The sequence below is a fragment of the Leopardus geoffroyi genome, chromosome E2 (genome assembly GCF_018350155.1).
Source record: "Leopardus geoffroyi isolate Oge1 chromosome E2, O.geoffroyi_Oge1_pat1.0, whole genome shotgun sequence".
Classification (NCBI taxonomy): Eukaryota; Metazoa; Chordata; class Mammalia; order Carnivora; family Felidae; genus Leopardus; species Leopardus geoffroyi.
Genome location: NC_059335.1, coordinates 38616561 through 38688649, shown reverse-complemented (window position 1 = coordinate 38688649; position 72089 = coordinate 38616561). Strand labels below are relative to the sequence as shown.

Here is a 72089-nt window from a genome sequence, read left to right as displayed (position 1 = left end):
AATAGGTCTAGTTTTCATATTCATGGCATGATACCTCTAAATTCCATGCATTCTCCCCAATCTAGAACATACCTAATTCATAGAACAAGAATAAACAAACTTGCATTGTAATGTCTTACATGTATGAGATATTGCGTTGTTTTACTTACACATCACAACAGTCTTAATAGACATATAGAATTTTCTATTCAATTTTATAGATGAAGAAACCTAGAAAGTAGTTTAGCTCACTTGTCCAAATGCCCATAGTCAGAAAACGGCAGCAGGACATAAACTCACGTATGCCTACCTGCAAAGCTTAAGCCTGCTACCTTTCTGCTTGTGAACTGAGCTTCTGACTTTTTTTTTTCAAAATTAAGATGCACATTTGTAATAGCATTGTCTTCTTGAGGTCAGAAACGTCTTCTTCACTAGTAATTTATATCTAGTCTTAGAACTGACTGAAGGGAAGAGGCCTTAATACAAACTTGAGACCGAACACCTGCAATTCTTCTCAAATATGTTCTTCTGCACTTGGATACTTAAGACCAACTGTAGAGCAAACTCCCGGTCACTCGTTAGGCTCATTTGGCTTTGGTTGGCTGCTTGGAAAAGTTTAGCCTACCTATTTGCTCTGACTTGCAAGTGTTCTGTCTCAGGTTTGCACTAAGGCTTCTTCCCTCTTTTTCTTTTAGTTGAGGACCAGACAGAAAAGCAAAATGTTAGAGTGGCCAGAGACTATACCTGCCAAGGACTATCCATTTTAGTAAAGTATTCTTGTAAGCCACTGGAGGTTTTCCAAAGAATTAAGGTTGTCTTTGGATGATGCTACGTTTGCTAAATATGTTGCCAGACCACCAGAAGGTAGAGGGCAAAATTAAGCTGAGAATAGTTATGGCTGGTTTTCAAGGCCAAATTGAGAATTTTGCTGGGAAGCGTAGAGCCACTCAGCAGTGTTTGACGGAAGTTTGTGTTCCATACCATGTGATTATCAGACAGATGGGGGACAGGGGAATGTTTCCAATACAAAGATGATAACATATTTCTATTTAAACACTCATATCTATGAAAATGCCTGACTCATAGTAGGTCCTTGTAGAAGATGTCTTTAATTGAATACTATACTAAATATTCTTCAGGCAATACTACATAGTGAATTTCAAGGAGGAGGGCTTTGGTTACCTTCAACCTTTTCTTACCTATACTGTATGTTGGATTCTCATTATTCTTCATTGATGAAAAGGCAAGATACAACAAGAAAAGAACAGCAAAGACTGTTTCCTTGATTGAAAACTACAGGCAGTAGAGAATGTGTTATTTGCTCTCATAATCTTTATTGCAGGAAGAGATAGTTTGGTTTCAGTGATGTGCACATGTGTGTGCATGAATCTCACAACCATGTCATCTAACCTTTTCACATTACAGGTAAGTGCAGGACTCAAAACTTGCATTCTCTAAGTCTCAGATCACATATAGTTCTTTTTTCAACTCCTTACACATACAGAACTAAGTATGCATAAGAATTTCTCTGCCTCCTTGAAACTCGTCCCATAAACAATTGCTTGCCTGGGTTGACCCACAAAATAGGCATCAGTTTAAGTAAAAGCCCCTGGTGAAATAATGTATGTTATACTACATTGTGATAGAGTAGAAGATAATTTACATCATCAATGTCTGTCTAATCATGCAGGCACTTAAACTATTTTAAAACAAAGTATTTTTGGTCTTTCATGATAATATGCCTGGTTGTGTAATACTCTGGACTGTGAGTGGCTAATCAGTGGTTTCGTACTGGCCTGCCCCACACATAAGAACGGGGGTGTACAGATTATCTTTAGACAGACATGCCCTTTCAGAAACCAATGCTTGTTATGAAAATGTAGTTTATTTCAATAGAAAAGAGTTGACTTGCTCTAATGACATCTCAGTTCAACTTTTAGAGAGAAATTTAGAAAGAAAAATAAATGAAATTAACAAGCTTATTCAACAAACAGAATCACAATTCTGCCCTTTAAGTTATCTGATATTATTTTCACAAATATTGAGGCTTTTCCCATTAGCTTCTCAGATTTATAAGTATTTTTCAATAATATTTAGAATTCATTAAAATTGCTACATCATGCACTTTATAAAATAATTTAGAGACATGTTGGTGAATGCTAAATTCTAGGTGTAACTATGAGGCCTGAGGTATATGTGTGATGCTCAATATTTAAGGTGTATATAATGATATAGACACAGATATAGATACAGATATAGATAATTTTTTCTCATCTTCAGGTAAACCCATTTTTAAATTTTATAGAAGTATAATATATATGCAGAAAAGTACACATATTATCAATGTACAATATCATACATTTTCACTGACTAAGCATACTCATGTAATTAGTATTAAGATCAATGACCAAACATTACCTGTGCCCCATAACCTCCCTCTCTGTGCTTGCGTTCAGCCTTTAAATCCTCTAAAAGGCTACCCCCATTCTGCGTTCTATCATATTTTATAAAAATAAAATCATACAATATATAATCTTATGTTTAGTGCATGATTGTTTGTGTCTGGCTTCACTAAGCATCATGTTTGTGACATTCATCTATATTTCTCTGCCTTGTTGTCTATTGTTGATTCTCATTGTTATACTTTCTATCATGTCATTGGATATAGCCATAGAAAATTTTTTAAAAACTTTATGCAAAATAAAATATTTGACAATGTGTTTATTTCCTGTAAGTTATAACCGATACAGTGGCGACTAAAAAACACTTCTTGGGATCATTGTACTCTTAAAGAGTTAACCTATCTAAATTTTAGAACTATTAACCTATAGGCAGACCCCCTGTATGTTCAGTAAGTCATGTTCTGGTAAATCCATTTTCATATTTGGATGTTACTTTTCCTCCTCAATTTGCAGATTTCTTAGGTACAGCAAAACTTATTATAGATCATGAAATAACTGTACAACCAAAACATGTTTCATCGGTTTTTAGATAAGTGAGTAAAGTGGATGGGGAACATAAATTGTGCAAGGGCATCATTTGGTGAAAATAAGGCAAAACCCAAGACTCTTTTTCCAGTGACATTCAATCTACCATATTCTCATACTTCACATTGGAGCTTTGTGATAAATAAATTCAATTCATTGAGTTTAAATTCAATAACGGATGGTAAACAAATTTTTTCCCCTGTGCAACACCTGCTTTGGAGCACAGCACTGGGCACACCATTGACTACACTCATTGTAGATGGACGAAACTGAAATCCAGGAACTTTGGTTGATGAGTATGATAGACTGAATAATGTGTCCTAATCTCCAGAGGCTGTGAAGATGTTATATTACATGACATGGGGAAATTAAGGTTGCACAAGAAATTATGGTTGCTCATAAGCTGACCTTGAACTAGGAAGATGATCCTAAATTGTTCAAATAGGCCAAACATAATTACAATGACCCTTATAAATGGAAGAGGGAAGTGGAAGATGAGGTCGGAATCAGAGATCGATTTGGAGATGCTATTCTTCTGACTCTGAAGATGGAGAAAAGGAATAAGATAGATATTTCCTCCAGGGCTATGAGAAAGAACACATTCCTGCTGACACATTGATTTTAGCCTAGTATGACCCATTTTAGATTTTTGAGTTCCATAACTATAAGATAGTAAGCTTGCGCTACTAATATAATGCCAATTTGTTTCAGTAAGAATAGGAAGTTAATAGGTGTGGATCTAGAAGAAATGAGTAGAGGGGATGAGCAATGGATAAATCTTGTCTTTTCTTTCTCAGAATCTGATGACTATTTTACCTTCTTCCACAAAGCAAGTAGCAGATGATTCTTTAGCAAATTCTTTGCTTTAATTCCTGAGTAAGATGGCATTTTTGTAAATGAATGCAAATCTACTTCTGTCTCAGTGGGGAAAATGTATGCATTGCTTGAAAGTCAAATGTGGACATGGGCAAAATGAAGGGCCTCATTTCTTTGTCCTTAACCAAGATAAGCATTTTTTTTGTTTTACTTAATAAGATAGGAGATCAGGCTAATGGGGGATGGGAGAGGTACCTCTCTGACTCTGGGCCTCCCAGGTGCCTGCTAATGCAGAATTTGCCTTCAAGGCCACTTCTCCAGAATATATCCCAGAGAGTATTTTAAATATAGTTTCTCTACTTAAGTTTAATTATAACTGTTTTCTCATGTTCCCATAAGAAACATTTCAGAATGTGAAAATCTGGTGCATATGGAAATAGGAAATTCATAGGGGCTTCTGGGTACCTTGCTTCACAGTAATATAAGAAGCCCATTTCATTTTCAATGCCAAAATTGTTCCAACAAATCTGGAGTTTTGTCACTGAGTGAGAAATTAGAGTTAAATACTCAGAGCTGGGAATGACATTGAAACACATAGATGGAAGTAACCAAAGAGAAAAGGTAGCTCTACTCATTATTCTTAAATTATAATAAACCAAAAAGCCTTAGGCTTTTAAAACCCAACTACTAAAATGGCTTGGGATTTTTGGACTTCTCTCAAGGGCTAGCTGAGATTTGCAAAATGGCTTAATACCATTTTCTAATTCCAGCAATCCAAGATAAAGATGCTTGTGGCAGAGCATGGATGCTAACACCAGGAAGAGAGGCAGGCAAAGGGTTCAGTAGTGTTCCTGTGCACACTGATCATCACATTGTCCCTAACTTATCATTAATACAGTTGCACACATTGTGTTCCTCTCCTATCCACTTTGACCTTTGCAAATAAGGTTCTAAGTAGTGCCTTGCCAGATCCCAGGTGAATATCCCAGAAAGGGAAGTTTAATGGGGAAGGGTATAAAATACCTTATAGAAATAACAAATTCCCAATTTGAAAATCACATGAGATTCCATTTCCTTTTTTTTTTTCCCCCACAAGGGAAGAACTGTCTCTTCAAAAATTTAAGGAAGTTAAGGGTGCCTGGGTATCTTAGTTGGTTGAGCATCTTACTCTTGATTTCAGCTCAGGTCATGATTTCAATTTGAACCTGTGAGTTCGAGCCCTGCGTTGGGCTCTGTGCTAAGTGTGGAGCCTGCTTTGGATTCTCTCTCTCTCTCTCTCTCTCTCTCTCTCTCTCTCTCTCTCCCCCCCCTCTCCCTCTCCCTCTCCCTCCTTCTCCCCTCCCCATCCCCCTCCCCCTCCCCCTCCCTCCTTCCCTCCTGTCTCCTCTCAAAGTAAATTTTAAAAAGTTAAGAAGGTTACCCAAGCAAAATTAGTATTCACTGAGCACTTACTATGTGTCAGTATTGATGCTTTGTAAATTTATACTTAATCTCTTTACTCAAGGGTAGGAGTTAGTATTATTACCCATTTTCCCCATGAGAACATAGGTGCAGAAGAGTTTACCTACCTGCTCAGTGACTGCATAGTGAACTGTAGAGATTGATAAGGAACCAAAGAATACCAAAACCCAAAGCATGAATAATTACCCAGGTTTATCATACTGATTTGAGTATGTCCTGTGATGTTATTACGACAACCTATAACTTCTGTCCTTTCTTGTTATTTCTACATTCTGATGATTTCCTGCATATTATTCCTTTATGTATTTATATTATGTATGTATTTAAATATATGTTGAAACTCATGTGGCATCAAGAGTAGTGTCTATTACAAAAGAAGTATCTGATAGCATCAACCAACCAGGACAAAAGTAATCTAATTTATAAATGTCAGCTCTTAAAGACCTTAAGCTGTGGCTACTTTACTGTACTTATTGGCTTTGTTGTGTTCCATTCAGTCTATGATCAAACATTGTTGGTAAGAGCCCTGGACCTGGGATTCTTTAGGTTGGATGACATTCTCTTTCTGACACCAGTTAGATGGCCATAGACAATATCCACAATGCCTCTGTGTCTCAGTTGCCTCATACATAAAGTAGGGTTAATAACAGTACTTGTATAATAAGGTTGCTGTGGAGATTAAGTTAGTAAGCATGTGCAATGTGCTTGGTAGGATGCCTGGCACATGAGAAACACCCAGTTAAATTAGAGGATGCATAAACACTGCCAAATGAACAGGCTTTTTCTTTTTCTTTTGATGTGATTTAAAACTTGAAGAATTATGGCCAAAATAGTACATTTTTTTTGAATGACCTTATTTCCGGCAGAAGTCTACTACCCTCCATACCGTAATGTCCGTCTCTCACAAGCAAGGTTTCCCTGATGCATAACCACATCACAAATAGCAAGTCAGTAAGTTAATATATTACTCATATATTACTCATAAATTACTCATATATTACTGTTTTCCAATCCACATCTCGTTCGTTTTCACCAGTGACCTGGCCATGTTCTTTATGACAAAAGGATACAATGTAAGATCGCACACCGTACCTAGCTTTCGTGCCTGGCCAGTCTCCTTGAAGGTGGAATAGTTTCAAAAGAAGATGTTATAGATTTAGTGCCACATATCTAATGAATCTAACTTACTATTCTATGCTCTGCTTTCTCTCTCTCTCTTTTTTTTTTTAACCTTGAAGGATGGCAGACCCTGGAGGGTTTTATGCTCCTCAGTGTATGATAAAGCAAAGGTGCATGGAACGTAGGCATGAGCCTGATTGTAGCCTCACAGTCCCCATATCTTCCACAGACAGGATGAACAAGCAAGTGTTTTCTGGTGAGACCAAGAGTGTCCCAAATGTTACACTGAGCATTGGAGATTCATATTTGATCATGTTAATCAAGTTATATATTTATCTGTTAATAATCCTCAAAATGGCCCTTGAAAAATATGCACTTATTCAATTAATCCTGAGTAGAGTCTTTTGATCCCCATGGAATTTTGCCTGAGATTGCCCAAACTATCTATCATCTATCTATCATCTATCTACCATCTATCTATCATCTCTATCTATCTAATCTATCTAATCTATCATCTGTCTGTATGTTTTTTTTTGTTTATTACTTTCTTCATCTATCAGTGAATTAGGGTTGGAAACTTCCTTACTTATCTATTACTGCCCAACTTTATTACTACAAACTTAGCTTAAAGCATACACACTTTTTTGTGGGCCAGGGGACAAGGCACACATCTGAGGTAGGTTCTCTATTTAGTCATTCACAGAGATACCATCGAGGTTTGAGCCATGGCTGCAGCCTTATCTGAGGCCGAACTGGAGAAGTATCCATATCCAAGCTCTTGTGGCTGCTAGTAGTATTCAGTATCTTGTGAATTATGGGATTGACAGTCTCCATTTCTTGCATGTACCCTCACTGACTGGTATGTGTCCTTATCTCTTGCCATCGGATCTTCCCAATATAGGTACTTGCTTTCTCAAGGCTAACAGGAGAATCTCTTAGCAATACAGAGTAAAATCTTACACGTTATCACAGAAGTATTATCCCATTACCTTTGTTGTATTTTTTAGTTGTTATTGGAAGCAAGTTACAGGCCCTGCCCACATTCTCATGATGGGATTATACAAGCCTTCAATTCAAGGACACAGAGGTCACAGGAGCCACCCTAGTGTCTGTTTGCCACAGAAGGCAAGAAGAAAAGCATTGAAAATATGTATATATTAGAATGTTAGACATTGATAATGGTGGAAGAAGATTTCTTTTGAATCAGACTCTGATATGCTGTGTATTGTTTTGTGACTCTCTTATTTAGCTGATGAGCACAGTAATTCAAGATTCATCAAATCCTCTAGCACAAATCCATTTAATGCATGACTGAATGAAGGGAAAAAAATAAGGAAGATATAGTTTCTTCTTCCTGAATTCAAAAGAGAAGATGGTGTAATACAGACATTGCAATGAGACCTATCTACAGTTTAACCTCATGTCTGTTAATTATTTTGGTAGCTTTATTATATTTATACACAATATACAGATGTGAAAGTAAAGACTCAAATAAGGTTTAAAAAGGATACAACTATGGGCCAAGCATTATTATTGGGAAATTTGATTGTGATATGCCTCAGTACTAAACAGTAACTATTAATTATTTGATACCACTAGGAATAAGGATTGGAGGTAACAGTATGGCTTTAGATTAAAGCTCTCTCAGGAATCTCCCAACTGCAACTGCTAAGATATTTTTGATGGTTTGGGACTATGTTTTGGAAGAATTTTTGAAGAGTACCGTCACTATATAAAAAGACTCATTTTATTTTCTTCAGTTGTACAACAACAATGGTGATACGGGGCTTATTTCGCTTGTCTTAGAATATAAAATTGAAGTGGGAGACTTTAGTGAAAATGGGAACAGTTTTGGACATCAGAAATATCTTTGTCAGACAAGAGGCATAGCCATGTGTTGTACTTAGCTGTCACATAAGAGTCTAAGCTTGAAAATTAGACATGATTAATCATGATACTGATACTTGGCATGAAGAGTAGATACAGGAATTCTACTCTGGACAGGAGGAAAGACCTCTCTTTTTGCAACCTCAGACAGAACACAATTAGATGAAACAATTTTGAAAAGAAAAGAAATAGGATCATTCAGCCCATTCTGGTTTCAGTATGTTATCCTTATAAAACTGCCTCTCCTCCAAAACATATTTTCTGCCTGACATGCTTCATTTTTGCGGCTCTCCATGGCAGTGAGCTGAGGATGAATTATGGGATAGAAGAGCGATCGAGAAATTCCAGAACCAGGATCCAGCTTTTGGAGTCACCTAGACCTAGGTGACTCACTGCCAGGATCCAGCTTTTGTGCCTGCCAGAGTCGCTTAGAATGGCTACTTTGACCTTTCTAGATGTCAATTAGAACAGTAGGCAAATAGGATCAAGTGAAGTACATTTAGAGTAGCAAAAAAGGACAGATGTTGTATGTCTTTTCTAGCAGTTGATAGTGCCTGTCTAGCAACCCATGTTGTGACAGAGTTGGAGCTCACGCAGAGATTCAGTGAGGAAGATGACAGGGCTCAGTCAGTGATGTCTGCCATGGGCATTGTGGGAGTAAGTCGCACCTTGCCTGGTAGATGTTTGCCATCCCAGGATTTCACTATCTTCTAGATTTAACATTCTCAATGACTGTGACTCACTTTCCCTTACTCTTGAATAAAACAACTTATATTAAGAGAGAGAGTTTGGCCAAAGAAGGAGCAATGTGTGTGCATTGCCTTTTTATACATTAGACCACATATTCCATGCCAGCAAGGAATATGTCTTTTTTGGGTCCACATTATATCTACAGAGATTAGCCAATTATTGGCACATAATAGGTGTTTAATAAATGTATTGTGGAACCACTGAACTATTCAGAACTGCTTTTGAAGGAACCATGTCCAATATTCTATCTCACACTGGCTTCCTGTAACAGAGGCAGCTGTTAGACAAGTTTATACGACTGGAGTGTATTTAAGACAAACCAGCAAAACAGGACATAAAGCATGCTTTATAGAGTTCATGCATCTGGAGTAAATCATGTATAAATCAATAAGGGATGAAGGGAACAGAGTTCAGGGATATATTTCTATTTTAACGTTGTGACTGTTTTTAAAATCTACTAGGGAGTTTTCTAAAGACCTCTCTTACCAGTCCATCCATTGAACACCCTAACTTCATAACAGAGCGTGTCTTCCATCACCAGTTCATTTTAGTCCCTTCCCCGTAGCTCAGGGTCACAAAGTCGGTGCCTCTGGCAGATAAGCTTATAGAGGTAGAGAAAAAGACATAGTGTAATCATGTCAGCCTGTCAAATGTCTGGCTCAAAAGAACAAAAGACAGACTGGCCAGCTTTAATTGACCCAGGAATAGTTTGTTTTCTTCCTCTCTCAAATCACCCTCAGGAAAAATAAATAAATAAATAAAGTCCTGTTTGTTGGCTGCTAGTATTAAAACACTAAAAAATGAGCATTTCCAGTTTATTGAGGACTCATGATGTGCACAGCACTTTGCATTTTCACTCTTAACAACAGTTCTTTCTGACTCAGTTTCTTTGAAGCTTATAGGTTCTTAACTGTCTTTGTCTATATTTAAAGGGATCCTCCAGTTCCTTATATGATGTTTGGACATCTATTAGAGGGCATCATTTTTTTTTTTTTTTTTTTTTTTTTTTTTTTTTTTTACATTAAAGACTATTAGGATCCTGTGATGGCCACATCATAACCAGCTTCTGCCACTCATGCCAGTACCTGCAGGAGACAGATGTGAACACTGGCAGAGAATATCTGGCTTTAGCATCAAATAAAGTATCTTTCACACCAAGTGAGTTTGGCATCTGAGGTATTTATCCATATCTTCTGATTCCCATGTTTTCCAACGTGAAAACTTTAATTTTAAAGATCACTGTCTTTGGAGACAAATAGATCACAATTTTTACCCACCTAGTCTTAAGTAAGTTATTTAAACTGTTTATCTCTATTTTGTCATCTAGCAAATGGAGGCAGTAATAATTATCTTAAAATATTATACTGAAATATTAAATATAATAATTTCCACCAACAGTGTGCAAGACTTCCACTTTCTCCACATCCTCACCAACACTTGTAGTTTGGTGTTTTGATGATAGCTGTCCTCATAGGTATGTGGCAATATCTCATTTTAATTTTGATTTGAATTTTCCTGGTGATTAGTGATGAATATTTTTTCATATATTGTTGTTCATTTTTATGTCTTCTTTGGAAAAACTAGTTATTTAAGTCCTAGCTCACTCTTAATCAGGGTATTAGTTTTTGTGTCTTTATTTTTGATAGTGAGTTGTAGGTGTTCCTTAAATGTTTTGGATATTAATCCCTTATCAGATAGATGGTTCACAAATATTTTCTCCCATTCCATACGTTGCCTTTTCACTATGTTGATTATTTTATTTGCTGTGCAGTAGAAATGGTGTAATGGCTATGGAAAATAGTATGGAGATTCCTCACAAATTGAAAATGGAGCTACTATATGATCCAGCAATCACACTTCTAAATACTTAGCCAAAAGATTTGAACTCAGGATCTCAAGAAGATATTAGCACTCCCATGTTCTTTGCAGCACTATTCACAATGGCCAAAATATGGAAACGACCTAACTGTCCATCAACAGGTGAATAGATAAAGAAAATGTTGTATGTACATACAGTGAATATTTCCAGGCTTAAAAAAGAAAGTCAGCAGTATGCAACAACAGGGATGAACCTTGAAAAAATCCTGCTGAGTAAAAGAAGACATTTACAAAAGGACAAATATTACATGATGCCACTTAATATGAGGTGTCTAAAATAGTCATATTTATAGACTCAAAGTGTGGAATAGTGGTTGCCAGCAGCCAGAGGGATGGACAAATGGGAAATGATTAATCAACGAGCATAAAGTTACTGTTAAGGAAGATGGATAAACTCTAGAGAGCTATTGTACAACCTTGTACCTATAGTCAATAATTCTGTAAAGCCACTTAATTTTTTTAAGAGCACATCTCATGTTAAGTGTTTTCACCGCAACAAGATAATTTTTAAAAATTGAATATAATAAGATACAGCATATACCTAGAATGTTGTCTATATTGTCATTAAATAATAACCATAAGAATATGCATTATTCCTATCATTACAGTACAATGCATCCTTTATACTACGTGGGAAGAAGCAGCTTATGGATAAAAAAAAAAAAACCCAGTGACAATCACTTTAATGTATGAAATTACTAGCATATAAAAAGGCCCATTGAATTTTCATTTGCTAAAATTAAGGTAGAGATAAAGAAATAAGTAGGAAAAGATTGCATGAATGACCTCTGATTTCCAGCCATTTATATTCAGTAACCCTAATGAAGGTGATTGCAGACTCCATGTATTTAGGTTGATTCTACTTTGGTAACCTGTGCTACATCTATAGTTAAGAAAGAAAAAAAAAAAACTTACATCTTTTCATTGAGGTGCTATACTAATTCTTAGGCAGGTTTTTCACATGCTTAAATAGCATCAATGGTGATAGCTCATAAAATATTTATTAAGAAATATGGAAGTATCCAACACATTAAAATATTGGCTTTAAACATTAAAATGTATTTATGGGACCTTGATGGCCAGGATTTTAGTAAAAAGATTTCAAAGTTTCATACTGGGAAAATCCCTAGGCAGTAATTTTATTGTTGGAAGTCACTTAAACCACCATTTGATATTTTATAATATTTTCATGATCCTACCATGATTTGTAGGCTTTGAAATTGTTACCGTATAAACCCCATCCTCATTAGCAGAATCATAACTGCTGCAATTCCAAAACACAATTTTATTAATTTGGAAAAATAGTCTGCAGTAACACACACTAAAAGTATTTACAGCAAATATTCCTTATTATGTTAAGACACAGTATTGGCTCATGAGAATAAATTCAACCAAATGGAGAGGTTTTTGAAAATAAGTCTATATATACCAGAAGCAATACATGGGAATGTCTCAGGAGGGTCACTATGATGAACCATAGAACGTGGGGATAATTTTTGATCTATATTCTTTTTTAAAAATTTTTTTAATGTTTATTTATTTTTGAGACAGAGCATGAGTGGGGGAGGGGCAGAGAGAGAGGGAGACAGAATCCGAAGAAGGTTCCAGGCTCTGAGCCATCAGCACAGAGACCGCCTTGGGGCTTGAACCCATGAGCTGTGAGATCATGACCTGAGCCAAGTTGGAGGATTAAGCAAGTGAGCCACCCAGGCGCCCCTCAATATTCTTAATTATTCATTAAAATAGATTTAATTATTCTAAATATTATTAATTATTTCTAGGAACATGTGAGGAAAGGCAGAAAACAATTGAATAACAAACAATTGTGTACAACTATTAATTTAAATATTCCTGCCATTTAAAAAACTCATTGTGCAGAGGCTCCTAGGTGGCTCAGTTGGTTGAGCATTCAACTCTTGGTTTCAACTCAGGTCATGATCTCACAGTTTGTGGGATCAGGCCCTGTGTCAGACTCTGTGCTGATAGCGCTGAGCCTGCTTGGGATTCTCTCTCTCCCTCTCTCTCTGCCCCTCCCCACCTCGTGCTCTTTCTCGCTCTCTCAAAATAAGTAAACTTAAAACATTTTTTTAAAAAGACAAAAATAACCTCATTGTGCAAAAAACTCATAATGATGTCATTTACATCAAACTGATTTAAAGCAAAAGGGGGATTTATTAAGTAATATAACCAAAATTCCATCTGAAGTTCTGCCTTTTCATCATAGATACAGGGCTCTGGAAGTTTTATCAAAGTTGTATTTGTGTCTTAGTTTGATGTGCATCAAAATTTTTAGCAGATTGGTGAGTGGAGAGAGAGAGATGACAAGATAGGTATATGAAAAAGCAGCTATGTTAACTTTATAATCTATATAATGTTAACTTTAGAATCTAAATTTAGGTTGTGGGATATTTAGATTATTGTAAAATAGCTCCATTTTTCTGTATATATGAAAAAATTCATGATAAAATGTTGTGGAAAATGTTATCAGCCCCTGGTTTTTCTCCGTTGGTTCCCCTTAGTGCGTCTATAGATAGATAGATCCATCAATCAATCGATCGATCAGTACTCGCCTTAATGCTTTCAGGTAATTGTGGCAGAAACTCTAGGAATGGTTCCTATAAAATTCGAGGAAAACGTTTTGGTGAATTTCATTGGCTGTCTTTGGGTCACATGCCCATATCTGAAACAATCCTTGTGGTTGGTAGTTGCAGTGCTGATTGGCTAGGAGTGAATTACCTGTTATACTCCTACCAATAGGGGGAGTCCTATCTCAGAATGCAGGATTGGGAGTTGACATGGGTGGCAGGTAGGGGAGGGTGCACATCTATGTTACTACCAAAACTGGGGGACTTTGGTGGCTTAAAATTCAATTCCTGGAAAATCACTGATTAGATGTGTAGACCATTACACTTAGGACACGTAATTTCTGATGTTAAATGAAAACAGCTGCCTAGTCACCAAAAACTGTCCTATCAATAGGTTACATAATGTAATGCAAATTAATATAATCTTAGGCATTTCACTTGTTTTTGGAAGGCAGTGGTGCTCCTAGAAAAGCTGCAACAGATGAAATGAAAACAAGAGTATTCCAAGATTTTTGTGTATAAACATGGGCTCTGAAAAGAAAAAAATAAATAAACACAAAAAACAAAAAAATAACAGTGTTGAGTTCACTGCATTTCACATAACAACTAAGAAAATTATTCCTAAACATTTTTGTCTCTGATCTGCTCTTCAGTGAACACTCATCCTGCAGTTTTGTTTTAGGAAGAAGACATGGCTCCTGGTATTAATCAGATGGGTAAAAAAATGTTTTTGACAAGACCGTTAGTACACAAATATAAACTGAATGATGGTAAGTGCATAATTCCTGTTGCACTGGAGGAGTAACTCTCAACCTGTGATATCCTGTTGCACTGGAGAAGTAACTCTCAACACAGCAAATACACTCACTGTAAGCTGGATTCCAGTAAGAAGTGTGGCCAGCTTTGTGTTGGAAGATAGGGGTTCAAATTCCAAATTAACCTTGGGCAAATAACTAAAAGTAGGCACCCTGATTTTAATGAAAATTGATTATTAGAGGACTGTGCAAATGTTTGTGTGTTGAGTTTGTAGAGCCTGGTATGAATTAGGGGTGCATTAGACATAGATGATATAAATATAGATGCAGATAGGCATCTGTCTTGAAATTGTAAGCCTCGAACTATGAAGAATTATTTAGCTGCTTCCTTTATATTGGGTTTTATGGTCCACAGATTATTTTTTTCATGCATCTTCTCATATCCCTCTGTGAAAGTTCTGTGAATGAGTCATGGCAAATAATGTTAAGCACATTTTACAAATGAGGAAACTGAAGCTTTGCAAGTCAAAGTGTCTGCATTCTGCTACGGCTCCTATATAGTAGAGCTAGGTTTAAGCTAAAATCCAAATAATTTTGAAGATCGAGTGTGGATACAGATTGTGGATATTTTAATTTTTAATATGTGCATTGCATATATGCAGTTTTTAATTTTTAATATATACATTGCATTTCCTCTGAGGCCAAAGGGAAACAAGTTTAGGAAGAGCCCAATCATGTGTTTCGTATCTTCCTGTGATATTTAGCACCTGGACCGAGCAAACTGTTTAACCTTATACCATCAACAGCCTCAGGAATAAATTGCTCTATTGATAATAGATTTCTTTTTCCAATTTCCTATAGTCAATTTATCACCATGACTGAGAATATTAAATGTGCTACCCTATGCAGAAAATGAGCCCTACACATGATCAGAGTGGAACAAGCAAGGAGGAAGGCCACACTCTTAGTCACCTCGGCTGACACAGTGCAGGCTTCAGCATCTTCAGAGTGTACTTGCTGCCATGGTTGTACAATGGTTTAGGTGTATCCGCACCAAAGCATTTCCTTTCTTTATGCTCAGCTTAGTTCTTCAACTAGACTTTTTTTTCCCAGTGGGTTTGCTTCCAGATTTTAAGTCTCAGAAGCATACACAGAATACTTTGTCAGTGAAACTAGAAGAGAAAGCAATATTCATAGCCAGTAACAGATTTCTCCAAATTGCACATGTTGTCTGGCTGTGACCATACTCTTTGTAGTCAGGCTTAGTCACTTAGGTTTCGGACGCTACCTCAGGCAGAATTCCGAGAAGCAGCGGAGGGTTTTTGTTCTCCTCGATTTTGTCCTGCTCTGCGGCAACGCACCTCCTCAGCTGTTCCATTTCAGATGAATTTTAACTGAAGTCCCTTTTCGATATGCAGACAATGGAAGAGCAGGTGGCACTTTTTCCAGCATATTTTAGCCAAGATTCCACTCTTGAAACATAGGCGGTTCTTGCTCAATAACCCTGAAAAGAAAAGAGGAAAAAAATTGGTACAGTTCATCTCGCTTGATTTCATGTCTTTGATGTTTCTCTGACTTGGAAAGTCCTTATAGCAACAGTTGGTTTTTCATTTTTGATAATAGTGACCAATGAGTTCAAACTTTACACCAGGTTTTTTACATTCATTATGTCCAGTGTTACTCCAGATCTGCTAAGTAGGCACTTATACCTCCATTTTCTTTCTCTCTTGACCTCATTCATTAGCCTGAGGAAGAAAGAGTGAAACAAAACAAATAAAAAAAAAAAGTCTAGATTCCAATTGCTGCTCTTAATGATTATGTGAACTCAGGCAAATAATTATCTTACCTTAAAATCTGTACAATAGGGGTATAAGACAGAGTTAGAAAGAACCAACTGATGGTTCTAATACTATGATTTACCTCTCTTTTACCCACTGCAGACACTGTTCATCACAGACCAGACTCTTGCTCTCTCAGCTCTACTTAAAGACCCACAGCTCTTCAGACAGGCGTGCTTATGTTAGGGACCTTAGAAAGCTAGGTAAAATACACCTGCATTCCTAGTACTTGGGTATCCTAAGCATCTCTTCCAGATCTCATATTTTAGGTTCAAAAGCATGCCTGCCCCCTAGATTTTGGTTTTTACCAGTGTCAATGTGTTATTGTGTATATAGCTAATTATATTAGATATCTTTCTGGTGTCAATCACTGTGTTGGGTATTTAAAATGTGAAATTCGTAAAATAGTCTCTTGCCTTGAGTGAATATCCACTTATGGCTTTTGTTGGTTTAAACCACTTATTTTCTTTAAGATAGGAGCATGTGTAAATTTACTCTTTAGTTAAGTTTCTGTGAGGTGCAAAGTCATTGATTACCTGAATTTTAAAGAGTATATTTACTCATTGAAAGGTTTTTGGGAAGACAGGCATAGCACACAGAGACAGCAGATATTCTTGTACTCACCTCTGATTTCAGCCTTGACTGAGGGGGACACTTACGTGCTCGCTGCTACATTTCCCATGCTAATAGGGTTTCATCTCAAGTACTCTGGCTGCATATTTCCATTTCCTGTCCTGAGTCTTATGTGATACTGCAGATCCCTGCAAGATTTGGAAAGTGGCCATCTGTCCCTCTGCCACTTTCCGCATTGACTCTGCCCTCAATCCTACCACTGAACTTGATCAATTTATAATAGAACTACCTATAATCCCAGCTCAAAAATAGTCATAACAATGGAATGTAAAAGACTAAGTTAGTTCACCTCTTGTCTCTCTCTTTGGCTTAAACTGAAAAGTTCTCTGGGTGCCCAGAACTTCAGAAATAAAGCCACCAAACTGAAACTCAGTCCATGGCCAGCTCTTAGCAAAATTCTGAGGTTGCCAAAGCTTGGTTCTGGCTTAGCAAAAGCTGTCAAGACAGAGGTCATTTGGAAGAGTTGGGGATGAGAGACAAAGAACTTTTTTGAAAGTGGGACAGATGCTTTAGAGTAGTTCAAGCAGTAGGTGATGGGAAGAAATCCAGCCAGACATACAAAATAGGAAGTGGATGGCATCAGAGAATATAGCAATAGAAGCCAACATGGTAAGCAAAAGTAAAAGCTTTTTTAACTCACTTACAATATTTACTGGGCTTTTATGCTTTCATTTTTTTCCTACAACATGGCAATCTCCTTGAGGGCAATAGATAGGTCAAATCCACGTCTAAATCCTATCACTTATGACCCAGATCATAGTAAATGCTTGATAAATTCACATAGGAAATAAACAAATGGTAGGACTCCACCACTAAACATTTCAATCTCTTATGTGCATTGAGATTATATATCTTTTCAATGGTTTCAGAATTTCCTTTTTATAAAGAAGATTTTACTCATTTAAAGATGACTTTACTCATTAAAATTTATTCAAAACAGTCATTTTTATTCAAAGAAAATTAACATAGGTCATGTATCAGGGTAACCTAAAGATGGCCAAAGGAAGATTTCAAGATGAAAACCAACAAAGCAAATGGGAAATTATGAAAGATAAATGGTTGCAAATGTTTGCTTAAAAATTACAGCATTATGTTATCAAAGTATCTCAGACTTGTAACTTATTACTGAACACTGAGTGTCGACTGTTGGAAAAATGCCAAAGCATTTAGAAAATATAGCATATTGAAATGACATTCCTGTCTATCTCTATATATGTATATATATATATATATATATATATATAATTTTTATAAGCTATTTTCAAAAGTCCAAAGACCATTAAATACATTTAACCATGCTTTAAAATGGTGTCATGGTGCAGTGACTTTGACACTAAAAAAGATGTATTACCTTGAGAATGATAGGTTTTTTGAGCCTTAGAACTTATAGTTATAACTGGGGATATATAATTTTGTAATATATAATTAATATACACAATAGCCTTCAAATAGATTCTTACCTATTGGATAAGTAGTAGTGGAACACATAAGTACATAAGTACTGGAACACAGCAGAAGCCCAATCACATTTTTCCCTAATCATCTTCTCTGTCCCTGTTCATCTTTGTAGATATTCAAGAAAATGTGTGTCATTAGGTAGTTGCAGGTGGATGTCCTGAAAAGTGAACAGAACATTTAAACATCAGCACCGGATCAGGTCTGTTGTTCAAAAGCAGACCTCAACTCTGAGGAAAACGGGGCGAAGAATTACATAGAAATAGAGTCCTGCCTTAGCATTTGAGGGAATTAAGAGCCTCTCATTTGGGCTCTAGGGTGAGGGTGGGGATAACGTGAGTGTACCTCATATTTTTGGGTATTGGCACTGGAATATTAGGTTAGAAGAACAGGATCAGCATCAGGCTTCATTTGGTACCAACTTGATAAAATACAGTGTCCTGTTATTAGGTTCCTAGAAATAATTAGGGGTAAGGCTTGTCACCATGTAAGTGGCCAAGTGGAAGGATTTGTGAATGAGAGAATCACCAGCAACATACAGTTAAACTCTAATTACACAAAAGGTGAGCTCTATTGATTCCTCCAGATTTCCCTTCAGGAGAATAAATATTACATCTAATTAAGTCTTGACAATAATTCTGTGAGTTCCTCACCATCAGCTAAAGAAATCACAGGCAATGCCTTTGAAAACATAAGAGGCAACATGGTGGAAGAATTCCATCATTCCAGTGAGTGGTTATGTAAACTTGGTTATGTCAATTCCTCTCTCTGAGTTTCATTATTCCCATCTATAAATGGAAGACAATAAAAACTCATCTCTCTCAAAAGCACTCATCTTGATCTATCACTAAATGATATATGTGACTAGGAACACATACAGGAAAGGGAGAAAAATGGATGATTCAAGTTAATAATTTTATCCATCTTTTAATTGCTTATAAATGCAAATTATCTATTGTGTAACAATTTTGTCATTGGAATTATGAGCACCAAACTCCTGTTTCCTTTTTTTTTTTTTTTTTTCTTAAAGTAAATCCACACACTGAAGCTTGGGATTTAGGAAAGACTGTATAACATATATGGTTTTTTTCTGTTGTTTTCTTTTTGGTTTTTTGCCCCCTGCTGAAATTTGCTTCATTCCTGATCTTGTCCTCAATCTACACCATTTGTCTCCATGACAGGAAAAGAAACTTGGGATTAGCCATTAGCCAGTAAATATTACAGCCCCCCCCCCCCAAAGCTCTTGGCAATGCCACCCGGACATACAAATAATCACAAAGAAGCTACTCCCTAGAGTAGGAGATCATTGCCTTGGTCAATGAGGTGAGGCTAGGACAAAGGGTAATGAGCACAAGACCTAGCCTCCTCCTCATTTTACTTCCCTGCTGTTCTAATGTTAATGACATAGGACATGTTTAGAGATTAGCTTATAGTTAAAATTATAACATATAATAATATGTTACATAAAAATAAATTCTATATAGAGTATAACACAGCCAATAAGGTTTACTCTTTAAATTATATCTGTCTCATTAATGAATGCATCAATCCATTTTTTAAAAAAATATCTGCTGGGTACCTTCTTTGTGTCAAATTCAATTATAGTCATCAAGGATGCATACACAGGTGTGGTTTCTGACCCCAAGGAGCACCTAGCATGGAAGGGGAGATATAAACACTATTGATGTATTCTGTGTTTTTCCCCAAACATTTTTATGTTCCTAATAAATTGTAGGCTGTCAGGCTACTAAGGATCTAAAGCTCTAAACAGAACAGAGCCACATGGAGCTGATGAATTCCTACATAACTTGGAAACTCTCACAGTTTGTGGCATGTCAGCAGAAGGAGCCTATGCTGGATTTCTGATAAGTGCCTTTAGCTTGTCAATTCATTGTGATCTCAGGGCCTTTGCACTTGTTGGCCCTCTATCTGGAACACTATTCCTCATGTCTTCACGTGGCAGGCTCTTTTCTCCTGTTTAGATCGCAATGCAAATCTTATCCCCTCAGAGGTAAGATTCCTGGCCACCCATTATAAGGCAAACTTTGCCTCTTCCTCGATTATTTTTTCTTATTGTTTTGTTTTATAATTTTCAAAACACGATGTAAGAAGTGTCATGTTTATGTATCTCTTTGTCCACTTGAGTAGGGAATATATGTCTTAATGACCACTAAAATACCAACATACAGAACAGTGACTGGTATAGTGAGTGCCCTATAAATATTAATTGAGTGGTTAAATCAATGAATGATACTTTAAGGGCATAGGAAAGAATCTTATACTACTTATGAAAGAAAGGAAGGCTCGTGCAAAAGAGATTGAGTGATATGGTGTGAAAGAGACATTTCACCAGAAATTGGGCAAAGGAAAGGTATTTCCAGCTTCAGGAAGAAGTCTTCATGGCATACACATCGGAAGGACAGTATCACACCTTTGGGGAGTTGCAGGTATGTCCAAGTTGTGAGTGCTTGTTTTGGAGGTGACAGAGGAGGAGCCTGAACAGGAGATGATGGGAATACCCTGATCACACTGATTTGCTAAGGAGCTTGGAATGGATCCTGAGTACACGGAGACTTTGAATCATTTGAAACAAGATAGCACAAACGCGAGACTTGGATTTTACAATAATTAATTTGCTAGAAGGCAGAGGTAGATTGGGAAAGAATAAACCTGGAAGCTGAAAAGCTGACCTTAGGTGTCTTTCAATAGTCTGAGCCCTCAATGCTGAGGGAATTAATTCAACCTCTAGAATGGGGGGGATGCAAGAATGTGGTCTCAGTCAATCAAGAAGGTAGAAATGAGGTCACATGAGGCCCCTCTGACATGTCACATGGGTCTCAGTTGGTTAAGCGATTCTCAATTTTGGTTCAGGTCACGATCTGAAGATTTGTGAGGTCAGGCCCCAGATGGGGCTCTGCTCTGACAGCACAGAGTCTCCTTAGGACTCTCTCTCTGCCCCTCCCCTGCTTGTACACACACGCTCGCTCACTCTCAAAATAAACTTAAGGAAAAAAAATGATGTCACATGGTAACTGATGGATTGTGGGCATGGGAGAATACAGTCATGAGGATTCCACCTTGAGCATCTATGTGGTCGGTGAGAGAGGTGAGGTCATTAACCAAGAGATTAGAATAAAAGTAGTGAGTACTGGATTGAGCCAAGGAAACAATTTTGTAGGAGCCTGCCATCCTTGCAGCGGTCTTAGAATCTAACTAGCACATTACTATCAAACCAGGCCCTCTAGATAGTTAGTACTTGAAACTGAATATTTGGAGAAATTAGCATGAATGTGATAATTCAGCTGATCTATCTAAGAGTAAAATAGATTCCGTGGGTTCTGCAAGCCTCAAAGTATCCTTAAAGTCTGGCAGTAGAACATTCTTATTTCGTAAGGATGCTCTGAAGTTAATGCTTCACTATTTCAGGAGAGATCTACTGATTAGGTCAATTTACGTCTAGTTTTGAAAGTCAGTAACTAAGTAGGAATTTTATCTCCATGTCAGTAATTATCATTTGGAGAACTGAGTAAATATGCACTCAGAAGTGGAAATTAAAAGGGTTCTGGCAACAGGCACACCTGGATTTATATTGTGCTTCTCTCTCTGTCACTAGAAGTATCTACTCGGATAAGTTTTTGAACTCTTCTGAGGATATTTTCTTCATCTCCACCGAAGAGGGATAATAATGAATTCACAGGGTTGTTATGAGGATCTTTGATAGCATACACAGGGCCTGAGGAAGGGTGAGAGAGAGTCAATAATGGTACTTAGTTAATGCCATGACTGTGATGATGTCATTTTGTGGTCAAGGCCGAAATTTTCCTTGAGGGGAATAATGGAAGTCGGTTCTTCTGGCTTTTAACAACAGTGCTGAACTGCATTTCTGTGCCCCCCGTCCGTATTCATCTGGAGGGGGGCCCTTTGCCTTTTGCAAAGGGAATGCCAGAACGAAAGGGCTGGAATGAGTTTTGTTTTCCTATTTCTGTGCCGGAAGAATGGTGTAATGTTGTCAGAGGAGACAATACTGCCTGTAAATAGCTCTGAGTGAATTTGGTTGGGAAAAATCGCAGGAGAAGATTGACAGGATCTTAAACAGCAGTAGTCAGGGAGGCCGTGGCTGGAGTATTGACAGCGAGTGATTTCGTGAGTAATGAAGAAGGTTATATGATTAAGTTTCCCAAAGCGTGCAGTGCCTGCCTTGTGCACTTGATGCTGATCGCCACCCTTCTGCGTTGCCGACCGGCCTCACAGCTTTTCAGGCAGGATCAATAGGATTAGAGGATTTGCACAGAAAGCTTGCCTGTGGCTCCTTGTTAAGGATGTAGGGTGCCTTATAGCTCTTCTGTTTGGCGTTTTGCACCATCCCATGTATTAATCACATAAAAAGCCATCCCTTGGTTCTATTTTATGACTATTTTACTCTTAATTTTTTTTCTCAAACCTCAGATTGAGATTTTCTTTTTAAACAGAGACTTGCAGAAATCAGCTCATGCCCAGGATTGCATCCAATATGCCCAAATCCTATACATTCTTTAAGGTACATCTGAAACGTCCCCTCCACCAGGGAGCCAAGATTAGGTCACAGGCTTGGTTAGGATAGCACTCTGTGTTCCCAACTCTTGGTACAGTTACCATCTGGCACATTGTCTGCCTGTACTTGTTTTTCTCACTAGAGTGTTAGCTTCTCTAGGACAGAAACTGTATATTATTAATCTCTGTAACCCCTCTACCTAATTTTATATTTATATCTATACCTATATCTATTTATATCTATATGTTATATATCTATATATATAGATAGATATAGATATAGATATAGATATAGATATAGATATAGATCTCCTATAATATGTGTGCAATGAGTATTTGCTGAATTTTTTTGGAAATCACATGCTAGATAATCTACATGCAATTGGTTTAATTAATTTATTTGGAAAATAGGGGCACGCTCAGTACCAACCACATGAGGTGGTTGGAGGATTAAGTAAGTTGCAGAGAGGTTTAAGAACAGGAGCCAAGGGCAGAGGTAGTTGGTGAGGCTACTATGCAAGTATGTGTCTGTCTGATTTCAGAGCTTGTGCAATGGACCATATCTTTCTACTCCTTCTGGAACTGACACATTGCATTAGTTAGAAACATTACATTTATATATTATTTATAAACTATATATATGATATATATATGTCTATATACACATGCATACACATATACATATACACATACATACAGATATATTTTAAATCTTCTTTTAAAAAAATATTTAGATCCTCGCTGCACATATTTGAGACTTAATTTACCTACCTCTTAAAACAGTAAATAGCTGCTGTTTTCCATACCTATAAAATTCAAGGACATGTCCAGGGTCACGTGAACCAGGTAGACAAGGCAGTTCAAGAAAAGATGAATACATTTGAATCCATCCAATCATGACTCTATCTCACTCCTTCCCAACCTGGGAAAATGCCTTCTTCTTGTCTTTCATGCTATCAATGGGAGCCATTGCCCTCCTTGCAAATTCCCAGCCACTAATATTCTTATGCTTAAGCATACAAAGCCAGGCCTAATTATTCTCACAATATCACCTCCCCAGGTATTTATTCAGAATAGTGCAACCCAGCTGCCTCTACTTGCTCTGGATGCTAGCTGAGGCTTCTACTGCCTTTTGAAGTGCCTGGCAGGTAATCACAGGTGGAGAGAGACTGAAATTATTTTTTAAACTCATACAGCTGCATTAAGTTATCTTAAAACTTCAGTCTCAGGAGCAGGGGGAGAAATATATTTAAGCATTTGTAATTCAGCATGCAACTCTTATTACGCAGCCCAGTCTATTTTATATTTTGGATTTCCTACATTTGTTCCAAGTATGAGTTTCTGCATTGCTCTGCCCAATAATTGAGTCAGAATGATCAGTTAATTAACAATGGCAAACAATTACTATGAGACAGATTAAATGAAATTTTCAAGAAAATCCCCCATATTAATATTATGTGTTCATAACAAATACATAACCAAACCTGTATCCTATGAAATTATTTTGGCTTAATGAAACAATTTCTGTCATGATTTTAAAATTCTGTAATATCCAAATTAATGTGTAAACAAGTCTCACTGTTTTTATTTTGCAGTCAAATGATAAAAACCATATTTAAATTACAGAAACATTTAGAAAATTACTCTTACTTCATTGTAGTCTGTGTATACATTTGAGTATCCCCAAGGCAAGGTCTATAAAATGCCTAATATTTGTTTGCATGTAACATTTGTATGTATGCATGTTTGATACTTGCATTCTTGTGGGACTGACAAGTAATGAATAAATAATACATGACATAAATAAGCATGCACATAACGTTTCAGATTTTGAAAATGAATACAAAATAATGGCTAGGAAGTTGATATAAACATATGATGGTATAGAAGGGAGTCCAACCTGATAATGTGATATTTGAACAGATATCTGAGTGAATTGAGAGATGTGGCCTGTGGAACTATTTAGAGAAATATTCCCTACAAATTGGTGCAGCCACTCTGGAAAACAGTGTGGAGGTTCCTCAAAAAATTAAAAATAGACCTACCCTATGACCCAGCAATAGCACTGCTAGGTATTTACCCAAGGGATACAGAAGTACTGATGCATAGGGGCACTTGTACCCCAATGTTTACAGCAGCACTCTGAACAATAGCCAAATTATGGAAAGAGCCTAAATGTCCATCAACTGATGAATGGATAAAAAAAAATGTTGTTTATATACACAATGGAGTACTACGTGGCAATGAGAAAGAATGAAATATGGCCCTTTGTAGCAACATGGATGGAACTGGAGAGTATGATGCTAAGTGAAATAAGCCATACAGAGAAAGACAGATACCATATGGTTTCACTCTTATGTGGATTCTGAGAAACTTAACAGAAACCCATGGGGGAGGGGAAGGGAAAAAAAAGAGGTTAGAGTGGAAGAGAGCCAAAGCATAAGAGACTCTTGAAAACTGAGAACAAACTGAAGGTTGATGGGGGGTGGGAGGGAGGGGAGGGTGGGTGACGGGTATTGAGGAGGGCACCTTTTGGGATGAGCACTGGGTGTTGTAAGGAAACCAATTTGACAATAAACTTCATATATTGGGAAAAAAAAGATTAAAAAAAATACTGCCAGCAGGACTTGTGCATGAAAAAAAAAAAGAAATATTCCCTGTGACAAATGGTTAAATAAATAAAGATTGAGATGGATATTTGGGGAGGTAGAAGAGTGAGTCTAAAGTGATATTCTTTAATTTTCTCTAACATTTAAGTTAACAAATTGTAGGGGTGCCTGGGTGACTTGATCAGTTAAGTGTTCAACTTTGGCTCAGGTCATGATCTCACGGTTCATGGGTTCCAGCCCCGCATCAGTCTCTGTGCTGAGAACTTAGAACCTGGAACCTGCATCAGATTCTGTGTCTTCCTCTCTCTGTGCCCCATCCCCTGCTCATGCTCTGTCTCTCTGTGTCTCTCATAAATAAAGAAATGTTAAAAAAAAATTAAGATAGCAAAATTGTCAGTATTGGGGGGAAAATCTCTTGCTCTTAAAAGGTATATATAATAACTGTTCTTCTCCTATCCTCTCCCCATTCCTTGAAACAGAAAGACAAACATTGCTCTTAGATAACTTAGAGCTGGTAGGATTGACCAAATGAGATGATCTTTCTTGGTCTGTTACAGAGAAGAAAGTCTCTGGCTTAGACTGCAAATGTATCCATTTCTAAAGCACTTCAGGCAAATGAAAATACTGAACTCTTCCAGAAGTCACAGATACAGAACCCAGCAAGACTGAAGACTCATGTTGAATTTTATTATTCACATTTGTTCTGTAGAGTTACATGTAAAGCGTGATGTCTATCAATTCAGTACATGATCATGGTTTCTTTTAATGAACATGCATTTAATTACTTGTGAGTGAAGTTGTCTGTTGACCATCTCCTACACTGAGTTAAATAGATCTGTCCAAAATTCATGTCCTTCCCCAAAACTTACTTGGAAGTAGTTGTTGTTGCAGATGGAATTAGTTAAGGTGATGCCTCCCTGGTGTTAAGATGGGCCTTTAATCCAACCTGACTAGTGCACACACAAAGGCACAGGCATGCTTGTTGTGGAGGGAGAGATCGGGGTTATGCAAGGAAGAGAAGCTAGGAGATAGACATAGACAGGATATCCTTCTGAGCCCTAAAGAAGGCTCCAGTGTTGCCAACACCTTGATTTTGGACTTTTGTCCTGCTGAAGTATGAAACAATACATCTTTTCTGTGCTATACCACACAAGTTTATGATTCTTTGTAACAGTAGCATTAGGAAACTAATATATATTCTATGTCCCAGGTCTTAGGCTAGCTGTATATACTAGGTTTATCTCATTTGGTCTTTTGCCCCCACTCAAATCTGAGTACCATAAAGTTATATCTGTGTATGCTGTTTGTTTAACAAATGCTGGACACCTACAATGGTCTTGGCACTCAGCTCTGTGTTAGGAATAGAGATATGAATGAGAGATATGAGTTACTGTCCTTGTGAAGACTGATTATACAGTAATGTTTACCCATTCCTGTTACATATTGCAGACTGTTTGCAGAGTTTTTGACCTTGCAACTTAGAAATGCATAAGACAAGAAAGATATTGGCAAGAATTATTAAAACCACACTACAGTATCAGAATTATAGAGAAAGCAATAGTTTTCTGTATGAATAGATATTCATAATTAAATGTAAAAAACCATAACCAAAATACAGGAGAACTCTGATACAAAATTCTATGTCCTCCTCACTAACAAACTGAGAAAACACTAATGTTGCAACATTAGTTGCAACAGTAATCCTCTGTCTTCTGATCTGGTGTTAGAGGTTATGGTGGTTATTAATATTCTTCTAGGTACCAGGTTGCTGTTATTTCATCTAATGTGTGTACATGTTTTTAAAGTAAAAGATAAACATTAGATCTGTGTTGACATGGTGTGCCTAGAACAATGACCTTGGATATGTTTTCTCACAGTACTGTTTCCTTGGAATCTACAAAGTTAGGATAAATGTGGAATCACGTGTTTGTCTTGCTTATTGCAACCCCCCTGCCCCCTCTCCCCTGGGTGTATTGGACAGAATCTGTAATGACACAGCTGTGAATTACCCTGCAGGCCTTGGTCTTTTGTGCCTACAACAACATGAAACACTGGTGGGATATCAAGGCTATGACTTTTGGGTGCCAAAGCGATCCACATACATTTTGAGTCGAGTCTGTAACAGCCATATACCCACTGCGTGGGTAACACAGCATTCTCGAATAATTGCTTCGCCTCTCAATGGGATTACAATACTTGGTTTACTGTCTGTCCTTTATCGTACAAATATCTAACCTAAAAGATTGCCTAAAATTAGTTATCAACAGAGCTAGACTCACAACCTAATATGCATTATTTTTCTCTGTATACCTTCTTCTGACCCTCTAGCTACTCCTAAAAATCTGCATTTACAGTCTCACTTTTGTTTCCACCTGTCCTGGATTCCTGACTTCCATAGCATCTCTCTTTCTGCCCATATGATAATGAGGTTTTCACAAAGGCACTTTTCTCCATAGATGGGATATAAAATGTTGTAGAGAAAAGATACAAACTAGAGAAGTCTTCTTATTCAGCCATCCCTCTGCCACCTCTTCCCATCTTTCAGTTTCTGCCAGATAGTTTGGTCAGTATGAGAAAGCGTACCCTATTTCCCATGTCTCCACATGGCTTGATCTAAACAGACATAGGATACCTAGAACTTATGGATAGATTTAATATTTTTATCAGATGAAATAAGGTTAGAATATAATTATTAATATCTGAGAAGATACCTGGATGATACAGAAATTCCACTTTTTATATGCTTCATACATTACTTTAAAAAATAAATATACACAAGGGAATTAAAAGCAAAAATGAACTATTGGGACCTCATGAAGATAAAAAGCTCTGCACAACAAAGGAACCAATCAACAAAACTAAAAGGCATCCAGTGGGCTGGGAAAAGATATTTGCAAATGACATATCAGACAAAGGGCTAGTATCCAAAATCTATAAAGAACTCACCAAACTCCACACCCGAAAAACAAATAATCCAGTGAAGAAATGGGCAGAAAACATGAATAGACACTTCTTTAAATAAGACAACCAGAAGGCCAACAGACACATGAAAAGATGGTCAACGTCACTCCTCATCAGGGAAATACAAATCAAAAAAACACTGAGATATTACCTCACACCAGTCAGAGTGGCTAAAATGAACAAATCAGGAGACTATAGATGCTGGAGAGGATGTGGAGAAACGGGAACCCTCTTGCACTGTTGGTGGGAATGCAAACTGGTGCAGCCACTCTGGAAAACTGTGTGAAGGGTCCGCAAAAAATTAAAAATAGATCTACTCTATGACCCATCATTAGCACTGCTGGGAATTTACCCAAGGGATACAAGAGCACTGATGCATCAGGGCACATGTACCCCAATGTTTATAGCACCACTTTCAACAACAGCCAAATTATGGAAAGAGCCTAAATGTCCATCAACTGATGAATGGATAAAGAAATTGTGGTTTATATACACAATGGAATACTACTTGGCAAAAAGAAAGCATGAAATATGGCCTTTTGTAGCAACATGGATGGAACTGGAGAGTGTTATGCTAAGTGAAATAAGTCAGGCAGAGAAAGACAGATACCATACGTTTTCACTCTTAGGTGGATCCTGAGAAACTTAACAGAAGACCATGAGGGAGGGGAAGGAAAGAAAAAAGAGAGGGAGGGAGGCAAACCATAAGAGACTCTTAAAAACTGATAATAAACTGAGGGTTGATGGGGGGTGGGAGGGAGGGGAGGGTGGGTGATGGGCATTGAGGAGGGCATCTGTTGGGATGAGCACTGGGTGTTGTATGGAAACCAATTTGACAATAAATTTCATATTAAAATTTTTTAAATAAAAATAAATATGAAATAAAAATAATACAACATACACCCATGTAACTGTTGACCAGTATGATTGATGATCACACGTGTGCTTTATTTTTATTGGGTCTTATTTCTTCTCCCATCCCCTATCTTCTAACTTTTCTTTCCATTTTCTTGAAGTAATTCCTTCAGTGTATTTTTCAACAAAGATGTATGAATGCTAAACTTTTCATTCATTGCCCAAAAAACATATCATTTTACCCGTACTGTTGTATCAGAGTTTACCTGGTGTACAGATTTACAGGTGGGAAGCCTATGTTGTCGTTAACTTTGAAAATGAAAGTCTGTTGTATGTTACTTCATTGAGAAGACATTTCTTCTTTCTAATTTCTTGTTCTTTCTAGTTCTTCTTAGGTAATCTAAAAAGGAGCCAAAGAGAAAGGATATGTTTACCTGTGTCCCTGACATCTTGCACTTTTACCATGATGTACCTTGTGATATTCCTTTTAAATTCTGATTAGGATCTGTGATATTTCTACACATGAAAATTCATATATTTCATTAGTACTAGAAAATTATAAATTTAAGAGTCATTATACTTATTGATGCGATGTATTACATTGATTGCTTTGAGCATATGGAACCAGCCCTGAATCCCAAGTATAAATCACACTTGGCTGTCCTGAATAATTTTTGTAATGTATTGTCAGATCCGGTTGGTTAATATCTTGTTGAGGATTTTTGCATCCATGTTCATCGGGAAACTGGTTTATAGTTCTCCCTTTTTAGTGGGGTCTTTGTCTAGTTTTGGAATCAAGGTAATGCTGACTTCATAGAAAGAGTTTGAAAGTTTTCCTTCCATTTCCATTTTTTGGAACAGCTTCAAGAGAAAAGGCGTTAACTTTTTTTAGATGTTTGTTAGAATTCCCCTGGAAAGCCATCTGGCCTTGGACTCTTGTTTTTTGGGAGATTTTCGATTACTAATTCAATTTCTTTACTGGTTATGGGTCTGTTCAAAATTTCTATTTCTTCCTGTTTCAGTTTTCGTAGTTTATATGTTTCTAGGAATTTGTCCATTTCTACCAGATTGCCCATTTTATTGGTGTACAATTGCTCATAATATTCTCTTATTGTTTGTATTTCTGCTGTGTTGGTTGTGATCTCTTTCATTCTTGATTTTATTTATTTGTTTTTTTTTTTTTTTCTTTTTGATCACACTGGCTAGAGTTTTATCAATTGTGTCAATTCTTTCAGAGAAGCAGCTTCTGGTTTCATTGACCTGTTCTGTTTTTGTTCGTTTGTTTTGTTTTTGTTTTTGTTTTGTTTTTGGTTTTGGTTTCTGTAGCATTCATTTCTGCTCTAATCCTTATTATTTCCTTCTTCTTCTGGTTTGGGGTTTTATTTTCTGTTCTTTTTCCAGCTCTAAGGTAACCTCCAGGTGAGGTTAGGTTGTGTATCTGTGACCTTTCTTCCTTCCTTAGGAAGGCCTGGATGGCTGTATACTTCCCTCTTATGACTGCCTTTGCTGCATCCCAGAGGTTTTGGGCTGTGGTGACAAGAACCACATGATTCTCTCAATAGATGCAGACATTATTTGACATAATACACCATCTTTTCTTGATAAAAACCCTCAAGAAAGTAGAGATAAAGGGATCATATCTCAAGATCATAAAAGCCATATATGAAAGACCCACTACTAATACATCCTCAGTGGGGAAAAACCGAGAGCTTTCCCCCTAAGGTCAGGAACAAGACAGGGATGTCCACTCTCACCACTGTTAGTCAACACAGTGTTGAAAGTCTTAGCCTCAGCAATCAAACAACACAAAGAAATAAAAGGCATCCACATCAGCCAGGAGGAGGTGAAACTTTCACTCTTCTCAGACAACATGATACTCTATCTGGAAAACCTAAAAGATTCCACCAAAAAAACTTCTACAGCTGACCCATGAATTCAGCAAAGTTGCAGGATATACAATCTGTGCACAGAAATCAGTTGCATTCCTATACACCAAGAATGAAGCAACACAAAGAGAAATCAAGGAATCAATCCCATTTACAATTGCACCAAAAACCATAAAATACCTAGGAATAAATCTAACCAAAGAGGTGAAAAATATATACACTGAAAACTATCGAAAGCCTATGAAAGAAATTGAAGAAGACACAAAAAAATGGAAAAAGACTCCATGCTCCTGGATAGGAAGAAAAATTTTGTTAAAATGTCAGTACTACTCAAAGCAATCCGCATATTCAGTGCAATTCCTATCCAGTTAACATCAGCTTTCTTCACAGAGATAGAACACACAATCCTAAAATTTGTATGGAACCAGAAAAGACCCCGAGTAGCCAAAGCAATCTTGAAGAAGAAAACTGAACCTGGAGGCATCACAATCCCAGACTTCAAGCTATACTACAAAGCTGTAATCATGAAGACAGTATGGCACGGGCACAAAATCAGACACTCAGATCAATGGAACAGAACAGAGAACCCAGAAATGGACCCACAAATGTATGGCTAACTAATCTTTGACAAAGCGGGAAAGAATATCCTATGGAATAAAGACATTCTCTTCAACAAGCGGTGCTGGGAAAACTGGACAGTGACATGCAGAAAAATGAACCTGGACCGCTTTCTTACACCACACACAAAAATAAACTCAACATGGATGAAAGACCTCAATGTAAGATAGGAAGCCAACAAAATCCTTGAGGAGAAAGCAGGCAAAAACCTCTTTGACCTCAGCCACTGCAACTTCTTACTTGACACATCTCTGGAGGCAAGGGAAACAAAGGCAAAAATGAACTACTGGGACCTCACCAAAATAAAAAGCTTCTGCACAGCGAAGCAAAGAATCAGGAAAACTAAAAGGCAGTCAACAGAATGGGATATCTTTGCAAACGACATATCAGTTAAAGGGTTAGTATACAAAATCTATAAAGAACTTAACAAACTCAACACCCAAAAAACAAATAATCCAGTAAAGAAATGGGCAAAAGACATGAATAGACACTTCTCCAAAGAAGACATCCAGATGGCCAACCAACACATGAAAAAATGCTCAACATCACTCATCATCAGGGAAATACAAATCAAAACCACAGTGAGATATCACCTTACACCTGTCAGAATGGCTAACATTAACAACTCAGGCAACAACGAATGTGGGCGAGGATGCGGAGAAAGAGGATTTCTTTTGCACTGCTGGTGGGAATGGAAGCTGGTGCAGCCACTCTGGAAAACAGTATGGAGGTTTCTCAAAAAATTAAAAATAAAACTACCCTACAACCCAGCAGTTGCACTACTCGGTATTTATCCAAGGGATATAGGTATGCTGTTTCGAAGGGACACATGCACCCCCATGTTTATAGCAGCACTATCAACAATAGCCAAAGTATGGAAAGAGCCCAAATTTCCATCAATGGATGAATGGATAAAGAAGATGTGGTATATATATACAATGGAGTATTACCCGGCAATGAAAAAGAATAAAATCTTGCCATTTGCAACTATGTGGATGGAACTGGAGGGTATTATGCTAAGTGAAATTGGTCAGTCAGAGAAAGACAAATACCATATGGCTTCTCTCATATGAGAACTTTAAGAGACAAAATAGATAAACATAAGGGAAGGGACACAAAAATAATATAAAAACAGGGAGGGGGACAAAACAGAAGAGATTCATAACTATGGAGAACAAACAGAGAGTTGCTGGAGGGGTTGTAGGAGGGGGATGTGCTAAATGTGTAAGGAGCATTAAAGAATCTACTCCTGAAATCATTGTTGAATCATGTGCTATCTAACTTGGATGTAAATTATAAAAAATAAATTATAGAAAATAAAAAAGACTTATTATACTTAGAATAATACTATTTATGCCATCCTGTCTATTCATGCCTTCTGTAACTTTGTTTCACATGTATGTTGGACCCTTTATTTCTTATATCTTTTAATAATATTTTTAATCTTCCCTTTATTTCATTGTTTTATATTGAGTATAATTTATTCAAATATATCCTTTTTTGTTATTCTTCTCTTCTGCTGGATCTATCCTGTGGCTTAATTTATGCATCTCATTTTTTTTTTGGTGACTTATTTGCTTCTTCTTCTGCTCATAGAATTTTTTAATGATTTTTATTCTTTTACTTTTAAAAGTTTAAGTTAAACATATTATTTTATAGTCTTTGTTGTTACACATAGTTTTATTATCTGCTCTTCCTGAGGTTCGAATCTTCCAATATGTTGTGTCTGTTTATCCTCATTTATGGCAGATGGTTATCTCATCTGTTTCGTAATAAGAGATTGTATAGATTGTGTGGCTTCTTTCTGTGAGAACAACGTAACTTTCTTTGTAAGACTGAACTTTAAGGGAGGTTTACATTTATTTTATCAGGCAACCTAAAATTATCACCGATCTCAGATCATGTTTTATGTTAATTCCTTAACTCCTGCATCCTGTACCATATGGGGAGTGTACATTGAAACATAAGCCTACTCTCTCCAGTGCGGGAATGGTGTGTGTGTGTGTGTGTGTGTGTGTGTGTATGTATGTATGTGTGTGTACATACATGTGCGTATGCATGTACGATGTGTTTTTCTGGAGCCCAAGTACAAACACACAAGTTGCTTTGCCATCTTCCTGTATGTTAGATGAAATTTTTCCCTTTTGCTAAGTGAAGCAATTGAAAAATCTCAGCATTGTATATAAAAACAGTTATAATTTCTTCAAGCTTCCCAGTCCAAGATGTCGTCATTGTTGCTGCCACTGCCTCCTCCCCCTCCCCCTCCTCCTTCTCCTGCTCCCATCTTCTTGTCCTGGCCCCTACCTCAGGACAGCCACAATGCCAACTCAGGGGGTTAATGCTGTTACGTCATCTTAACTTCTTACTTCCTCAGGATTTATTTCATGATTGAACTGAGATACGCATTCACATTTTTTATTGTTGTTACATATCAGCCATATTTATTTCTGGAGGAATTTAGGTTAACTTAGTCTGCTTTTTTGCCCAATTCCTGTGATATTCATTTGATATATTATTTTTCATTTAACCCTTTCAATAAACTTAGGATATATATAAATTGCCCCCACTTGAATTTAAAATTTTTAATCTACAAATAAATCTGGTAATTTGCTCTAAATTTTACAACTAGACAGTGGCAAAAAAAGAAAAGTGGTAAATTTGGGATCGGGACTCTAATCCACCAGATTATAGTTTTTATGGTTTTACTTGCATATCAATGTTTCTTCCACTGGAATGGGCCAGAATCATAGGCATAGATTATTAGATTATAAACCTAGTAATCTCTGTGGAGATTCCCGGTATTATTTTATACAAATAAGGACATTGATATCCAGTAAGGAGAAATTATCCGCCCTATGTCCAAAATGTATTATTTTAGAACCCACAATAGGACAGATTTCTTTTTACATCAAGGGCTATGATTCTCCCTCCTGTGTCTTATTTACAATTGACAAAGTATGGATTGCTATGAAATACAATTTAGACACTGTTTATGCCATCTGCCTCTGCAGAGTCTCAGGAGCAGGATTGAAAGACACTGCCACAACCTCCCTAAGTACACGTTTCAGCTCTCAGATGTCAACACATGAAGCTCCCAATAGACAACAAAGGGGGAATTGTAGGCAAGAGATGTCTTTTCTTAGAAGGTGCCCACTCTGTGTCATTCCAAGAGGTCCTAAAATGATATCTATTGGCGTGGTTGGAAATACCAGTAAAAGAGACTGGCAGTGTAGAAATTGAAAATGATAGTGTATTCACAGTACACACCTCAAAGTGTGTGGTTTATGCTTTTTGAGAAAACAAATGTATTTTTACTTTTCTATGGATGGGCCTGTCATTAATGGTGGAGTTTTCATAATAGCTTATGAACAGAGATTGGACAGTGTCTGAACTAGAATGTTAAAGCTTTGGAATAACAATGCAGTCACATAAAATATTGCTTAAAAATAACATTCATATTAGTAATTTTTATAGTAATCCCATTATTTATTTTGATTTAATTGGAACAGAAATTAGAAAAATTGTAACTATGTGACTTAATCCCTAAAATGATCCAGTTGGAGGACAGAGCATGGATTGACATTTCCATGTCTCCAATGAAAGAACTAAGGTTACTAGAGGTTACATTATCTCCTTTAGAAAGTGGTTGGACTCGGCATGGAATGCAGGACTTTCAGCTACCTTGTGCATAAATTTATTCCCAGTTCACAATTGCTGTTCTAACAGGCTCACAGAAACTTGCACTTACATCTGCTAGACCACACGCACACCACCCATCCATCCATCCATCCATTACTCATTCATTCTTTTATTAATTCAATAGGTGATTCAACAGGTGATCTCTTCTTTGTCAGATTGCTAAGTAAATTACATATATTTGACAAATATGAACTTATTCCATTCTTACCCCCACTATAGAAGCTACAGTTAACATTATTATTTAACTTAGGGGAAAACCAGAGTCAGAGAGCCCTGAGCTTCCATCACAGAGCTAGGAATATCTGGTGAGAATTTAATATGATGCCCTAGAAATGAGGACTTTCTCAGACATACCCCACTTCATAGAGAAGTTGTGAGGATTCATTGACCGTATGCATGTTGAGTTTGTTGTTGCCATGACATTATATTCCCAGAACTTACAAGCCATATAGACCAAAATAAACTCAGTATATAATTCATACTTTATACTAAGTCCATATTCCCTTTATTCCATCAGTAACCTTGCATAAACATGCCATGTTCAAACTAAAACAGAGAACATAAATTCTGTTTAGCAATTTTATTTAATACATTTTGGTGAGTTCCAGATATGGGCCACCTGAGATACAGGGTTTGCCTTCACAGTGTTTACTGGGTAGTGAAGATGACAGAGAAGTACACTGATATTGGAAAGAGGGCTGGTGAGTCAGTACCTGTGCTTGATTTTTTCCTGATTCTCTATATCCTCAGCCACCATGTCCTAACCTAGCAGTCAGCAAATATTTTGTCAGTGATTGAATTGACAAATGCATTGCATTCAGACCAAATTTGGAGTTTTTGCATCTTTGTGAATTGCTAATAGATTTAGTGGTCTTAAGTAAATCATATTTTCATTCATTAACTGAGGTTTTAAAATAGATGGCTTCTAAAGCCTTGTACAGTTTTAACACTGTTATTTCCCTTTTGTCCCCGATTTCTGTGCTTCAGTACTATCAACTCTCTTTCAATTCCTCAAATATACAAAGCTCATCACAAAGAGATCCCTTTCTGTGAACATTTCCCTGCCTTTTAGAAGTCATTTGCATTAGCTTTTTTATTGTTGCTATCACAAATTACCATAAACCTGTTGGCTTCAAACAGCAGAAATGTACTATCTTATAGTTCTGGAGGTCATAAGTCCTAAGAATCAAGGTATTGGGAAGGCATTTATTCTGGTACCTCTAGAGAAGAATCTTATTCCTTGTCTTTTCCAGTTTCTAGAGGCTGCCTGAATTCCTTGGCCTATGGCTGTCTTCCCTCCTAAAAGCTAATAGTCTCATCATTATGCTTCATCACTCATCACATGGCCTTGTCTGTGTCTGCTTCTGTCATCACAACCCTATGACTCTAACTCCAAACTTCCTACCCCCTCTTATAAAAACCATTGTAATTACATTAGACCCATTCTAAAAATCCAGGAAAATCTCTCAAGACCTTTAACTTAATCACCCTGACAAAGTCTTCCTTGCCAACTTTAGTAACATTCATTTACAGGTTCAAAGGAATTACTGTGTGACCACCCCTGGGGCATTCATTCAGTGTTCCATACCATCCTGAACTATCTCCCTTCTTCAGGTTAACCCTTGCATATTTGGCCAGTCCCAGCCCAGGTCACATATATAAAGATGCTTTTCTCGACCCCTAGTGTCAAGAAGGTATTGTCACAAGTTCTTATAAAACTGCCTTCCTGTCATTTATAGCAGTACTCCCAGTATTTTTAGACATTGCTATGTGTGAACACTTAACCAAATGTCTTTTCCATGCTGGAGTATAAGCTTTGTGAAATCAAGGAATGTCTTCACTCTTACTCATCCAATTCCAAATTTCATGTGTACTACCTAGAACGTGATAGGTACTCAATAAATATTCCTTCACTGAACGAACCATGAACAACTGGACTCTTTAGGAAAGTGTCCTTCCTATTCGCTCAACCCAGGACCAAATTGTTTATCAAGAACTTACTCAGGGGTGCCTGGGTGGTTGAATGGGTTAAGTGCTCGACTCTTGATTTCAGCTCAGGTCATGATCTCACAGTTCATGAGTTCATCCCCTGTATTGGGGTGGCGGGGGGTCTGCACTGACAGCAAAGAGCATGTTTGGGATTCTCTCTCCCTCTCTCTTTCTGCTCCTCCCTTGCTCAGGCAGGCATTCTTTCTCTCTCTCTCAAAAAATAAATAAACTTAAAAAAAAAAAGAACTTACTCTGATCAACTAATTTCATTGAGGTAAGTATTTTTTCCACTTTACATTTTCAGAAAAAAATCATATTAACCAAGAGCCCGTTAAATTGATTATTCTTCTAAAACTTTAACTTGCCCTCCATACAGACATGAATTAAGTGAGTTAAATGAAATAAATACAGCCTCTAGCTATATGTAAGCCTACATTAAAAATGCACATTTTTTAAATCTTAGCTTTTAAAAAACATGCAGCTGCTTTTTACTTCAAGTTGTCCTTCCCCTTTCCCTTGTATGTGATGATGGCTGTAGCAAGTGGGGAACCAGATTCCTGTAAGCATTATGCATTATTTAGTGTGAATTTACATACTGTTTCATTTTAAGTGCTTTACAAGTATCCTATAAATACAGGGAATTATTTGACTATCTAGGCAGAGAGGAAAAGCAAGTTCAGAAAAGGAGTTTGCAGGAATATATGAGGTCCAGTTCCAAAATGCAATATTCCTTTCCTTTTCTTCTGACAGTTCTGAATTCTATTCTTTTCACATGTGAGAATCTGAAATGGATTAAAACTGTACACTATACACCTATTTTATGAATATTCAGGGTTTCATACAACTATAATATTTATATTGAGATATTTCATATAACCTTATAGACTGTCAACCCTCTCTCTAATTTACATCTTTAGCACTTTGAGTTCATGTTAAGTTAATCTGCTTGGAAATTTTCTTTCAAAAGTAGCTCACAGAAAGAAGGAAGGATGTAACCATATTAAGAATGTTTTTGGGTGCCTGGGTGGCTCAGCCAGTTGAGCATCTGACTCTAGATTTCAGCTCAGATCATAGACTCATGGTTCATAGGATCAAGCCCCACATTGGGATCTATATGGATAATGCAGAGCCTACCTGGGATTCTCTCTCTCCCTCTCTCTACACCCACCTCCCCCCACTCATGCATGTACACACTCTCTCAAAATAAATAAACATTTTAAAAAAGCAAGTAAAATATCTCTACTGTTTGGCAGTGAAGACTATCACATTCAGGGTAAAAAGTTACACATAACACCACTGTAGTCTCAAATCCTTCTCTTGTCTTAATGCCCTAAAAGTGCCATTTTTCTATCCAAGGCTGAATGTAAAGGCTGGCATGTGATTCACATAACGGTAGCTAGCATTTTGTTCTCACTATGAGCCGAGATGAAGTGATTATTTTTATGTCTAATTCATAAATCATATATTTTATGAAATGAACTTGGAAGTCTAATGGAAAATTCAAATCTTGCTCTCACAAATTCTTGAAAGAAAAAAATTAATATTTCCCTAGGTCTCCTACATACCTTTAGATAACTAAAATTGCTCATTTTAGAATGACTGTGTGTCGTGTTGGTTTTTAATTCGTTAATTTAAAATTCCCTTGATGGAATTTCTATGACTGCAGGCACAGTAAAGATAGGAAAATAGTGATTGCAAATGTAGGAAGGTGTCAAGTTTCCAACTTGGTATATTTAACATTCATTGCAGAATTTTCCTAGCACAACAAAATGCCCAATAATGAAGGTCCAACAGAGGGTAACCTCCTGGGTTGATGAGAGGGGAAAGGGAATCCTTTTTCAAACCCACTGCCATCCTAGGATTCATTCTTAAAGAGCTTGGGCTATAAGAAGTTTTAAACTTTTAGTGGAAAAATTTAATATATTGTGTTTTTTTTTATTCGGTCAAAACCAGAATAAATGTATACAGTGGAGAATATCCCATGCACAACCTGGATAAGATAGAGGATATGCTTTTTCTTCTTCATCGAGAAAAGAATCTCCCAGGGGCTCAAGGACTTCCATAGGAGTAGACCACGTTAGTCTAAGAAGACTGGAACTGCAGCTGTTGAGAATAGAGAAATGTCAACAGTAGTAGCAACAGCAGTAGCAAAAGGCATGAATCATAATTGGTGTGGAATGTGAAGCTCCAGCCAAAGCTAGAGGGATGCAGAATCACACGCTTATTTCTAGAGACGAGAATAATAGCCAGAAGAACTTAGTGCTCAGTTACATATTATACACTTCCTGAAATCAACCAGCTGCAATTTCAGGAGTGAGAGAGAGTTTCCACAATTTGGGGAAGGGAGGAGGGAACAAGAAATAAAGAATGACCTTATTATACTTTTCCTAAATCTTTCGCATACTTTGGGGTCCTGTTAATAAGAAAATGTATTATATTCCTTTGAGTTAATTCACCTCAGTTGTTTGCACATACAAATAATTTAAAGAGGAAGGTAATTATAGGGGTTTGAGGGCAAAATCTATTCCCCAAATATAAGAGCTCTCTTTGAGGGTATCATTTGTGCATTTTATTCAACCCTGAAAGACCAAAGCTTAGCTCAAACCCTGTGAAAAAGAATTTTCCATCTAAGACAGAAGCCCGTACCTGCATTGGCCATCCAAAAGTGAAAGTGAAATGGAGATTAATCCCTCTCCCACCTTTGCTTCCGTGGTATTTTATTTGAAATTTGGAACTTGTCAGGTTCCTTTCTAGAATCCAACCCTGTCATCATTTCCTCCCATTCTTCCTCAATCTGTCTGCCACGTTGTGTGCACCTACTGTTTGTTAAATCCATAATTTGTTCACTAATCCACTCAATAAACAAATGGAGGAATTAAATGATCTTGAATATTAAGTAGGATTTTCTTGGTCATAGAATGCTTAGTATTTAACCAAACAAATGCTGCTGGAAAATCTAACTCTGAGGACATGGATTGTGCCAACCCTTTTTGCTCTACTTTCCTTGACTCTTCCAGTATGTGGTATACAGTGGTCACCCAAATGGCTGCTGCAATACATCAGACCCAGCTCAGTTGAATGAAAGAGTGGGTGGATTGTAGGAACAATCTGAGCTTCTGGTAGCAGTCTTGCTGATGTGTATTACTGGCATTTCTGGGTGTATAAAATTTAGAGAGCAATAAAAATAGTTTAAGAGACCTAAAGAGATATGTGCTTTGGTTTAAAGCCCTCTGGGCTTCTAAGTGAATAGATTTGTTTGGGTAATTGTGAGTGAGGATTTTCTTGTAAACACTAGGGACTGTTCAGTTTAATTGTATTGCATCTGGTGCTGATTCTGGTTTTTTTTTTCCCCCAAATATTTTCCTCTTTTGTATTGTGTGCCTTGGATAAGGCCAAAGGATTCATGGCTGTTGTTCATCTTTCTTTTACATAGGCTATGTTCCCTGTGTAACTCCATTATCTATGTGTTGTCAACTATATTGACTTTTACTAGGGTTTGATTATAAGATGGACATATATAAACCTCTTACTATACCCATGAGGTCAGAATCATTATAATTCCCATAATAGAGAATTGGAAATTGAGACTCAGGCTAAATCATTTGCCCTGGGTCACACAATTAGTGAAATCATGAAATCATGTTAAAAATTTCAAAGGTCATATTCTTTATCTATGAAAACAAATCCTTCTCAACCTTCATCACCTCTTCACCTCTTCAGCCATAGCTGCTGATCATATATATCATTTATCTAAAATATTTAATAGAATTTTTAACTTAATTTAATTATTTTATTCATTTTAAAAAATTTATTTTACTTTATATCTATGTAACTACCATAAATGCAAAACCAATATTTTTTTCACCACAAATAGGAAGACACCATAAAGATTGATGTAATAAAAGGAAAACAATGTGATTAAATTCTCATGGGACATTTTTGTCCATGAGAATGCTTTCAACTTGACACCTGTTATCAACATAGAAATTTGTATAAAAGAAGCTTAGGAAATACTAGGTGATAGAGATATGTTTTCATCATTGACATGATCTTTTAAAAATATTTTAATGTATATTTATTTTTGAGAGGGGTGGTAGGAGGGGAAGAGAGACAGGGAGACACAGAACCTGAAACAGGCTCCAGGTTCTGAACTGTCAACACACAGCCCAACGTGGGGCTCGAACTCATGAACTGAGAGATCATGACTTGAGCCCAAGTCAGATACTTAACTGACTGAAACCACCCATGTGCCCCTGACATGATCTTTTAATCAAGAGTAGGATATAATTGAAATGGGAATACTTTACTGTATGATTTCATATTACTTAAAAGCTGTGTCAATGAGCCAAAGATGTCTTCCATGTAAATCATGACTGGCACCATGCTTTGGAAAACATGGGAGTTTTACATCCAACTTTCAGATGAAGGTCATTTAGGGGAGTCAGTGATCAGCTGGTTCAAATGAGGAATATACCATGACACCTTCACGTAGGAAAACAGTTGCTAATTCTGCCATCCATATCGCTGACGTTTTTGTACTACTCGCTAACTTCTGGACATAGCATTCACTTAAAGTGGAAAGGCATGGTAGGAACATTGATGGAGTTCAACTAGCTCATGAAGAAGTTGCAAGAATCATAAACTCTCTTCTCATATTTGTTTTGAGTGGCAGATGTATTTTCCTAGATAAAACACTCTATCTCCCCAGTAAGTTTGACTCCCTTGAGTATTACAACAGCCTGTATTACAGTCTACAATTTGACTTGTTACCTTATCTGATAAACTTGGAAATGTTCCCTGATGTAATTAGTTTAAAAAAAACATCATACAGAGAAAATTCCCCAAATCTACCCATTTTAAATCCTCAAATGTTGGTGCTCTTCGAACAGCCCACTCTGGGTTCATTTTCTATCACATAAGACACAGAGCCTCTCTTGTCCAGTTAGCGGCCTTCTCTGAGTTAAGTCATGCACTTTTGCTTTAAAATACTTCATTTTAGAATATTTGGAAAGAATCCAACTGTCAATAGGATTTGAGGTCCTTTAGCAGGCTTTTTGAGGTCCTTTCACTCTCCAGTCTCACATGAGCATTGTGATCTACTGTTCTGAGTTCCAGTCACACAAACCTTGCAGCACAATTTTTTTATTTCCTTGGGCTGGAATTCATGTGCCTACCTTTTTTCTATTTTGTCTCTTGATCCAATCAGCCCTTCCTGCCTTATTAAAGCAGTCTTTTATGGAATATATTAGATCAAATTTCGTGTTTACATATTTTTGTACCACCCTATACATTTCCTCGACTGGGGACATTAAAATGGAAATCACCTAATTATGTAGTGTTTAATTAATGACTTTCTCTCCTAATAGACCGTAAGTCCATAAAAGCCAAACTGCGACTTTTTATTCTACTACCATATCCCTAACTGCCAGGCACAGTGAGTGGATGCTCATTACATACTTACTGCATGGGAATGAGTGTCCACGTGAAGGCGAAAATAACGGATAGATGGACAGTTGTTTGGGTATTTACCTTTAGGGGGGAAAGAGCATTTTCCAGATAACCACAATGGTTTTCATAAATAACACATCAGACACTAAAAAGAGCACAGTTAAAAGTGGCATAATTGAGGACATGTAGGTGAGATCCACACAGCTATGGTGAAGCTGCATTTTATATTTCTTATTCTTGCAGGGTAACATCTGTGAACTGTTCATGCTAATTAGCATCACCTGGTGGTGATTGCTTAAGGAGAGCCTATGAATTAAGATCTTGATTGGATGACTGTTCAAGATCCTTTTTTTCAAACATTTTCTTTTTCCTTTGTAAATAATCTGTGATTTTTTTTCCCCTCTCATTTATGGAACTTGACGACTTTATGTATTTCCTTTGAATCAGCACTAAGGATGCTATCAGTCAAAATCGTTTGGCAAAACAAGATGTTGGCCATGGAACAGCAAGAAAGGTTTCAAGGTGAAGAAAGGCGGTCATGGGGTTCCCAGGCCCCCACCCTTGTCATTACTGTGCCCTTCACCCTCTCTCCTGCTCCTGCGCTGTACCTCTCCCCTTACCAACTTGCAACTTGCTCACCCGCTTAGCTCACATACCCATGTGTTTTGGACATGAGGTGAGGAGGTGGAGGAGGGGGAATGGGGATATAATAGCGGTTCGGGGAGTGCAGGGGATTGCAGAGCAAGAAAATAGATGAGAGCAGCAGGAGGCAGTGGGAAGACCCGCTGAGAGTGGAGACAGGCAGCATTTATATCCCAACCTTATGTCTCCCAGGCCAGTTTTGGCTCCGTGTTCTTCTTTACCATGCTGGTGTTCCCTCTGTTTGGAATGTCCTTGTCACTTGGAATATTCATAGTGTCCTCCAAGGCCCTGTTGACACACCACCTAAAACCCTCACATTAATCAGCCCTGCCCCTATGTGCCAATTTGTTTTTACGTCACTTTTAATGTTTGTGTTTACGTGTCTTGTTCTAGTAAGATTGTGAGTGCCAAGAAATGAGGGTTTGGGGTTTATTCGCGTACATATTCTAGGAAAGTGTCTGGCTCAGGGTAGATGTTGAATAAATATTTATTGAAAGAAGGAAGGAAGGAAGGAAAGAAAAAAAGAAAGAAAAACAAAGAGAGGGAGGGAGGGAGGGATGGAGAAAGAAAAGAAGAGGAAAAAGAAAAGAAAGCCATTTATGACATATTAAAAAAAAAAAAAGCCTGCTACAACCCCATTGAGCAGTAGAAAATGCCTGTGTTTTGGAGTCAGACCAAAGTCCCAGTTCTTCTGTTATTATTACCTTAGGTTTTATAACATTTCTGTAAATATCAAAGCCTTAGTTTTGTTTTGTTTTGTTTTTTTAACTCTGGAGGAAATCAAACAGGCAATCCATGTATGAAGAGCCCACCTAGTACGTAGGGCACATTTAGGACTCCCCACCTCCTGTTCCCATCCTTTCTCCCACAAGTACACAGACATGAAATACTGCATCTACCTCTTGTTTAGGATTCAGATGACATGAAATGCATTTGTTTAATGCTTTTCATTATTTATTTTTCACAAATAAAACCTGTGTTAACTTGTTGCAACGTTACCAGTGAAAGAAAAGCAATCCATGCCTATCACCATTTAAATTGGTAGTGCATTTTGAGAATTTGGATAGTTGTTTCCAAAACATCCTCGCATTTAGAAGACCTAAGGAATACCCTACCCTCTTGAATGAAATTTGCATGAGGCTCCTTACCCAGCAGTCCACAGGTTCTGTATGCACTGTTTAAATATTCCCAAACCACCCCAGATTCTTCCACTCTGACTTCCCCATTGTCTCTGAACTTCAGGAATGACTGTATGGAAGCTGGTCACAGTGCCAAGTGCAAATGGGAAGCTCTCCCCACCGTCTCTGACTTCTGCTTCTACACTTAGGCTTGTGATCAGTAAAGCCTAGTTCTAAGCCTCACTTTCCTCATCATTTAAACTAGGGTAAAAATAATACCCTTGTATACTTATAATGAGAAATAAATACAGTACAAACCCCAGGTCCTGGCCTATAGTGGCGACTCAGTAAATATAATTTCTTTGATGTAACCTATGATAATATCTGCTCTGAGCCTTGCCACCATCATGTGGTCACAAATTCATCTCTTGCTGTCCTTCAACCCTCTGAAAATCATTTTCCTCTACATATTTAAAAAGGCCAGATGATTTGTTTTTTTAAGTTTTGAAAGAGCAACATCTGGGTGGCTCATTGGCTAAGTGTCCAACCCTTGGTGTCAGCACAGGTCTTGATCTCACATGAGTCTGAGCCCAACATTCGGCTCTGTGCTGACATTGTAGAGCATGCTTGGGATTCTTTCTCTCTCCCTCTCTCTCTGCCCCTCCTGCACTCGCTCTCTCAAAATAAATAAATAAACTTTAAAAATATTTAGAAAGAAGCATGGGCATTTACTAAGGGTAAGAAGTTATTGAGAATGGTTGTAATGAAGCTGTTTAATCACAGATTTCATAAAGAACCTAAAATAATTCCTGGTCTTAAGGTCCTAAGTGGGGAAGCTATAGGAAAATACTGATTTGAGGGGGTGGTGGTTAAAACCACATAAAGATTTAAAAAAAAAACACAAGAAAACTGCAGCATTCTGAAAATATGGCAAGGATTATTTTGATATGAAAACAAGTATTACTTGTTGAACATTTCCTGTAAAATTGAATATCTCCATCTCTAAGGGAAGCAGTCTTGCCACCTACTAAATATGTGGGACAGAGAAAAATTATAATTTATTGATGGTGCCTCTTCCAGGCATTCAGTTAAGTACTTTTGATATAGTAACTCATCGAATTCTTACAAAATCCTGTAAGATATATATGATCATCTACACTTTAATTATTAGGAGACATACTAGGCCAAATACATGCTCAAATAAAATAAGGTAGGAATAAAGCATTACCCGTATTTGAATGCAATTTTTTTATTAAAGTGTGCAGCCTAACCAAATATTCAGAAGTTCGGCTATAGTAAACTCAAAGTGCATCTGCCTATGCCATTTGTAAATTATTTGCCTGTTTTTGGAGAAAACATTTTACTGGTCACAGAAATAGCTTAATACATTCTCAGATGGAACAATTTCACTTGTTATTTCTTGAAGATTTCACTACCTCTCTCTTTCAAGCAGACAAACTCTTTGCAAAATTGAAAGTCCTCTTATATGAAACTTCCCAAATCTACCCTCATCCCAGATAGATTTCATCTATTCCATCCCTGTATTTCCATAGTATGCTTTACTGTATTACAATGTTTTACTACCTAGTTATTAATAATTTATTTCTCTGTGAATGCTGCTCTCAATTCCATTAGATTTTCAGCTCCGGGAGGGTAGATTTTCAGTCAGACTATACGAAACTGACATTTTTAGGTCAGAATTATGAAATAAAAATCTCAGTGGTTCATATTTACTAGATCCTACTTAATTTTATATCTATCAGAGGCCCTAGAAGGATGGCTAATTTTTTTTTATAAAAACCTGTTTATTTAATGCATATTCTGTGCCAAGAAACCCACTTGACATTTTAAACATTGTAATTTATCACCAGAGCAACTACTTGGCATTTTTATTGTAACAGTTTTATAGATAATAACTGTGCAGCTCAAAATATTTTAGTAAAAATTAAAATTTTTCTTTAGATATTGAGTCTATTAGCTTGTGTCTCATTCTCATATGTATTCAGTTTCCATCATTGAAGATTACTGGATATATACTTATTGAATGAAACCAAGTACTTCTAAGGTGGAACAAAAGTAGGAATTATTTTGCAAATTTCAGAATCAATTTTAGTATATGTGCTGCCGAAGCGAGCACCAGAATCAATTTTAAATGTTTTTTTTTTTTTTTGCTAAAATCTGAGACATAAGTATAAATTCATATAAAATTTAGTTTCCATTATAGGAGTTTCAGGTAAAAATGGCTGTTGTTGCTTATCCTTCAAGTTAGAAAATCTTGTTTTAACATTATCTTAATTTTACTCACTGAGGACCTCTGATGCTTGTTAATACATGCCTGTTTGATCAAATTTTAATCAGAATGGGTAGCATAATTCTGTCTTCAGGTCCCACGATGAAATGTGTGTTTATTATGCAAGGGACATGGCCGTTGCCCTCACACATCTATTGCAACTGAGTGTGTGTCTCCAAGACTGTTTCAAGGGTTAGAGAAAGGTGTTTGATAAAAGATAATCTCCATAAAGATACAACCTGGTCTTCCTCCCCATCGACTGCATCTCGCACAAAATGTGACCTCGACATATCTTTCTCTTCTCTCATGTCTTTTAAAATATATGTGCTTGGGGCGCCTGGGTGGCTCAGTCGGTTAAGCGTCCGACTTCAGCCAGGTCACGATCTCGCGGTCCGTGAGTTCGAGCCCCGCGTCAGGCTCTGGGCTGATGGCTCAGAGCCTGGAGCCTGTTTCCGATTCTGTGTCTCCCTCTCTCTCTCTGCCCCTCCCCCGTTCATGCTCTGTCTCTCTCTGTCCCAAAAATAAATAAAACGTTGAAAAAAAAATTAAAAAATATATATGTGCTGATCAGAAACAATTGAGAAAGGGTGAGAGAGAGAGAGACAGACAGACAGACAGACAGACAAAGGTGCACTGATCAGAAACAATTGAGAGAGGGTGAAAGAGAGAGAGAGAGAGACAGACAGACCAAGGTATACTGACTTAAGGATGGAGGATGGTCAGAACTGATAATCCATCAAATTGTATTTGCCCTCTAGATTCCTCATCCTAACCCAACCTTGAGCGTTCCAACTATGAGATAGTAACCAGCTATGTAAAAATAATATGTGACAAAAGAACTATCAAAATATATGAATACTGAAAGTATGCGCACTGAACACTTTCAGCTCTAATTATGCGGGTATACAAATCAGCAAAAGCAGCTGTTTTGGGGACTGCATTTCATTGACTTCAGATTAGCAAAGATTTGAAAAGGCATTCATCGACTGTGACATTGTGCCTGTCTTTTTCATCCCTGAAAGACCATTTTGTGAGACACTGTTATGATTCAAATGTCATTCACACTGGAGTAGCAGGAACAAAGCAGGATTTCCAGTAGAAGAAGATCTAATTAAGAGAATAATATTTACTTATTGTCTGTGTCTAATTAGTTTCCCCTGTATTCGTGTTTATAAAGGTGGCTCTGTTATAATTACAGTTCAACAAGAAGTAGTTATGTAATGTGTCCTATTGTAAAAAATATAGCTCAGATACTCTAAGGTCTTTTCCCCTCTTCCTTTACACTTACCAACACATACACACAATAGAGCTATCAAATGGTTACATTTCACTCATTACTTTTTCTTCACAGTGTGAGACACACAGTAATAAGTTCAGTGGGGGGAAAAAGTACTGTTATTTCACCATCCGATGAATCCAACCTCTGCAGCACATAAGCCTCTGAATGTGGGGGGCGATTAGAAGCTCACTGTATGTTTTCTTGCATTTTAAAAATTATACTTCTCTCTCCCTCTCCCTCACATGTGCATTTTCTGCAAAAGGATAGTAAAATAGAGTAAGATGAAAATGACGTAGACGTGGCTTGCCAATGTGGGCAAATAGACTCCAATTATTGATACCCTGTGTTCATGGAGGAGGTAAATTTGGGATGAAAAGCAATCACATGATTTTCCGTGCTTACTAAGATCTCAAAAGATAATTTTGATCATGCCAATATATTGTTACTTGTCTTTAAGAAACTGTGTTAAATACAATCAGGAACATGTAAGATCGTATACACCTCATCCCTGCAAAAACTCTCATGCTCTCTTGTCCATATTCCTTAATACCCTAACCTAAAACAGTTTACGATAGCTACAGAAGAGGGTGATGTCGGGTGCTGTTACAAGTCACAAAATATCAGTGGCTTAACAAAATAGAATTTTATTTGTATTCATGAAACTGTAAAATGAGGGTGTTCCTGGACACCAGGTGATGTATCTCCACGTGGCAGTTCAGGCCCCAGGCTGATTCCATTTACTGGGGTTCTCAGATTTTTCTTCTAACCAAGATAGAAACAATGGGGAAAAAAAACTTTTTAAAATTCTGGCCCAGAAGGGACAGACATCCCTTAAGCTCACTTCCCATTGGTAAGAATAAAGTCACAAGATATGTGTCTGGGAACTACAGTTTGTTGCTGGGCAACCTTCTCCCAGTGACAATTCCAGATTTTGAAAGAGGAGCACACATTCTGATGGAGAGCCAACCAGCTTTTCTGCATTGTTCCTACAGGAATATGGAGCAGGCTGCTCCATTCCTCTTCGCCATTTCGTTTGGTGAATCCTCACTCAAACCTCAAACTACGTACGTGCATAATTTCTCTTTACAGTCGTCTGTGATCTGCCCAGACAAGATAAGAAATCGCCTCTTTCTTGCAGCTCTAACATCTGTAAATCTTTCTAGTAGAGTAGGTAAAGTGTTTGTGCATAACTATTTAATTGTCTCTTATGATCATTTCTAGTATCGTTTCTACTACTTTCACTCACTCTCCTTGAGTTATTTCATCTGCCTTCATCGCTTCAGTTGTCATTTATACTATGATGGATTCCACATCTGTACCTCTAGCGTAACGCATTCTCTAGATCTTGAGGCTGGTAATGTGAATTAGTCAGGATTCTCAGAGAAATAGAATAGTAGAAAGAGAACAATATATGAAGAGATTTATTCTAATACTGGCTTGTGGAGTATAGAGTATAGAGAGAACTGAGATGTCCCATACTCTGCTTTCTGCAACGGAGAGACCCAGGAAAGCATTTGGCATAGTTTGAAGGCTTGAGAGTCAAAGAGCCAATGTTGTTTTCCAGTCAGAGTCTGAAGGCCTGAGATCCAGGAGCACCTAGGTCAGGAGAAGATTGACGTCACAACTCCTGCAATCAAGCAGAGAACAAATCAACCTTCTTGTTGTATTCAGGCCTGAAGATTGAGTGATGATTATGGACATTGGTGAGGAACATCAGCTTTCCTCAGTCCATTAATTCAAATGCTAATCTATTTCAGAAACGCCCCCACAGACACATCCAGGAATGATATTTAGCCCGATTCTCTGGGCGTTCCTTGGCCCAGACAAGTTGCTACATAAAATTAACCATCACACAACTACGCACCTAGTTGGGAATATTTAATGGCAATATATTTATATATGTTGCTGCATTTCAAACCATCCCAAACTTTAGTGGCATAAAGCAACCATTATATTAAAAAAATTTTTTTGAAGTTTATTTATTTTGAGAGAGACAGAGACAGTGTGTGTGTGAGGGGGGAGGGCGTGGAGGGAGAGAAAGAGGGAGGGAGAGAGAGAGAGAGAGAGAGAGAGAGAGAGAGAGAATATCAAGTAGGTTCCATGTTGCCAGCACAGAGCCCAACACAGGGCTTGAATCCATGAAACTATGAGATCATGACCTGAGCCGAAACCAAGGGTTGGATGCTTAACCATCTGAGCCACCCAGGTATCCCATAAAGCAACCATCTTAGCGTGCTTATGATTTTGTGGTTTAAGACCCAGGCAGAGCACGGGGGAGGTGTCTTATCTGTGCTCCATAGTGACTGGAATCCTCAACTAGGGTGATGCAAATTTCCAGAGACAGCTTGCTTTGATGAACTGAGTCTACGTTTGGGCCTTCATTTCTGACTGTCAGCTGGATTACTTGGTTATTTTTATTATTTTTGCTGTGTTTGGAATACACAAGTCGGCTTCTGTGCTCACCTATCCAGTACATACAAACGGATGCCTGTAACAGTCTCTCAACTACATTTTTCTTTAACTTTGTGAATATTTTGCTGGGGGTTAAAAGTTTTATTTCAGAACACAAGTTCTTATTGCTTTATGATTCCTCTAAATTGTCCTAAAAAAATCAACAGTCTTTCTTTAGTTCATTTTCCTCTTGTCATATTTTAACATAGTGAGCTTGAAGAAGCCAATTGCCATGTTTTAATGTTTTGCCTATAAATTTCCTAGCCAGATCCATGAGTCAATTGGGCACTCTTTCTCTTTTCCATATTTTCTCAGGCTACAGTGTTGCCAAACATTCTGCTATTACATAGGTAGTGTCTCTCGTTTTTCTTTTTCTTTCTTCCTTTTTTTTTCTCCAGTCTCCAGAAACTTTTCCCTCATTGTCTTTCAGGACCTCCTCAACAGGCTTCTTAAGAAAATTCTGGCCTCCATCCACCATTTTAAAGTCAGTGCCACAAGTTGTAAATTTTTATTGTAGTGTCCTATCACTCCCAGATAACTGAGTTTTGTTACAGTTAACTATTGTGTGTTACAAGATATTCCATATTTAGTGCATAAAGGAATGACTGTTTTGTTACACTGGTTACTTTGTTTTGATTAAGAATTTGGGTAGTACACCATAGGGGTGGATTTTCTCTGTTGTGTTCTTACTTGGACCCTAAGCTGGGATAGCTCAATTAGTTGGAAGTGGGTAAGACAACTTGATAAAATTCCCAATCCTTTAAAGTTACAACTTCAGCACATTCTTTGGTCTCCATTTATATTCTCTCTAACTAGTTAGAGATCCCCTTCCATCTCATTATGTATGCATAGATTTTCCCCTGATATCCTGGAATTCCTTTTAATAGCATTACTTATTTTATGGGAAAGAAAGAAAAAAAAAGACAACTTTGATTTGCTTCTCTATCTCATAAAACTAAATTCTCTGTGAAAGGAGAGAGAATATCATTCTTGTTTACCATCATATCTTCACCACAATACATTGTTACATGTCAGGTACTCAATAAATACTTAATGAATTTTGAAGCCATCAATTATTTTTTAGTTCCCACTGGAAAACAGAATTATCTTAGTGGCGGTTCATCTCAGTGACATAGTTGTATGTTTGTCCAGATCTAAACATACACAGAATTTATCCAAGATACATTAAGACAAGTTAGCTAGAGGGAAAGCCAAGTCATGATTTATAGTGAGGAGACAAATGTTTTAATGAGTAAGACAGTACTCAGAATATAATCTGAAAGGCATTGCAAAGCCAGAGAGAATGAATCACAATTTCAAAAGGTGGGATGAAAGTGACATTGCCAAAAAACAGAAACAGAACAAAACACTGAAGCTAATGGGTTGGTTTGGATAGATGCATTACGCCATCTGGTTTTGCTTGAGGAAAGGAGCTTCACAGATATGACAACTTAAAAGAGTGTTTTAGACTATGAATTAATTGGAGGCTATGATGAACAACCTAGCATTTCTAGTATCCTCTCTTCCATGCAAAAATCTTGGTAAGTGAGCACCTAGGAAGTTACCCATTGGTCTTTGAGAGCATTTATCAAAACTCACCTGGGATTTATACTGGTGTTGGGATATAGTTGGAAATGACTAGGAGGAAAGACATTAAAAGAAGTCAAAGAAGGCCATCAGTGAGAAAAAAATAATGGACAATGATATTTAGGTAAAGTCTCAGCCATTGCTATTTTCCCATAATTATTAAGACATTTATATTTAATCAGTACTAAATTTCAAGAAAAGGGTATCTGATAATTATAAAATTGGACTCAGGTCTGTTGGACACAGAAAGTTCCTTTGTCAACAGTGATATGAGAGCCATACTGTATAATCTCTTGGTTTTACATTCAGTGTCTTTTGCTCAAATACTTTAACATGTACTCTAATGCAGTAGACACACTTAAACCTGAGTCCTTATGTGGAAAAGCTCTCCTGATTCACCTATGACACCTCTGCTCATTTTAAACCTTGTGTTAGAACTTATGCAGTAGTCAGTCTCTACACCATGAGTGAGGTGGGCTCATTTCCCTAGGCATAGACTAAACTACTAAATTCACATATATTCTGTCATTATGTTGACCAAAAAATGGTGTAATCCTCAATATTCTAGCTCATTACTTAGGCTGTCTATAGTAAAAATTAAGTGAAAAAGGGACTTACTGGAAACTGTGGGATAACAGAGATTTCTTCAATCAGAATCTCTTCATATTTCCTCCAAAAAAAAAAAATGTACCATTGACAGGAAAGATCAAATAAAATAATACATCACCCATACTTGACACATAACTACAGTACAGAGAATTCTACAGTCCTCAAGTTATAATAATTAAGAAAATACATATAAAACACCAGCAAATTTAGCTCCACACTTCATACTGAAACAGAGCCAGATAGAGACTATAAAATAGGAGAAGGGAGCCTATGTCCACCACTACAGAACACTGACATAAGTCACCTTAAGAGTTAAAAAGGGTGGGAGAAGACTTCTACACTGAAAGGGGAAATAAGAACACACCTGATCAGTGGGTCGTGATACTTGATATTGTGAAGTTAAAAGAAAGTAGCTATAAAATGTGTCCAAAGAACAGAAGAACAGTATCAGGAAGAATTGGGTTTGGGAGCCAGAGGTTTATTTGCAAACTTGGTGGGGAGGAGAGAGAGAAAGAAAGAGAGAGAGAGAGGGAAAAGGGCAGAAGGAGAGAGGAAACCACAAAATCAGAAGAAATACTAGCTTCTCCTCCAAAGAGTGTTATTTCTTAATGGCCCGTACTTCACTGTGCCAAAAGAGACGCTTTTAAACTGAGAAACCTAGTGAGTTATTCAAACTCCACTCTGTGAGTATAAAATCACCTGTTATTACTTGGGCAGGATAATATAAAACATTTGAAAATGAATAAAAGCTGTCTAATGAGATATACTGTGTAAATTTAGTATAAGAACATTGACCACTAGAAAATATTTCAGTTGATGATAAATCACCTCCCTAAAAATATTCAAAACAGAAGTAAACTATACCATAATATGTCAAATTGAACTAAATATCTTTCATTATGTCTTTACAGTAGAAAGAAAACAACCTCAAGTCACAGATTTATAGACTCAGAAATGGACAAAAAGAGAAAGATGCAAAATGAAAATTAACCAAATGTAGAAAACAAAAATTAAAGACAGAGAAAAATACGTAACAATTTATAACTGAAGAAAAGTCACAATTATGCCTGTTTTCCAATAGAAACAACTGAAAATTTCACAAAAGAAATTAGATGAAGTTAGCTAAAGCAACCAAATAGTGATGGAGATAAAAGATTGTTGGGATGGGGTGCTTGGGTGGCTCAGTCAGTCGAGCAACCAACTTTGGCTCAGGTCATGATCTCACCACTCTTGGGTTCAAGCCCTGCATCAGGCTCTCTACTTACAGCTCAGAACCTGGAACCTGCTTCAGATTTTGTGTCTCTGTGTCTCCCTCTCTCTCTGCCCCTCCCCCTCTGGCACTCTGTCTCTTTCTCTCTCAAAAATGAATAAAAACATAAAAAAGATTGCTGAGGATGATCCATCCTTGAAGAAGAAAAAACAAAACTGTAGATGAGAACTAATATTTAAAGCTGTAATCCAAGAAAATTTGGGAGTTGCAAAAGCAGATCTGAATATGTATATTTAAAAGTATACTGTGTATGTGGAAAAATTGATCTGGAATTATCAATTCTGAGAGATAACCTAGCAAAACTATCAGACTCAAGAAATTCTAAGTAGCTGAGGTAATGGGAACCATAAAAGAAATTTGAAATTCCAGAAGTTATATTCTCATTAAAAAAAGGTAGAAAAAAAGGCAAAACAAAGCAAACACAGCCTCACAAAACTCATCCCTTTAGCATAATTAGAACACAGAGAACTTCAATTACCTAGAATATATAGAAAAAACAAGGACATAGAGATTGGTATGAGAGGCTACTACTGTCCAAATCTTGGACAACTTGTCATCAACAATAATATATAGCAATGTTCAAAATCACTTACCCAAAATGTTCAGTTCTTTCAAGGGAGGGTTTAACTGCCAGGAGACAAATATTGGCAGTCTCTTTCATTTCCATCCCTTTGCTTCCTGCAGGTCACATGCTCTCCTGCAGGCTTTGTAGTTATGCCTCATAACCTTGAGGAAATCAAGAACTTTCTGCTCACAGCCAGGAGAAAGGATGCCAAATCTGTCAAGGTCAAGTAAATAGGATAATGTGAAATTTAAAGCTTGATGCAGTAGACATTTTATATTGTGTTTATCACAGACAAAAAGAAAGCAGAGAATCTGAGGCACTCTCTGCTCCAAGTTTTGGCAGTGAAGGAGCAAGGAGCAGAAATGAACCAGACATAGTGATTTGAACTGTGTTAATTTTTTAAATAGAAGGAAGGAAGGAAGGGAGGGAGGGAGGGAGGAAGAAAGGAAGAAAGAAAGAAAGAGGGAAGAGAAGGAGGAAGGGGAGGTGAAAATCAGTAAACTTTTTTCAGGGATAAGAATGCCAGCTAGTAACTGTATAAGGGATGATAAAATTTTTAAAATCACCATTGTGCAATTGCCAATGTAATAATTATGTAGGCAGTGATTATCAGTGTTATATGCTTAAATGAAATCTTTTTGGGAAAGAGAATATTTATAATCTTCCACTGTATAACCTCATACTAAACCCCCTTAATTGTAAACTCCTCAAACTATCACACTATAGTATAACCTTCAATTGTGAAAGATATCTTTCCATATCTTTGAATGGAAACATCTGTCAGACACCACCTGAATCACGTGATTTGTAAAACTAATAGTGAGAAAAGTTGATGTCATCTTGTACATTTTTGGCCAAAATTTAGGGCTCTATGTTTTGAAAATGATGAAACCAGCACAATAATTTCAAAAATAAAGAAAACAAGTCTTACTTGATATCTCAAAGACAAACTTAAGCTCTTCTAGTTATGAAACTATTAAGCATTGGCCAGACCAATGTAAAGACTTTGAGAAGGTCTCTACTAGGAAGTTGTCTACTACTGATCCTCAGATGGTCTCCCATGGGCTATAATCTAGATACTTGAAAATCTTCGTGACCATCATTCCTAATTAGCTTAAGTAGCATAAACCTCTGTCTAGGTAAAGATTACAAGAAAATATTACCGAAAAAAATTAATGTTTATTTATTTTTGAAAGAGAGAGAGACAGAGACAAGCAGGGAAGGAGCAGAGAGAGTGGGAGACACAGAATCCAAAGCAGGTTCCAGACTCTGAGCTGTCAGTACAGAACCTGACATGGGACTTGAGCCCACAGATGGTGAGATCATGACCTGAGCCAAAGTTAGACATTTAGCCATCTGAGCCATCCAGGTCCTCCTAAGAAAATATCACTTAACTGATATTTATGCCTAGTGGATTTCCCCTGCCTCTCCTCAGATCCTGAGACTCAAGAAAACAAGGGTGATGGTTTTATTCTCTTTTACCATAATCACTGACTAAATTCCCTGGATCCATGCATTTACTCAATCACTGTGGCTATGAATTGAATTCTAATTAATAGATAACACACACACACACACCCTAACAGAATTAGGAGATACTAAGCACAGATCACATATTTAATCTCCCTCCAACTTTATTTTCTCCAAACTACTTCTGGAGAAGTATTTTCTCTGCACTTCATCTTTAATCTATTTCAACATCAAATTTTCAGGGTTCTCAGCCAATATATAACTAATTTCTTAATCTTCTTTAAGACGTGACAATTCTATGTGGTAAAGAATTTCTTTTTTTTTCCTTTTTTTAAATTAAATCTATTTTTTATAATTTACATCCAAGTTAGTTAGCACATGGTGCAACAATGATTTCAGGAATAGATTCCTTAAGCCCCTTACCCATTTAGCCCATCCCCCCTCCAACAACCCCTCCAAAAACCCTCTATTTGTTCTCCATATTTAAGAGTCTCTTATGTTTTGTCCCCCTCCCTGTTTTTATATTATTTTTGCTTCCCTTCCCTTATGTTCATCTGTTTTGTATCTTAAAGTGCTCATATGAGTGAAGTCCTATGATATTTGTCTTTCTCTAATTTCACTTAGCATAATACCCTCTATTTCCATCCACGTAGCTCCAAATGGCAACATTTCATTTTTTTTCATTGCTGAGTAATACTCACTGTATATATATATATATATATATATATATATATATATATATATACACATACACACACACACACACTGTATATACACACTGTATGTATATATATATACACACACCACATCTTTATCCATTCATCCATCGATGGACATTTGGGCTCTTTCCATACTTTGGCTATTGTTGATAGTGCTGCTATAAACATGGGGGTGCATGTGTCCCTTCGAAACAGCATACCTATATCCCTTGGATAAATACCTAGTAGTGCAGCTGCTGGGTTGTAGGGTAGTTTTATTTTTAATTTTTTGAGAAACCTCCATACTGTTTTCCAGAGTGGCTGCACCAGCTTCCATTCCCACCAGCAGTGCAAAAGAGATCCTCTTTCTCCGCATCCTCACCCACATTTGTTGTTGCCTGAGTTGTTAATGTTAGCCATTCTGACAGGTGTGAGGTGGTGTCTCCGTGTGGTTTTGATTTGTATTTCCCTGATGATGAGAGATGTTGAGCATGTTTTCATATGTTGGTTGGCCATCTGGAAGTCTTCCTTGGAGAAGTGTCTATTCATGTCTTTTGCCCATTTCTTTACTGAATTATTTGTTTTTTGGGTGTTGAGTTTGATAAGTTCTTTATAGATTTTGTATACTAACCCTTTATCTGATACGTCGTTTGCAAACATCTCCCATTCTGTTGGCTGCCTTTTAGTTTTGCTGATTGTTTCCTTTGCTGTGCAGAAGCCTTTTATTTTGATGAGGTCCCAGTAGTTCATGTTTGCCTTTGTTTCCTTTGCGTCTGGAGACATGTCAAGTAAGAAGTTGCTGCGGCCAAGATCAAAGAGGTTTTTGCCTGCTTTCTCCTCAAGGATTTTGATGGCTTCCTGTCTTACATTTAGGTCTTTCATCCGTTTTGAGTTTATTTTTGTGTATGGTATAAGAAAGTGGTCCAGGTTCATTCTTCTGCATGTCGCTGTCCAGTTTTCCCAGCACCATTTGCTGAAGAGACCGTCTTTATTCCATTGGATATTCTCTCCTGTTTTGTCAAAGATGAGTTGGCCATACATTTGTGGGTCCATTTCTGGGTTCTCTGTTCTGTTCCATTGATCTGAGTGTCTGCTTTTGTGCCAGTACCATATTGTCTTGATGATCACAGCTTTGTAACACAGCTTGAAGTCCGGGATTGTGATGCCTCCAGCTTCGGTTTTCTTTTTAAAGATTTCTTTGGCTATTCGGGGTCTTTTCTGGTTCCATACAAAATTCAGGATTGTTAATTCTAGCTCTGTGAAGAATTCTGGTGCTAATTTGATAGGTATTGCATTGAATATGTAGATTGCTTTGGGTAGTATTGACACTTTAACAATATTTGTTCTTCCTATCCAGGGGCATGGAATCTTTTTCCATTTTTTTGTGTCTTCTTCAATTTCTTTCATACACTTTCTATACTTTTCAGGGTATAGATTTTTCACCTCTTTGGTTAGATTTATTCCTAGGTATTTTATGGGTTTTGGTGCAATTATAAATGGGATCGATTCCTCGATTTCATTTCTGTTGCTTCATTGTTGGTGTGTAGGCATACAACCAATTTCTGTGCATTGATTTTATATCCTGAAACTTTGCTGAATTCATGGGTCAGTGCTAGCTGTTTTTTTGGTGGAATCTTTCGTGTTTTCCATATAGACTATCGTGTCATCTGCAAAGAGTGAAAATTTGACCTCCTCCTGGCTGATTTGGATGCCTTTTATTGCTGTGTTTTGTCTGATTGCTGAGACTAAGATTTCCAATATTGTGTTGACTAACAGTGGCAAGAGGGGATGTCCCTATCTTGTTCCTGACCTTAGGGAGAAAGCTCTCATTTTTTCCCCATTGAGGGTGTTATTAGCATTGGGTCATTAGTATATGGTTTTTATGATCTTGAGGTATGATCCTTCTATCCCTACTTTATTGAGGGCTTTTATCAAGAAAGGATGCTGTATTTTGTCAAATGCTTTCTCTGCATCTATTGAGAGGATCATGTGGTTCTTGTCCTTTCTTTTATTGATGTGATGAATCATGTTAATTGTTTTGCAGATATTGAACCAGCCCTTCATCCCAGGTATAAATCCCACTGGGTCGTGGTGTATAATTTTTTTTAATGCATGGTTGGATCTGGTTGGCTAATATCCTCTTGAGGATTTTTGCATCCACGTTCATCAGGGAAATTGGTCTATTGTTCTCCTTTTTAGTGGGGTCTTTGTCTGGTTTTGGAATCAAGGTAATGCTGGCTTCATAGAAAGAGTTTGGAAGTTTTCCTTCCATTTCCATTTTTTGGAACAGCTTCAAGAGAAAAGGTATTAGCTTTTCTTTAGATGTTTGGTAGAATTCCCCTGGAAAGCCATCCGGCCTTGGAATCTTGTTTTTTGGGAGATTTTCGATTACTAATTCAATTTCTTTACTGGTTATGTGTCTGTTCAAATTTTCTATTTCTTCCTGTTTCAGTTTTAGTAGTTTATATGTTTCTGGGAATTTGTCCATTTCTTCCAGATTGCCCATTTTATTGGCATATAATTGCCCATAATATTCTCTTATTATTGCTTTTATTTCTGCTGTGTTGGTTGTGATCTCTTCTCTTTCATTCTTGATTTTGTTTATTTGGGTCTTTTTCTTTTTGATAAAACTGGCTTCGGGTTTATCAATTTTGTTAACTCTTTCAAAGAACCAGCTTCTGGTTTCATTGATCTATTCTACTCTTTTTTGGTTTCAACAGCATTAATTTCTGCTCTCATCTTTATTATTTTCTGTCTTCTGGTTTGGGGTTTTATTTGCTGTTCTTTTTCCTGTTCTTTAAGGTGTGAGGTTAGGTTGTGTATCTGAGATCTTTCTTCCTTCTTTAGGAAGGCCTGAATTGCTATGTACTTCCCTCTTATGACTGCCTTTGCTGCATCCCAGAGATTTTGGGCTGTGGTGTTATTATTTTCATTGGCTTCCATGTGCTTTTTAATTTCCTCTTTAAGTTATTGGTTAGCCCATTCATTCTTTAGTAGGATGTTCTTTAGTTTCCAAGTATTTGTTATCTTTCCAAATTTTTTCTTGTGGTTGATTTTGAGTTTATAGCATTGTGGTCTGAAAATATGATCTCGATCTTTTGTACTTGTTGAAGGCTGATTTGTGTCCCAGTATGTGATCTATTCTGGAGAATATTCCATGTTTACTGGAAAAGAATATATATTATGCTGCTTCAGGATGAAATGTTCTGAATATATCTGTTAAGTCCATCTGGTCCAATGTGTCATTCAAAGCCATTGTTTCCTTGTTGATTTTTTGATTAGATGATCTGTCTGTTGCTGTGAGTAGGGATTTGGAATCTACTATTATGGTATTACTATCGATGAGTTTCTTTATGTTTGTAATCAATTTTTCTATATATTTGGGTGCTATCACATTTGGACCATAAATGTTTACAATTGTTAGGTCTTCTTGGTGGATAGACCTCTTTATTATGATATAATGCCCTTCTTTATCTCTTGTTGTAGTTTTTATTTTATGATCTAGATTATCTGACATAAGAATGGCTACTCCAGCATTCTTTTGTCAATGATTAGCATGATAGATAGTTTTCCATCCCTTTACTTTCAATCTGAAGGTGTCTTTAGATGTAAAGTGGGTCTCTGGTAAATAACATATAGTTGGATCATGTTTTTGTCCATTCTGTTACCCTATGTCTTTTGATTGGAGCATTTAGTCCATTGACAATTAGAATGAGTACTGAAAGATGAATGTATTGCTAATATGTTTCTTACAGAGTTGGAGTTTCTGGTGGTATTCTCTGGTCCTTTCTTGTCTTTGTTGCTTTTGGTCTTTTTTTTTTTCTTTTTTTTTTTTCTTTTTGTTTCATCTTTTCTCCCTTCAGAGAGTCCCCTTAAAACTTCTTGCAGGGCTGGTTTGGTGGTCATGAACTCCTTTAATGTTTGTTTGTCTGGGAAACTTTTAATCTCTCCTTATATTTTGAATGACAGCTTTGCTGGATAAAGATTTCTTGGCTGCCTATTTTTCATTTTAATTTTTTTAATGTTTACAAGAACAAAGGGGAGGGGCAGAGAGTGAGGGACACACAGAATCCGAAGCAGGCTCCAGGCTCTGAGCTGTCAGCACAGAGCCCGATGTGGGGCTCAAACCCATGAACCATGAAATCATGACCTGAGCCGAAGTCGGACACTCAACTGACTGAGCCACCCAGGTGCCCTGGCTGCATATTTTTCTGATTTAGCACATTGAATATATCCTGCCACTCCTTTCTGGCCTGTCATGTTTCTGTGGATAGGTCTGCTGCAAACCTGATCTGTCTTCCCTTGTAGATTAAGGACTTTTTTTTTTCCATTGCTGCTTTCATGATTCTTTCCTTGCCTGAGTATTTTGTGAATTTGTCTATGATATGCCTTGTTGATAGTCGGTTTTTGTTGAATCTAATGGGAGTCCTCTGTGCTTCCTGGATTTTGCTGTCTGTGTCTTTTCCCAGATTAGGAGAGTTTTCTACTATGATTTGCTCATATAACCCTCTACCCCTTTTTATCTCCCTCATCTTCTGGGACCCCTATGATACTGATTTGTTCTTTTTTAAAGAGTCATTGATTAAATTGTGCTCTGTTGCCTTAATCTCCCTCTTTTTTCTGCTTCATTAGTCTCCATATGTTTGTCCTCCATATTGCTGATTTGTTGCTCTGCCTCATCCATCTTTGCCGCCATGGCATCCATTCAAGATTGCAGCTCAGTTATACCATTTTTTTTTTCATCCTGAGTAGCTTTTACTTCTTTTATCTCCATACAAAGGGTTTCTCATCTATTTTCTACCCCAGCTAGTATTCTTAATTTCGTGATTCTAAATTCTGGTTCAGGCATCTTGCTTGTATCTGTGTGGATTAAGTCCCTGTCATTTCTTCCTGCTCACTCTTTTGAGGTGAATTCCTCCTTTTCATCATTTTGAAGGAAGGAAATGAATTAATAAAGAAAAATTAAAATGAAAAAACTGAAATTAAAAAAAACTTAAAATTAAAACAAAACATAAAAAAACGAAATCAAATAAGTGATGCTAGATCCTAGGTGTGTTTTGGTCTGGTTGTTGAAAGGAGCTTGATAGATTAGAGTAAAAAAGGGAAAAAGAGAAGAAAGGAAAAGAAAGAAAACAAAAGGAAAACATTTGAAATTTGAAAAAATGAATACAATGAAATAGAATAAAATGAAATGATGGAATAAAAATAGAATTTCAAAAATTTACAAAAAAGTAAGAAATATAGTGGAAGAAAAATTAAAAATTTTTAAGAAAAATTAAAAATAAAAATAATTTTTTCTCTTTCTGCATTTAAGAAAAAGAAAACAAAAAAGAAAAAGAAAAAAATAAAATTGAATACATAGACCAGCAAACAGACTGAAATACGATTGAAATAACATCAGTTTCCCCTACAAGTCACACTATGAAACACTTTATAGTCCATAAACTCAGCAGAGAGATTTGTGGTATTTTTGAAGAGCGAGGTTGGCCCGGTTCAGCGGGGCTTTGTGTAATGGCTCCATTGTCCACTAGATGGTGCTGCTTAGTTTAGTGGAGTGAATTGTTGTTGGGCTTGTAGGTGTATATGCGCATGCACGGGAGGGGTGAAAATGGTGTCACCCAGCTACCCAGTCTCTAGTATTGGAACTCTCTGCTCTCCCCAACCAGCAATTGTGCACCCGTCCTTTGTCACTGGCTTGTCCACTCCCTGCTTTTACACTGTCCATGACCCAGGCATCAGGTTACCAGGCAGCACTTCCCTCCTGAGTTTTATCTCAGATGATGCTGTGTTTCCTGACCCCTCACTTCTGAAGGACAGCGGCTTTGACCTGCTCAGATCCTCTGGGGGAGGGTCTCACTGAGCAGTGGCTGGGTGCTGGCTGCACCCAGGAATATTCACAGAATCATGCTGCTGCTGATGCCCAGAGACTGCAGCTGGGTGCCAGCCCACCCCAGAAAATGTTCACACCATCACATAGCAGCAGTGTTTCAGGGATTATGGAAAATCACAACACGCACCTGGCACCAGGCTTCACCCTTAAGGACCTTGTTCCAGCACCAGAAAATGTGGTTGTTCTCCGTGGTCTGCTGGTACCTTTGCCTGTTGGGGTGGGGGGGGGGGCGGGGCACACAGCCTCTACCTCATGTCCTCCCAGCAGAGGAACCGCCATTCCCCATATGGCCCAAGGACTGCCCCGACTTCACTGTGCTCCTGGGTATTCGACCTTCCCACCAGAGCACCTTGAGGTATCAGCTGCAGAGTTTCAGACTCTGTGCTCCCCCTCTTTATAGTCTTAATGGAATTGAAACCCTCTCCTTTCTCCTTTCCCTTTTTAGTTTAGTCCCTGTGGCTGTTTCTACTTTGCCACTTTCTCTCCAGCTGCTTTTAGGGCGGCTGCTTTTCCTGTATTCTCCCCTCCCCCATCTCCATCCTCTCTCCACAAGCAAAAACAGCTCTGTGGCTTCTCTCTCCCCCAGTTTACCTCTCCACGCCATGTACCTGCTGAGTTCTGTGGTTCAGGTTGTGCGGATTGTTGTGTTAATCCTCAGATCAGTATACTAGGTGTTCAGGATGGTTTAGTGTTGATCTGACTGTATTTCATGGATGCGACATGCAAAATAAAACCTTCCATGTTGTTCCGCCATCTTGGCTCCCTCTTTTTTTTCCTATATTAACTATATACTACAATATGAATGTTTTATTTTTTAGATTTAAAAAAATGTAAAAATAAATAAATGTAGCTGAGGAGGGACTCCTGGGTGGCACAGTCAGTTAAATTTTCGACTCTTGATCTTAGCTCTGGTCTTGATCTCAGGGTCATGAGTTCAAGCCCTGCATTGGGCTCCATGCTGGGTGTGAAACCTGCTTAAAAAAATGTAGCTGAAGAGAAAAACATGAATTTCTCTATGGTATCTAGCACTACCATGCATAAATAGTATGTCCACTTGAAATTTCTGGATCTTACATTTAACTCAGATTTAAGAGTGTAAGTCTTTTTTTTTTTTCTTTTTAAAATTTTTCTTTTGAGAGAGAGATAGTAAAATGGAGAGGTGGGGAGAGTGACAGAGAGAGAGCTCAAAGCAGGCTCTACACCCAGTGTGGAGGCCAAGGCAGGGCCCACTCTCACAACCCTAAGCTGAAATCAGGAGTTGTATGCTTAACAGAATACGCCACCCAGGCATCCCAAGGCTATAAATCCTAATGATCAAATTGGAGAGGTATTAAGCTCATCTTAGTGGCTAGGAAAGGAAACTATATAAGAAAATGAGAGCAAATTTGACATCTCTGCTGTAGAAATGCTTTGCATAATCATAGCACCTCAGTAAAGGAGATACCACAACTCTAATTTTCTAGATAAGGAAACAGCAATTGTGAAAGATTTAGTAATTCCTTCATGATCACATAAGGATAACTGAAAATTTTAAGTTCACATTCTGGTATAGTTTCTTATCTTACTGCCATACCATGGCATGTTGGTAAGGTACTAATTGTGAAGTTGGAATTCTACTCATGTTTTTTGTTTGTTTCGGGTTTTTTTTTAGTTTTCTTTTAAAATTTACTTACTCTAAAGAGAGAATGCAAGAGTATGTGAGATGAAGAGAGACAGGAGGACAGAGGATCCAAAGCTGTCTCTGCACTGACAGCACAGAGCCCGACATGGGGCTTGAACTCAAAAACCTGGAGATGGTGACCTGAGTCGAAGTTGGAAGCTCAACCAACTGAGCTACCCAGGCACTCCTCTACTTTTGTTCTGTGTGTATGCTCTTACCATGGACTGGCACTTGTGCGGTCACATACACACTTTAAGGGTACTTAAGTTCCTTGACACACATATATTTGTATATTTTTATTTGTTGAATAAATGAAATGCTTGGAGCCCATACTCTACCATTATTAAATGTTAAATAATTGTATATTGTACTGGAGGATAGTTCAGGTATCTTTGTTCTGTTGCAAACAGTTCTAGCCCCAGTCTTGCAAGAAATGACCCTTCTTCCTCATCCTCAGCTGGGAAGACAGCTGTGTTCCCTGGGTAATCGATCTCCTCCAAATTGTTACAATCTCACATTTGCAACTGCATCTCTAACTGCCTGAGTGGCAGTGAGAAGCAGCTGATACAGATAAATTACCAAGATAACCTTTTGCTGACGTTGTTAACATGATTGATAGGAGTCATTATGTAAGTTAGAGAATCATTATTTTTTATTGGCAAAGTGGGATTTTCCCAACAAGCCACAAGCAGGCTCTGAGATGGAGAGAAGTTTCCTTTAGAGACCACGTGTCCTCCAGCATCTGGACTCCTGAAAGTGAAGACTTCACACCTAAGAGCCAAGGAACAATGCCATACAAAAGGGGTTCTCAGACTTCAGTGTACATCAGAATGATCTTGAGCCTTCTTAAATCACTTTGCTAGAATTACTGACTCAGCAGGTCTGCAGTTGGGGGTGAGAATTTGCATTTCTAATAAATTCCCAGATCATGCTGATGCTGCTGATTCTGGACCTACATTCTGAAAACCGCTACATAGTGGAGAATAATATTTGGTTTAGCGTACAGAATCTAGAGTCACAGCACCTAGGATTGAAACATCTCTCTTTCCCTGGGGGCTTTAGGTAATTTTATTAACCACTTGAACCATAGTTTCTTCATCTGTTACATAGCAATAAAAATATGATAAGTGATGAAAGCACACAGCCCATGCCAGACCGTATGAAGAGGTTTTGTTTTTAATTTTTTAATGTTTATTTATTTTTGAGAGAAAGAGAGAGAGAGTGTGTGAGCTGGGAAGGGGCAGAGAGAGGGAGACACAGAATCTGAAGCAAGCTCCAGGCTCTGAGCTGTCTGCACAGAGCCCAATGCGGGGCTTGAACTCATAGACCATGAGATTGTGACCTGAACCGAAGTCAGACACTTAACTGACTGAGCCACCCAGGTGCGCCATGAAGAGTTTAATAAGCAATAATTGCTACTCTTACCTCCTTTAGGAATTGGAGATATTTCTTGCTTCCCACTCTCAAGAATGCAATGAGATGGCTCTGAAAATCTACAGGGTCTATCCCAGTGGCGTTGGCCCGAGAAACAGCTTCAGGGAACGCTTACCAATACAATCACCAAATTCTAGAGCTGAAAGATATGTTATTTTTCAGTCTTCATTTCAACAACGAGGAAATTAAAACTCAGGAAAATAAAGTCACAGCATGACCCAGCTGGTCCTCAGATATTTCCCCACCCAGAGAATCAGTTGGTTGCTTGGGCTATTCAGTAAAACATGTGTGAATGTGCCAGATTGGCTGTAAGTCAGGAACAGTGATTTCTTTTCCTCTTGTATAATTAAATCTCTAAGGCGTTTCTTTCCATTTGTCTGGCTGTAGAGGAAAGGAAACCTCAACTCACACTGTCTTGGTGGTGGCACAAATTAGCCTGTGGCCGTTTCTGCTTAAGGAATGTACATCTTACTATTAGGGAAGAGTAAGGGATAAAACCCTACAATTATGGGCAATTGCCAAAGGATCTGAATGCTTACATTTCCTAAGTTATTTTGTTTGCCCTTTCTGAGTTGGCATTTGTAAACCCTGCTTTTGGTCACTCTTTTGTTTTTGTATCCAAGTTCTTCTCCCACTTGTAAACCATATCCATCTTTTTGCCTTCCTTTCCCAAGCACCCTGTGAAAATCTAATTTAAGGGAGAAGTTCTGAGAAATGCCAGGCTTTCCCTAAGCATTGAACACATTTTCTGTGTGTGGAAAAGGAGAGCTGTGTAATCAATCTCTTTTTTTTTTATTTTTTAATGTTTATTTATTTTTGAGAGAGAGAGATAACGGGGTGAGGGGCAGAGAAAGAGGGTGACATGGAACTGAAGCAGGCTCCAGGCTCCGAGCTGTCAGCACAGAACCTGATGCGGGGCTCGAACCCATGAACTGTGAGATCATAACCTGTCCAAAGTTGGACACTTAACCAACTGAGCCACCTAGGTGCTCCTGTAATCAGTCTTATTTACAGTTTCACTGGAACTACCAGGAAGATCAGGACCAAGTGTGCACCCCAGTTATAGTAGTTCCTTAAGGCATCATGATTTATGTCTTATTTTGTCATTTCATTTGATCTCCCATCTCTCATCAAACTTGTCATTTGTCAGGCTTTAGTCAGAACTCTTCATTTCATGTTAAACATCCAATATCCTGTTGGAAAGTCATAAGGAAATTGGTTTTGTCAAATTAAGACCTCAATATTTCCCGAAGTTCCATTCCACTGGAAAAGTTACAGAATACTAAGGAGAACAGCATATAAAAAATCCGTATAGTGTAATGGAATGTTTATACACATTCCATGGAGGTTTCTTTCCTTACAATGATGAATAATATCCAAGTGCTAGCTACCATGTGTGTATACGCTTGTGTGTGTATGAGAGAGAGACAGAGACAGAGAGAACCTCAGCTGAGCTGCCAGGTGTTGGAGTAGTTGATCAAACAAGACAAAAAAAAAATGAGGGTAACAGTCAACCCTTTCCTCTCTTATTACAGTAGTATAAACAAGAAACTAAAGTGGAGACAGGGCTGGCTCCTCTCCTGTCCTATTTCCTTTTGTGGAACAGCATATAGATAGAGGATCACAGGAATCATCACATAGGAGTTGTCTCACTACTGAGGCAGCCCCAGACTAAAAGCTTCAACAGTGTTAGAGACTCAGAGGCTGGGTAGAAGGTGGAAGAGGAAGTGCTAGGAGGAGAAAAGTATTAAGATTGAGTGGGGGAGGGGGGATATGTTCATATTTCCAGTGATTAGGAGGCCTCAGCAGAGGTACCTGAAGAAGACCTTGGCCAAACACCCAGATAGAGGGATCTAGGAATGCCGCAGTTGCCTGGGCTAACCATGCAAATACCTGTAAGAACATGGTTGACCAAAGGGCGTTGTGTCCTTGTCTCCAGGTCCTCTCAGAGACTGTGACTCACTGACTATACACCAAGTGAGATAAGGGGATTGGAGATTTCTTTTTGTGGGAACAAGTAAAGTTTTTATAATTGCCTCTTGTTCGGTCTGAAAGATCACACAGAAGTTTTCAGTCAGGATCAGTGTGTGTGGGTGTGTGTGTGTGTGCACATGTGTGTGCATTTGTGATTTACATTCATAAAACTATTTTTCCTTCAGAGCATCACGATGTATTTTATAGATAGATTGGGAAGAAAGTGTTGCTTGCACTTTTTAGTTGGAAAAAGCTGTATGACATAATCTAGGGGAAACTACCCGTTTAATTTCTCAAAGTAGCATAGCTGGTTGAACCGAAGGATATCTGACTGCTCCAGGGATATTTTTTTAGCCATGCCACATGACTCAACATTTAGCCTCCCTTTGCTTTGAAAAGAGAATGTGATGGTTATCTAAGTGCAGTTTGTCTAAGTGGAATGTTGCAAGCTCTAATTTCCTGCTTATTGGTTATAATTGATGTCCCTTATTTATGCTTGTCCAGTAGCCATCCACACTTACGGGAGCTACCCAGCCCCAGTCTTGTAATTTGTGATGAATCTACACACAGCTGGAGAGGTGGTCATGTGACTGAGGTCGATAGAATCAGAATTGCATTCCTTGCTCCTAATGGTTCATTAAGGAATCACCCAATCACAGCTAAACGAAGATCATCAAAGTTAACCGTAGGAATCTTTCTGGAACCACGGAAAAAATACTACGTTTTCCTGCCAAACCTGGAATGATCTAAGCATGGCTCTCAGAGGAGCGGTAGTGGGGCATCATTTTGAGACATTATTCTTATTTTCTTGAGAAGGAAAACAACAAAAGAAAGGCAGTGGTTGGGAAGGAAAGTAATAGACACAGAGACAGAAATGGGTTTTGGGTATAATGAATGATACAAGCCCATCTTAACTTTAATAAATAAATTTTTGAAGCAAAGAACATAAGTTTGTTTGAAACCAGAAAGTGGATTTTTCTTTTTTGCTTCCTATAATCGATAAACTATTGACTAATATACTTGTTATATTCCTTAACCAAGCTAATTAGGAAATTTCTCAATGTCAGTTTTGCTTGGCATCACATAGAAACTGAAATCAGTGTCTCATTGCAGTAAAAGTTATTTCAAATAATGCTTTATTTTTGATAGTGTTATTTGCCACTTAGTTCTTTTTAGAAGATATAATTGTATGATATTCCTACTTTTGTATTTTATTCTTTGTTAGTGATACATTTTCTCTCAATTAATCAAACTGCAACATTATCAAAATTTTCACATACAGAATGGGAAATTTCCACACATCTCAATAACTATTTTGGACATTTGCAGTTAAGCACATTAAGATGCTTATTAGTGGAGAGTTGTGGAATGAGCCTCAATTAGTGAATTAGACTGTATTCATTACACTTCACCAAATGCTCATTAACAGATTGTTTGATATTTTTTTCCTGCCCATGCTAAATAAAAGGGGGTGGGGGAGCTAGCTCGCCTCAGCAGCAATATGGAAATGGTAGCACATGATAGCTTGTTTGCTTACAGCTGCCTGGAGTAAAGAATGCTTACAGCCTTCCTCAGTAAGACTTTGTCTTGAACTAGGTATTAGAAAGAAGAGCTTATTCTCCCATGTCACTAGGGAGACCACTGGGCATATTTTTTTTTATAATTTTTTTTTCTATTTTAAAAATGGCAGGTCTGTTTTTGGGAAAAACAGAACTCCTCTGACAGTTCATTTTGGCTCAAGGATACCATGATTCCTTGCCAAACCTTTTTTTAGGATACATAACAATCTAGGATGCTTCCATCCAACTATCCCTAGCTTTCCTCTTCACTCGGGGACAGAATTCTACTTGGTCTGCTGTCTGTCTAAGCCTTTCCAACCCCCTCTCCATTTGGTCTCATACAGGTCTTTCCCCTAAAATCTTTGCATGTTTAATTTCATGTTGGCATCTGCTTCTTAGAAGATCTGGACTACTACAATAAGCAAGGGAGTTTATCAAACAAACACAAAACACCTAGAAAGTTTCTGCAGTTAAAATCACACAACAGTTCTTAAAGATGGGACTAAAATAAGAGGGAAGTTTGCAAGTGTGTTATGGAAAATTAGATCTCCAGGGTGGCCTCTGCTTACCCCGAAGCCAGGGAGTACCCTCACCCCACACCCAGCAGAAAATCTGAAGCATATTTGTGCATCAGTACAATTGAGAATAGGAGTAAATCGATCTGGTAAAAATAGGGAAATCAAGTACAAGTCTACCTAATGATACAGGATATTTACAAACCTCTCCTAATTAACTCACCAAGTGGAGGTTTTTTCTCTTTGGCCAAATAACCATTGCAAGAGAAGTAACTTTGAATACAGAGTCAGAATTTCTGCTTTTAAAAGGCCAGTTGCGCTCTTTAAATACCTTGACAGTGAAGCCTTTCAGCTATAAAGCTCTGTCTAGGTATCAACTTTCTGGTGTCTCACTTTTAAGAGAACTGAATAGCAAATCCTCACTGGAAATTTGAGAAAATACTTTAAAATTAAAGTCACCACATTAAATTTTTTTTTAAAAAAGGGGGGGGCATGTGGGTGGCTCAATTAGTTAAGCATCCAACTTCGGCTCAGGTCATGATCTCACCATTCACAAATTCGGGATCCGCGTCAGGCTCTGTGCTGACAGCTCGGAGCCTGGAGCCTTCCTGAGATTCTGTGTCTCCCTCTATCTCTGCCCATCCCCCACTCATGCTCTGTCTCTCAAAAATGAATAAACATAAAAAAATTAAATTAAAGTCACCAATATAACAAAAAAAGGGAAATATAGAGACAATAGGAAATGGCTTATGGAATTACATGGAGAAAATAGAAAATAGGGAAAAAAATAGAAAAATGGAAGTTAATGAAATCATCAAAAATTACACTTGGTATCTTCAAAATGGTAAGGAGAAGATACAAGTGAACCTATGTTTCACAAAGTAGAACAAAAAGAAAAAGCAGTGAATGTTGTAACTTATAGACTGGTTATATTTTTTATTCATTAAACTTTTTCAACCATTAAGAATCTCATCATAAAAGACAAAAGATAAAATAGAAGGCTATAAGGATGCCTGGGTAACTCAGTTGGTTAAGAGTCCAACTTCGGCTCAGGTCATGATCTCACAGTTTTTGAGTTTGAACCCCATGTTGGGCTCTATGCTGACAGCTCAGAACCTAGTGCCTGCTTTGGATTCTGTGTCACCCTCTCTCTCTGCTCCTCTCCCACTTGCACTCTATCTCAAAACTAAATAAACATTTAAAAATTTTTTAATTAAAAAATAGAAGGCAATAAATTATTGGTGAAATAATATAACGATATTTACCATAACTAAAGAACATGACTTTCAAGACAAAAAGGGACCTCTGAGTGGCAAATTAATAGTAAACATATTAATGTAAGTAGCTCTGAGAACTTTCCATAAAATGAAATAAGTCACATACAAACACTTAGAGTTTCAGTTAGTATCACACTTAATGATTGCAATAGAATCATGCCTCCATTCTGCTGTGTAAAAATATTTCCAACTGAATTCCCATACCCAACAAAATTAACTCTCGGTTATATTATTTTTCTTATTTTAGAGTTTTTCCCAGAAATTGTCATAAATTCTAGCACTTCTTAAAAATAAATTTCCAAAAGGGAATTTTCTATAAAAAATTCTGTGAAGAATATAAGAAATATTTTATATGACTTTATAGAGATTATATGAATTGAATTCAATGTTTCAAAATAGAGTTTCTCAGCCCCCATGAGTAAGCACATTCTGTAACTTTGAGACGATGCTGGTAGTGGTGGTACGGGTCATTCGGGCTTCATTTTGCCCTTTCCTGGGAACCTGGAACAGTGACTCTACAGTGATTCTACTTTCCGGGGGGAAGATCAAAGATGACGCATGGTGATGCTGGACACTGAAAAGTCATAGAGCCCTCAGCTGTTCCTTGTCCCTGTAAGGATGTGCTTTCCCCCCCTTCTAAGATAAAACAAAACAACAAATCCTTGAGAGAGTTTAGCTTCTGATGAAGATTGCTCTGATTATTTAAACTTAAACAGTTTAGTCCATATCGAATAAATATTCACAAATTTGTTAATGCTGTAAATACTAAAAAGTGATGACAATTTGTTAGTTTGGAAGTTGCAAATCATCTTTAATCCTAGATATTGTGTATACGCTTGCTTATATTTACTATTATGAAAGTAAAATTTTAGCAGTTATGAATGTCATATTTAATGTCATAGGAATATAGAACAAAAGATATTGTGAAAAAAATATTTAAAAATGTAATAACAGGGGCACCGGAGGGGCTCAGTCGGTTAAGCGTCCATCTTCAGCTCATATCATGATCTTGCAGTTTTTAGGTTTGAGTCCCACATCAGGCCCTGTGATGACAGCTCAAAGC

The 72089-nt window shown here is 37.5% G+C and overlaps 1 pseudogene; it reads left to right on the top strand.

Moving 5' to 3' along the window:
* The first annotated feature begins 54623 nt into the window (after window positions 1–54623).
* Window positions 54624–54926, top strand: LOC123577833 (annotated as a pseudogene).
* The last annotated feature ends 17163 nt before the right edge of the window (window positions 54927–72089 follow it).